This window comes from Onychostoma macrolepis, chromosome 01, assembly GCF_012432095.1.
Source record: "Onychostoma macrolepis isolate SWU-2019 chromosome 01, ASM1243209v1, whole genome shotgun sequence".
Taxonomy (NCBI): Eukaryota; Metazoa; Chordata; class Actinopteri; order Cypriniformes; family Cyprinidae; genus Onychostoma; species Onychostoma macrolepis.
In genome coordinates this window covers 9,978,184-10,039,131 of record NC_081155.1, presented here as the reverse complement: position 1 = coordinate 10,039,131, position 60,948 = coordinate 9,978,184, and the positions used below count along the sequence as shown (strand labels likewise).

Sequence of the window (60,948 nt, the reverse complement as noted above, 5' to 3'; positions counted from 1 at the left end):
AACGTTTCTTTTGACCTCACCATTGTGGCGATCAGGGTTTGCTTTAGTTGGGCTCTTGACCATCAAATTTTAATCTTAGCTTTTTTCTGGTTGCTGTAACTGTGTTTGTAAAGCACATTTGTTATAGCAAGAAAACCCAGAAAAATTTGTGATTATGTGCTTTTCATTGATTATTGATAATGATATAATCATTATCTAGTGGCCTGATTCAGTGATCTCATTCAGAGGCTGTTTTTTTTTTTTTTGTGTGTGTGTTTACAATCGCTATATGAGACAAGCTTCTATTGAAAACTTTAAAAAATGTCTCATGCACAAAACTTTTAGTACTACGGCAGCAATTAGACACACACAGACATCAAGAATCAGCGTATGAATCTCAACAACGGTGACAATCAACAAAATAAATAAACAGATCAACTCTGAACATCACAAAACATGCTACTAAAAGTCAACACAAAAAAATAAAAGAATAAAAGCACATAGTAAGAATTAAAGACAATAAGTGGACAATTCAGCGGCATAATTTATTCATGCCGCAATGCATGCTGGGATTCATGGGTGACTTTTGTACTGTGCTGGTACCCAGCATGAATTGCAGCATTAAGCTTTTGATTGTCACCGTTGTTGAGATTCATACACTGATTCTTGATGTCTGTGTGTGTCTAATTGCTGCCGTAGTACTAAAAGTTTTGTGTATAAGCCATTTTTAAAATTTTTCAGTAGCAGTTTGGCATCTCTTTCAGGTTCATATAGCGGCTGTAAACAACACCAAACTAACAAATAAAAAAATCCACACCATGTCTTTAAAGATCAGCCTCTGAATGAGATCATTGAATCAAGCCACTAAATAACGATAACATCATTATCAATAGTCAATCACAAGCACGTAACCACACATTTTCCTGGCTTTTCATACTATAACAAATGTGCTCTACAAACACAGTTACAACAGACAGAAAAAAACTAAGATTAAAATTTGATGGTCAAGAGCCCAACTAAAGCAAACCCTGACCGCCACAATGGTGAGGTCAAACGAAACGTTTTCAATAAAACAACTAAACCTTTGTTAATTTTTCTCAAAATAATTATTCTCAAATAATTTTTATATACATATGACAGAAATAAAGTCAAATTGTAATGTGTGAAGCTGGTAATGCTGTTTCTGGAGTTGTTTAATCAGATCTTGAGAGATTTAATGATGTCTTGTATTTCAGTTGAGTTCATCTAAGGCTGTGGCTGAAGTCAGTTGTAGTTCTTGTTTCTCTTTCATTCAGTGATTCTGCTTGTTAACAGCAGGTGTTATCTATAAGGAGAGTAAATATTTAACTGAACTGTATTATTTTGCACAAGAGAGATCTGTTAGTTTAATTTAGTTTTGTGGGTCACCATTGTGGTGGAGAGTAGAGCCTGTGCTTCAGTCAATGATGAGCCACAAACACTGATGTTCTGCTGCTTTATTTAAAGACAGTAACTGTAGAGTTGCTGATACAGTGATGATCTCTTTAAGTGCTTTACCACATGCATGTGTGCTATAGCTGATGATAAACTGCAACGATTTGAGTTAAAGTCATGTTTTTAGTAACTTTACTAGTACAAATTAAGTGTTTACAGTTTTATATTAAGAAATGTTCCTTCTTAGTAGAATCAAATGAAATAAGTTAACCCAATGTTTACACCGTCACAACAATTTTACAGCATGCAAGAGTTTGCTGTATTTTTACAGTACTCTTGTAAATTTACAGTCTTACTGGCAACCAAAATTGCTTGTAAGTTACTGTAAATTTTACAGCAATTGTTTACAGTGTAGACTTTGATTGATTATTCAGCTTTTCCAATTAGTTAAAATATTAAGTTATACATATTCTAACATAAAGGTCAATTCAGCTTTAGAAAAGCATATTATGTAATTACAATTATTATACAATTAATTGGTAACACTACAATAAGGTTCATTGGTTAACATTAGTTAACATGAACTAAGAATGAACAATACTTCTACAGCATTTATTAATCTTGGTTAATGTTAATTTCAGCATTTACTAATGCATTTATAAAAATCACAAGTTGTGTTTTTTAACATTGGTAAATGCACTGTGAACTAACATGAATAAACAATGAATAACTGTATTTTTATTAACCAACATTAGCAAAGATTAATACATGAATTTAATAAATGTATTGTTCATTCATGTTAATACATTACAATAAGGCATCATTTGTTAACATTAGTTAAAGTTTTACCAATTCATGACAGACAGAGACACTCTCTCACCATTTAATTAGCTACATGGAAAAGTAACACACCATTCTGCCTAATATCTCCTTTTGTAAGTGATAAGAATCAAAATAAAGGTAAGTGATGAGATGCTTTGGATAAACTATTTTATTCAAAACATAATGTCTTAAAATAGCCTACCGTATAGGGTTATGATAACCAAAACAGTCCTGAGCTAGATCAAGCTTTGATTTCTGTGAAACAAACTATCACTTTAATTAAATATTTTTTCCCCACTAATAAAAACATTTTATCATTAGCTAGCTCCACACTGGAGAGCTGCTTTATTTCAGAAAATCAAGTTGTAATTCTAACTGAAAGCGACTCTGACTCTGGGTTTTCATGTTTAATACCGTAAAGCTGCTTGATTTAAGGCTATCTATTACATAAAGTACTATATAAATAAACATGATGTGACCGGACTTTACTTGAGTACTGAACTGCAGAGCTCATGCAATCATCCACATCATTGTAATCAGATGCATTTTTATCTGTTGCTTTCACACTGCTGTCAGTTTTTGTTGTGTTTATTTTGTTACTGAGAGCAAAGTGTGCAATATATACAGGTGCTGGTCATATAATTAGAATATCATCAAAAAGTTGATTTATTTCACTAATTCCATTCAAAAAGTGAAACTTGTATATTATATTCATTCATTACACACAGACTGATATATTTCAAATGTTTATTTCTTTTAATTTTGATGATTAGAGCTTACAGCTCATGAAAGTCAAAAATCAGTATCTCAAAATATTAGAATATTACTTAAGACCAATACAAAGAAAGGATTTTTAGAAATCTTGGCCAACTGAAAAGTATGAAAATGAAAAGTATGAGCATGTACAGCACTCAATACTTAGTTGGGGCTCCTTTTGCCTGAATTACTGCAGCAATGCGGCGTGGCATGGAGTCGATCAGTCTGTGGCACTGTTCAGGTGTTATGAGAGCCCAGGTTGCTCTGATAGTGGCCTTCAGCTCTTCTGCATTGTTCAGTCTGGTGTCTCTCATCTTCCTCTAGACAATACCCCATAGATTCTCTATGGGGTTCAGGTTAGGCGAGTTTGCTGGCCAATCAAGCACAGTAACACTATGGTCATTGAACCAGCTTTTGCCCACATAGCAATTTTCTCTGGCCCAGCTCCGGCCCACACAATCAGCTTTTGCTTGGCCCACATACCGCAGAACTGGCCCAAGTCTCAGCCAAGTTAATTACCCATAACTGGCCCTGAATTGGGCCAGTTCTGGCCTATGTGTGGCCCTTGTCTGGAATCCAGACCTGGTACACACTAGGACCGTAAGTCATTGCGGTATGTGGGCCAAGCAAAGCTGATTGTGTGGGCCGGAGCTGGGCCAGAGAAAATTGCTATGTGGGATCTGAGGTTCTGTATGACCATAGCTGGCCCTGTTCTGGTCCTATACGCTGGATCAGATGGGTTCCACATGTCAGCCTCAACAAAACCATAACCAAGCCACTTGATACACACCCCTCCTAGATGAATAGTCACAACAACAACAAAATATTCTGAACAAATATTTAATCATGTTTAATCAGCAAACCAAGTTGAATGAATCTCACACCTAACATACAGCATTGTCAGTTCACACTTTCACAAAACTATAAAAACATGCTTATTTGTTTTGCTTGGTCAGTGTGTTCACCCTGTTGGAGTATGGCAGTGTGAATTGGCTTTTAGGTGCTTTGGAATACAAAACAAAAAACAGTAAAATAAATATATTTGTTTAATGTTCACGCAATTAACACAAAATTCTTAAATAAGGTAGTTTCTCTATTTTTGCAGTATTCAAGTGTTCATGTCCCTGAATAATATCTGCATGAACCTAAGTCTGAAGAGTACACATAATATCTAGTAGACAGCAATCCTTGTGAGTGAGAAGTCTGGTGTGGAGGCTGGATCTGGAACTGACTTCTGTCCAGGTTATCCGTCTTCACGAACTGCCCTGAAATACAATTCAAACAAACAATGTAGTGTGAGGCTCTTACATTCACAATGCTCATTTTTGGCCTCGGGGGTGAAGTGTGCAGAAAATTCTGCTGGACTGAAATTTAGTATTTGGTGAACAGTCTTCAAGAGTGCAAATAATATTTTAAGTTTTAAGTATCTTTCAGGCTCGCGTGAGGTTTCCACGAGCAACAAAGTCTGCTTGAACAAAAATTTCACTACATTTAAAGTTTAGAAAATAATATACAGACCGTTACAGTTTGAAGAGAGGTGCATTCACAGTACTGGTTCTGTCTTACTGTTATAAATTTTAATTTCAAAGAACTTTTTTATTATCATCTGTGTCTTTTTTTGAATTATGATTGACCCCTCTGTAGGTTGTTGTATATGAAGTGTCCTCAGAGCAGAGTTAAACAAGATGGCCTTGTAGGACATACAGGAACCCAGACAGCAACATAGTGTTAATATTCAAAAAAATATATCAAATAAATATCAAATATTTCCCAGACAGCAACATAGTGTCGGCCCAGATCCGGCCCACATCTGGCCCGCTTGAAATCCATGCGGGCCAGATGTGGGCCGGATCTGGGCCGACACTGCTTGCTGTCTGGGAAATATTTGATATTTGATATATTTTTTGAATATTCGACAAACTTTGAATGTTTGAGGTTTTACTTACTAGTCAGATGGTTCATGGTGCTTTGGAGATGTTCTTGACAGGAGATCTGCTCCGCTCCAGCTCTGCAGCACAGCCATAAGCATGGAAGAATAGGAACAATATGTCACATAGCCAACAAATGTAGTATTCAATGTCAGGATTATTAGAAATAAACAAACTACAGGAGAGGTGAAATGCAATAATAATAATAATAATAATAATAATAATATACAAAACATACAAAAAATCTTAAGATACCAGAATTCATATTTTTAGGTTTTACAGATGCATGATGATATAGTTGAAATATACTGTGAAAAATTCATATAAAGTTATTTAATAAGACTTCTCAGATCACCTGTGTTTCCTGTATCTCTGTCAGCAGCTCACATTACAAATTGTTTTGTAACTTCCCCTGTTTTAGGTATTTTTTTCTGACGCTCCTGAAATCATAGTACAATTGATCAATATTTGTTTGCAATGAAAGTTCAAAATGTGTTTGAAATAGTTTCAGCCCATTAGTTCATGTAAGTGACGTCACCGATTGACCCCCACAGTGCAGACTTTTAGGTTAAATTAATTAGCTTATAGTGACTTCCATTTATCTATTGACAAAGTATCAGCAAAACATTTACAAAACTATCAAAGCCGCTCATCTACACATAAAAGGTGCTTAAAAGCTCAAACGTTCATTAATAAGAGCTCAAATGTATAAGTTACCTTACCTCTAATTGTTAGCCTCTATAGTTAACGGTTGTGATGCTAACGGTCTTTTTGAAGACACTATACCACTCCTGTAAAGTAAAGATTCAACAAAAGCAGTGAATGAAAAACATTGTTTGAAGTCAGTTATATAGGCTAAATAAAACAACAGGATATACTATTCTATAATATAACATATAATATAATATCATATGAGGCATGAATATAATTTCACATGCAAACACAATTAAACACAATACGAGCTTTATGTTATGCATTTTAAAAATATATTTTCAAAATGTATTTCAATATATTTAACAGTGTTTCACATATATGTGAATATATTACCTTTCTGTATGGGAAAACATTGGGATTTTAGTCAAAAATATTTGAAATGGATTTTAAATGTGGGTCAAGATCGGCAATACTTATGTGGCCCACATATCTACATTTGACATCTGGCCCATGTCTTGTGTGCCGTCTTAAACCCGGTACCATCTCTGCCGAACCCGGGCCATGTTTGGCCCACATGCTGTATGCCAGTGCGGATGAATGGCAGATGAATATATATATATATATATATATATATATATAACAACAGAATATATTATTCTATAATATACTATATAATATCATATATTACATAATATCGTGAGGCATGAATATAATTTTGCATACAAACACATAATAACACACAGTATGAGCTTTATGTTATGCATTTTAAAAATATATTTAACAGTTTCACATATATGTGAATATATTACCTTTCTGTATGGGAAAACATTGGCATTTTACTCAAAAATATTTGAAATGGATTTTAAATATGGGTCAAGATCGGCAATACTTATGTGGCCCACATATCTGCATTTGACATCTGGGCCAAATACTACATTTGACATCTGGCCCATGTCTTGTGTGCCGTCTTAAACCCGGTACCACCTCTGCCAAACCCGGGCCATGTTTGGCCCACATGCTGTATGCCAGTGCCGGATGAATGGCAAATGAATATATGAATATATATAAAACAACAGAATATATTATTCTATACTATACTATATAATATCATATATTATATAATATCATATGAGGCATGAATATAATTTTGCATACAAGTAAACACATAATAACACACAACATGAGCTTCATGTTATGCATTTTAAAAATATATTTTAAAAATATATTTAACAGTTTCACATTTATGTGAATATATTACCTTTCTGTATGGGAAAACATTGGCATTTTACTCAAAAATATTTGAAATGGATTTTAAATATGGGTCAAGATCAGCAATACTTGTGTGGCCCACATATCTGCATTTGACATCTGGGCCAAATACTGCATTTGACATCTGGCCCATGTCTTGTGTGTCGTCTTAAACCCGGTACCATCTCTGCCGAACCCGGGCCATGTTTGGCCCACATGCTGTATGCCAGTGCCGGATGAATGCCAACTGTGCCAGATGCATGCCAAGTCTGGGCCAAATTTGTTTGCTGACTGGGTGGTACCTTTGGCAGTGTGTGCAGGTGCCAAGTCCTGCTGGAAAATGAAATCAGCATCTCCATAAAGCTTGTCAACAGAAGGAAGCATGAAGTGCTCTAAAATTTCCTGGTAGATGGCTGCGTTGACTGTGGACATCAGAAAACACAGTGGACCAACACCAGCAGATGACATGGCAGCCCAAATCATCACTGACTGTGGAAACTTCACACTGGACTTCAAGCAACATGGATTCTGTGCCTCTCCACTCTTCCTTCAGACTCTGGGACCTTGATTTCCAAATGAAATGTAAAATTTACTTTCATCTGAAAAGAGGACTTTGGACCACTGAGCAACAGTCCAGTTCTTTTTCTCCACAGCCCAGTTAAGATGCTTCTGACGTTGTCTCTGGTTCAGAAGTGGCTTGGTAGCCCTTTTCCTGAAGACGTCTGAGCGTGGTGACTCTTGATGCACTGACTCCAGCTTCAGTCCACTCCTTGTGAAGCTCTCCCAAGTGTTTGAATCGGTTTTGCTTGACTGTATTCTCAAGCTTGCGGTCATCCCTGTTGCTTGTGCACCTTTTCCTACCCAAATTCTTCCTTCCAGTCAACTTTGCATTTAATATGCTTTGATACAGCACTCTGTAAACAGCCACACCTTTCAGTAATGACCTTCTGTGACTTACCCTCTTTGTGGAGGGTGTCAATGTTCGTCTTCTGGATCATTGCCAAGTCAGCGGTCTTCCCCATTATTGTAGTTTCAAAGAACAAGAGATACCCAGAATTTATACTGTAGGGATGGTCATTTATTCAAACTCAAATGTAAATATTCTAATATTTTGAGATACTGATTTTTGACTTTCATGAGCTGTAAGCTCTAATCATCAAAATTAAAAGAAATAAACATTTGAAATATATCAGTCTGTGTGTAATGAATGAATATAATTTACAAGTTTCACTTTTTGAATGGAATTAGTGAAATAAATCAACTTTTTGATGATATTCTAATTATATGACCAGCACCTGTATTTACATATTCATCAAACGCCGCTCAGGTTCGGGTTTATCTTCTTCTCTTCAATTGCATCCAGGAGGGCTGAATTACATTCTTGCGCTACAGCGCCACACTGGTCGAACTGGAGTATTGCAGGCTCTTGCTTTAGGTCATGTGAGATCAAACGATTACTCGACAACAAAAATATTTGTTGACAGTTTTTTATTGTCGACGTTGTCGATAATGTCGACTAATCGTTTCAGCCCTAGTAGTGACCAGACCTGCAAGGATGACAAGTGATGTTTATCACTACTTACAAGTTGAACCAGGTTTAACTTGTACCATGGAACCGAACTTGAGAACAGAGGCGGACAGTAGTGAAGTATTTTTACTCGTATAAAGTACTACTACAGTCACTTGAAAAATACTTTTACAGCAGAGTGTTTGTCTTTAGAAAACTTTACTTCACAACATTCCAAAGCATAATATTGTACTTTTTACTGCACTACGTTCCATATTAAATATCATTTAATACTTAATTACATTAGAAATCTATTACTTTCTTACTTTTACTCAAGTAAAAGTAATTCAAATATTTACTTGAGTACAAGAAAGTACTACATGTTTAATGTTCTTAAGTATTAAAAAAACTTTAATTCATGAAATGTAGTGCAGTATGACATTATGCTCTGGAATGTAGTGAAGTAAAATTTTGCAAAGAAAAACACTCTGATAAACTACAGATACTTTTTAAATTTACTTGAGTGAAGTAAAAATACTTCACTACTGTCCACCTCTGATTGAGAATACTACACTGCTACTTTCTCTACTGCTTGGCAATTCATTTAGGTAAAATTTGACACATTAAGCCAGCTGGATTTTATACATTGTCTGTTAGGACTAATTATCTGTAGTAGACACAAAAAATAAACAATGGAACTATAGGAAATAACCAGGAGTAAACATAGCAATGTCAACACACTGATAGAAGCATCGGTCATTGCATTTACATGCACTTACTCTTTTGTGGCTTTTTCCTCAGAGGCATATGCCTTGGTCCCTCTGTGGGATAGAAGATTACAGCTTAGTCATATATACACAGGAAAAAAAAAACATTAAAAAAGGGACAAAATGCACTTTGTAATGTCTTTTTAACACACTGGAAATACAGTCACAGACAAAAATAAAAATATTGGCATCCCTGCATTTCTTTCAGATAATAAATGCACTACTTCTCCCTGAAACTTGTTGCAATTACAAATTGTTTGCGTTGGAACAACACAAAAAAGCCAATCTGAGACATTCTACACAGATCTCCAAAAATGGACTGGACAAAATTATTGACAGCTTTTCAGAACCTTCAGAAATAATTGTATTTCAAGCATGTGATGCTCCTTTAATTTGTAATTAAACTACCTGTAGCAATGCATAGGAACTGGCAATATCACATTTGCAACCAGTTAAAATGTGTAAAAATTGACAATATTTGTGTGTCTATGTGTACCACACTGAGTATGGAGAAAAGAAAGAAGAGTGAAATATTGTCTGAGGATTTGAGAACAAACATGGTGGAAAAGCATGAACAGTCTGAAGGATACAAGTACATCTCCAGACATCTTAATGTTCCTGTTTCCACTGTGCAGAACACTGTCAAGAAGTTTACAGCCCATGGCACTGTAGCTAATATCCCTGGATGTGGACGAATTAGAAAAATTGATGAAAGATTGCAACAAAGGATTGATCAAAGAGTGGATAAAGAACCTCGGTCAACTTCCAAACAAATTGAAGCTGACCTGCAGGCACAGGATACAACAGTGTCAGCTCGCACTATCCATCGCTATCTGAATGAAAAGGGACGCTATGGTAGGAGACCCAGAAGGACCCCACTGCTGACACAGAAACAAAAATCAAGATTGGAGTTTGCCAAAACGTACCTGAGGAAGTCAAATCCTTCTGAGAGAATGTCCTGTGGACAAATAAGACTAAAACAGAGTTTTTTGGTAAAGCACATCATTGTACTACATGTCTTCAGAAAATGAAACGAGGCCTTCAAAAGAACAGAACACTGTCCCTCAGTCAAACATGGTGGAGGCTCACTGATATTTTGGGGTTGCTTTGCTGCCTCAGGCACTGGATGTCTGTAACTGTGTGCATGGCATTATGAAATCTGAAAACTACCAAAGAATTCTGGAGCGCAATGTAGGGCGTATGGGTCTCCGTCTTAAAGCAGGTCATGGGTCTTAAAGCAGGACAATGACTCAAAGCATGTTTCAAAAAGCACCAAAAAATGGTTTAAGACAAAGCACTGGAAGTTTTAAGTTGCCAGAAATGAGTCCAGATCAAAATCCCATAGAGCACCTGTCTAGAGATCTCGAGTAGAAACCCTTCAAATCTGAAAGACCTGGAGCAGTTGGCAAAAGGAGAGTGGTCCAAAATTCCAGGAGAGAGCTGTAAGAAACCCACTGATGGTTACAGGAAGCATAAGATTTCAGTTATTGTTTCCAAAGGATGTGCTACCAAATATTAAGTTGAGCGTCAATTTTTGGAGATTTGTGTAAAATGTCTCAGATTTGGATTTTTTCCTGGGTTTTTTTGTGTTGTTCCAATGCAAACAATTTATAACTGCAACAAGTTTCTGGGAGAAGTGGTGCATTTATTAACTGACAGAAATGTATGAAGGTAAATTTGGTGCAAAACAACTGAGCGTCCGTGACAGCGGAATTTGTAGTTGTAGAGAAGAGTCACACATGTGTATCAGTAAATTTGAGGCCACAGACAAAAGTTGCAAACTTGTAGATTTTTTTCTCTCTCCCACAAACACAACACAACAGTTACACCTTCTCGAATCCTTCATTGCAGATACACAAATCCTATTCTACGAATCACAAATTAAGAAACTCGTATGCTCACATGTTTTGCTACTATTGCTGCAGTGAATATGGTGCAAAACACACTCACACACCTGCATCAAAAATGTGAAGTCGCGGACGAATTTTGTACATCCGCAAATCAGTATTTGAATTCTTGCAATGAGATTTGCACACTTGTAGAATGTTTTCTTACATATATATATTTTTTTTTTCTTAGATGCTTTTTCTAGCACAAACACAAGTACATAAGGATAACGGCTTGAATCTGCTGCTACGAGTCTCAGATGCTGTTTTTCACTTGCAAATGACAAGTTTCGCGCTCTCTCCCTTTTGCACCACATATCTGTGTGACAAATGGAGCAAAAGTGATTTGTGCATCTGTAGACGCAGCGGCGGCCACTCTGCAGAGATCAGAGAAGTTTGGCCAATCAGAAGCTACACTGTATCCGGTTTTTGTTATTCTTTATAGTTCTTCGGTTTTTTATGATCAAGTTTGTGGATCTGTTTTGTATCTGAAGTTTTGTATCATCTGCAACGTCGAGGGTGTATTTTGGAGCCATCGCGACAGTGATTACATCAGCTGGTAAGTTAAGTTAACGTCAGTTATCCAGAGTAAATTAATCAGGGAAGCATAATAATTCTACACTGCCTTTTTATCGCAGGTTATGTCAGACGTTACATAACAGGGAGCTAACGTGAAAATAGTAAAGAAAAATGAGTTAAGATACACCGCTGTTATACATCTTTTGTATTATATTTATTTGTATTGGAGTCTTTTCCTGTGATTGAATCGTGGTAACAACAGGTGAGTAAGCTGCCATCAACTACTATATTAATAGAATTAGCTGAATTAGACACTGGCTGCTGCTCACTAACCCACAGAACGGGTATAGGAACGGACTAGCAATATATGGGAAGTTTGGCTAAGAAATATTATGAATGTTTATTTTATTATAACCTGTGAGTTCTGTTATTGTATGGTAGTTTTTTCTTGCCATAAACTAAAATAACACTAACAGGATTGTGACTCTGTTACAGGAGATTGCTCCAAGCAAAAACAGGGATGCTGACTATTAAGGGCAGAATCACAATATGGCCAGCTGTCAATTTTATTGAAATTAGGTAACCCAAAATACATTTGATTTTACATTCATGCTTTTGCCAGATGCTTTAATCAAAAGCAAACTGTGCTGCATTATGTACACATTTTTATTGAGTTAAGTTACCCAAACAGTATTTTCAATTACTGCTTTTTTATTATTATTATTATTATTTTCTAGTTTGTGGTCTGGATAATGACATCTGCAATACATTCCAGTTGGAGGCTTTTTTTGTGATTGCTATTGTAACGGGAATAACATCAACTGGTAAGTTAGCCGAAGTAAACTAGTTAAAGTTTTGTTTTGTTTTTTTAAATCGTTATCCATTCCCTTGATAATCAACCCCATTATTTCAGCAATATAACACTAAGCTCACAATGTCAAATGCAGAAACGTTAATTCATACGTTCATGACCTCAAGGCTAGATTATTGTAATGCTTTATTGGGTGGGTGCTCTGCACGTTTAATAAACAAACTACAGATGGCTCAAAATGCAGCAGCTAGAGTTCTTACTAGAACCAGGAAATATGACCATATTAGCCCGGTTCTGTCAACACTGCACTGGCTCCCTATCAAACATCATATACATTTTAAGATCTTGCTAATTACTTATAAAGCCCTGAATGGTTTAGCTCCTCAGTACTTGAGCGAGCTCTTATCACACTATAGTACTACACGTCCGCTGCGTTCTCAAAACTCTGGCCATCTGATAATACCTAGAATATCAAAATCAACTGCGGGCGGCAGATCCTTTTCCTATTTAACGCCAAAACTCTGGAACAATCTACCTAACACTGTTCGGGAAGCATATTTAGTTTAAATCTAGATTAAAGACCCATCTCTTTAACCTGGCTTACACATAACACACTAATACACTTCTATAATTCAAATCCGTTAAAGGATTGTTAGGCTGCATTAATTAGATCAACCGGAACCGGTTTACACTTCCCATAACACACGATGTACTCGTTACATCGTAAGAAGAATGGCATCTACACTGATATTAGTCGGTTTCTTTCTTATTCCGAGGTCACCGTAGCCACCCGATCCAGTCCGTATCCAGATCAGATGGTGGATTAGCACCTAGAGATGACCTCTACAGCCCTGAACTTCAGTGGAGACCAGGACATCTAGATGAGCCCCAGAGACTGATCCCCAGTGAAGACCCTGTCTCCTAGACGGCCACGGGACAGGACCACGGGAACCAGATGAGTCCTCTGCACAATCTGACTCTGCTGCAGCATGGAACAACCTGCTGGTTCGTCTGGCCAGAGGAGAATGACACACTATCTCGACACACTATTTCCCTGTTTAATACTGTAAAGCTGCTTTGACACAATCTGCATTGTAAAAAGCACTATATAAAATAATGGTCACTTGACTTGACTTTGATCTACTGTTTGATCTACAGGAATGCATTATAAGGAATGGATTATAAATGTAATGATTTGTGATGGATTATCAACTAATTATGCACCTTCCTTGTAGGTGCGTTCAGAGAGTATATAGTGTTTTTATTCATCTCAAAGTGCATACAGCACAAAATCTGGCAGTTAGGGAAAATTCTGTAAACACTTGTTTGAAATATTTTTTTTTTCTTGTGCTTGCAGGTTCATTCCGAGAATCAACCCTGGTGGGATACGATTCAGTAACAGATCAGATGGAGTTCCGGGAAGAGGGTGCAAAGACAAAGCATCAGCCTGAATCCCCTCATGGTGTTTCTCATCAGAGAGCTTGTCAACTTTGCCAAAATTACTGAAATTTAACACAACAACTCAAACAAATTTTTACTGTATTTTTATTTCTGTGAAGTCTGTTTTGCCATGCTGCAGATACAAAGTCCCCAGGGGACTGTGGTCAGGCCCTTTTTCAGCTAGCACATGCTGGAGATGAAGATTTGTCATTTGTATTTGTATTTTTAAAAAGAACATGTTCAACAATTAAAAAGAATATTATAAAGACAAATGCTAATGAGTTAGTGATCTTTATGGTGTTGGGGGCTGTAAAATAATATGGTATACAGTGTTGTACTGCAATTAGATTGTTTTATACAGGTAATACAGGTAAAAAAAATTAATAAACTGAACAGTACTAATATTGACAATACAGGAATAATACTTTAAATGAGAATACAGTAATAATACATCCAGCTACTGTAAAATTTATAGCAATCTCTTTACAGTGTAGTTTAGGTGCCTATTCACTGGCAGCCGAAAGAGCAGGGGGTAATAATAAAATAATAATAAAAGCTGCGAGCATCTTCCGGAGCGGACAGCAGCAAATACCAATAAAGGTACATTTTCTTTCTTTTTAACAAATATATTTAATCGTCTTTTATACGACACTCTCATAGTAATCTATTTAATTAACGGGTTTATCTTTTATGAAGCCTCTTTGTGAGTTGAAGCAGGGATGGGCAAACTATAAAATATGTTATTAGTAACATTCTAAAATAATTGTATCTGGAAGATACGCAGTTACAACTTCTGTGGGGTGTGAAGAAAAAGTAATGTATCTAGTAGTGTAACTAATTACTGTTGCCAGAAAGTAATAAATAAAGTAACAATATTACTTTTTAAAGGAATGACTAGTAATGAGTAATATATTGCATTCTTTGAGTAACAATCCCAACACTGATTGTTACTTTACTTTGCAACGGTAATTAGTTACTAGTTGCATTACTTTTTCTTCACACCCAACAGAAGTTGTATCTTCCACATAAAATTCTTCTAGAATGTTATTAATAACATAGTTCTGCCTCATCATTTCACCAAAATCCACATTGGATCGCAGTCAGAAGTTATTACCAACACTCAATAGTGATTGATGGTGGCATTCAAGTAGAAGTGTTGTATTCATCTCATTAATGGTCATGTGCAGCTTGAAGCTAATTGTAATTTCTCAGTTACCCATAAACATTTCATTATGTATTTTATCAAATCACATAAGTTTGTAAGAAACGGTTTAATTTTTCAAAAAGATTTTTAATTATAGTAATATAATGTAGCACATGCTGATCAGAGGGAGGAAATGCCAGAGTAAAGTACAGCCACAACTTACACAACAGTGTTCAAATCATGTTTTTTTCCTGAAAAAAAATCAATATAATGCAATACTTCTATCTGCTGAATGTAAGCTTTTCCATATTCCAGGCTTGCCTGCACTGGGGACATCACATGCATCCCAGTCAACACGTGAGATCACACGATGATCACAGTGACATCACACCATTCTCATACGGTGATCCTCACAGTGTGAGTAATATATGAGCTCATTGTGAATTCAAAATGTTGAACAGGTTGAGAGGAGGCAGTTCAAATATTAGTCACCAGGGGTACATTCTACTTTCTGTTTCTCAACACTATCACAGAGATATCACAGTGCTCTCACATGATGAGCTCATGAGTGCACGCCCAGCTAACAGATTTCTGTTATAAGATACAAGTGAAACATACGTTACCATCATGGTGAGTAGTGTTTGCTTTAGTTGGGCTCTTGACCCTTGACTTCATAACATTATATGTTTTTGAGGCTGCTCTAACTGTGTTTGTAAAGCACATCTGTTATGGCAAAAAAACCCAAAAAGAGACTGCAACCAGGTGATATTGGTGTGTTATTGATGACAACAACATGGTCATCACCTACACTCAATATGCAGTCTTGGTGAGATTTTATTAATCAACAGTTTCTAAATATAGTAGCTCTGTGATTATACAGTATAGGATCCAGCAGTCTCATAAACAGTTATGAAAGATAAGAGCATAAGACACAAACATTATTAACTACCGTCTCATTTAAAAACAAAGAGAGACATCAATAATCAGTGTATGAATCTCAACAATGGTGACAATCAAAAGCTTCATGTTGCAATGCATGCTGGGTACCTAGTCTCTGTGCAGTGAGTGCACTTTGACCTCACATTAGTATGAGCACACAGTGAGGGCGCTGTGAGGTTACACTTTTAGCTCACTGTTACCTCACATCGTGACCTCATCATGAGTATCCTGTGAAATCAGGGTGAGATCATTGTGAGATCAAATTGTTGACTGGGATGTGTGAGTCATGAAAATTATGAAAATAAATCTAGGAATTATTTGATTGTTGGATTATAAATCAGCGGGGTTGAGCCATCAAAAGTAACTAAGCTGTTTTATGGATGGCACCTGTAATATTATTACTGACATCTTATTAGTAATTAGTTACACTACTAGTTACTGCAAAAAGTAATATTATTACAGTAACTTAAAGTTACTAGTAACTAGTTACTGCCCAACACTGATTAGGACTACTAGAAGACTACAGGTAGGTGAGTTTTATGAGGGTCGAAGCTAAACTCATTTAATATTTAAACTATAAACAAATATACTGTACAGTATAACGGTGAGTGATTTCAGAAAAAGTAAGAAAAAAAACAATAGGTTACTTGCGTAACCCCGGTTCTCTGATAGCATTAAGTGAGGTGTCTCGCTATGGGATACGCCCCTTCCGCGTATTCCTCAGAAGCCCTATTACATTACGCCAGCCCCAATTGGCTGGCAGACGTGACGTTGTGTCTGGGAGTGGCCTCCCCACCCTTCAGTATAAAAGGAGCGACACAACGTCACTACGACATTCAAAACAAGCACACCTCTTCCTCGCTTCTCACAGCAAGGAGGGTGATCTGGTGAGACACCTCACTTAATGCTATCGAAGAACCAGGGTTACGCAAGTAACCTATTGTTCTCTTTCAAGCATACGTTTCGGTGTCTCACTATGGGATATCCTAACTCCCGTATTGCCAGATAGCCTGCCTAGAAGTCTCCTGCCAACCACCATTACTACATCCGGGGCTGAACGAGTCATGACTCGTGACTCACATTCCTAAACTCAATACTGCATGCGCTAAAGTCTGAGCCGTAACATCCAGTTTATAGAACCTTGCAAATGTATGCGGCAAGGACCAACTCGCCACTTCACAAATATCCTGTAACGTGACTCCTTTAAATAGAGCCCAGGAAGTTGACATTCCCCTTGTTGAATGTGCACGTAAACCGGATGGGGACACAAGACCTTTACTGGAATATGCAAACGAGATCGCCTCCACTATCCAGTGCGATAAACGCTGCTTAGTAATCGGCTTCCCCGTACAAGGTTTCATCCAAGATACGAACAGTTGATCACTCTCCCTGAACCCTCTAGTTCTTTCTGTATAAATGCGTAAAGCACGCACTGGACACAATGCATTTAACTTTTGCGGTTCTGACGAAGCAAAAGGTGGTGGATAGAAGGCTCTTAACTCAAGAGGAATGATATCCTTAACTATTTTGGGCATGAATGCAGGATTAGGTTTCAGAACTACCCCTGCATCCCCAGACATGAACTGCAAACACGCTGAATGCACTGAAAATGCGTGAATCTCGCTTATGCGCTTTGCCGAAGCTAGCGCTAACAGCAGTGCCGTCTTAAGTGACAATATATTTAAATCAACCTTATCCAGCGGCTCAAATGGGGACATGGAAAGGGCATCTAGTACCAATCCCAAATCCCATGAGGGGGAAATCGGTTTTGAAACTGGCGCGGCGCGCACCTTTCATGAACCTGCATACCAAAGGATGCTGCCCCACAGTTTTGTTATCAAGACCAATCTGACAAGCAGATATGGCAGCCAGAAACACTTTAATGGTTGAAAACGCTTTCCCTTGGTCTATCAAATCCTGAAGAAATGATAGAACAACTGCCACTGAACACTGAAAGGGAATCTCATGTTTAGTTGCGCACCAGCACTCAAACACGCCCCATTTGCATATTAATACTCGGAGCTATTAATATCAATTTTAGTCCCTCCTCCTTCACTCTGTAGAGTGTTGGGGATATCAACGCTATCGGTGGGAACGCGTAAAGGAGAGTGCGAGGCCATTCGTGTGCCAGCGCATCTATCCCCTTATCGAAAACAAACATTCTGTGATGAAGTAATCCGTATAAAACCAACACGATGTTCAGTCTGTCCCGTCTGACTCATTATCTCTAATGTGATCCCGCCCTCGCGCGTCTCGCGCTGTTCATATGTAAATAGCCACGTGGTAAGTGCGCGCGTGCAAACGCCCAACAACACAAACAAAGAGGAGGTCCTTCATCGCGGCTACGGTTCCTTTCTGGAAGAAGATGCGCTGAGTAAAGGCAGGATTTCCCTCGAAAGAAGAACACGATTTCATCCAGCAGAGGAGATGAGTAAGTAATGTTTCTTTTTTACATTAGTTACCGTGTTATTGTGACATAAACTTGAACAGATCTACTAACAGTTAGCTGGGTTTTCCCCCAAACGACAACATGATGAATGCTACGCCTCTAAGAATGTTTAGACCATGTTTATTATTAATACTCTGTTCACAAATAGATTTTAATAGCGTGCTAAACAATAATAATTAGTTTCTCAGATATAAAATATAATTTTTTATAGTACAAAGTACATCCTTTTATTGTACAAAGCATGCTTGAGTCTGTGGCTACAGAATCATATCATAGGCTACTATAAAATCATACATACTAGACTGTATGACTACAAAATCATAGTTGGGTTTTTCCCAAACTATAATTCCTGACTACAATGTTTGAAATCGTGTAAAACATTTTGAATATGATAGGCAGTTTATTGTATTTAAATTTCTTACGGCGCGATGATGTTTTCATGCTCTATATAAAACAATAAAAGTAATATGAGTGTACACTGTAACATGATGAATGCTACGAGTCTAAGTATGTTTAGTACATGTTTATTATTAATAGCCTACTCTGTTCAGAAATAGATTTGAATAACGTGCTAAACAATAATAATTAGTTTCTCAGATATAAGATTTCTTTCTCTTTTTTATGATAGTGATATATATGATATTTATGATATATATACAGATGTTCCTGATATTGACATGCTCACAAATGTTTTTTTTTGTTTGTATTTTATTGAATCAGATACCAGCACCAGATGAATCCTGATGTCTCTTCAAACTGTTTCCTCTGAGAGCGCTGTACCAACATCAGATGTTCAACTACACTGATATTCTATGTCAAAACAAGCTCCTTTTCTACTGATTGTTTTTTTTTCTTCTTGAATCCATGGAAAGAAGTAGAAACACTTAAATAACACACGTAAATATCAGGTATGATTTACTTGTTTCACTTGTTGAACAGAATCTGCTGCAGGTATGACTCAAAGTCTGTTCACATCTCTGTGGTTAGATCAGTGTGCACAATAATGTGTCTTTGACCTTCATTATGTATGTTTTGATTATACTGTGTTGTAAATAAAATACAAATAATTTAAAAAAACCTTTTTTTCAATCTCCTCACATTCTCTCTTACCTGCCTCACAGTCACAGTCACACTGATGGGCCATTAGGGGCCATTATGGGAGGGCCCTTTGTCTCTCAGGTGAGACTCACTTAATATTCATGGCCATTGCCACTCCCTCGCATATAGACCCTCGATGACAAAACATGTCTTGAAAATTTTAAATCAATATATTGTTTTCTGTGAATGAGTAAGCAGAATGATTTTCACATAATTTTGAAGTAAATATTCTAGGCTACAAGACTGATTACTCAAAAGTCTTGGTCAGGACTATTTAGTGTGGGTTTTAAGGCCTTATTTCAGCTACATTTTTTCCCCAAAACTTACTAACCACGCATAATATTTTTTTTCTAAAAAATGCAAACATGTACATCCATCTTGGTCACATATTATTGTAGCACAGTTTGTGCTGAATACAAAAAAAATTACATGTTGGTCAATAGTATGTTTTAAGTAGCTGAAATAAGCACAAATATCAGGGCATGTCAAAACATCTCAAGGGCCCCAAAATGACCTCAGACCCCAGAGGGTTAATACCCAACGGGACTGTGTGCATTCTCGCCAACTGTTTATTTGCAGCGTTCTGGCGCCCTCGTGTGGCTGAGCCGCGAACAAGTCTGTTGTCTGTACTGCGCATGCGTGGGCATTTAGCGCTTGGACAGAGTTGAAGTGTTTCATCACCTCTAAGGGAGCAATAACTCCCCGAGGTGATGTTATGCTGTGGTCTGTTAACGTGTTTTGAACATGAAAAGTGCTTATGACTAGTGGGTGGGTGTACACCACTGCACCATCCCTCGTTCTTTTCACTGCTCTGGTTCCCCTGGCCCAACCGGGCTCTATTCTCCCACAGAACATCCGGGAACTTCGAAACTCGTCCCTTGTCGAACGCTGAACATCTGGGGATCGGGAGCTCGCGAACAGGGGGGCTTGTGTGCTCCTTTCCCCGGGGGAAGACCCCATCAAACTGCCTTCTTCTTCCTCCTCGCTCCCTGAGGATGGGAGTGAGGATGAGGTTGAGGAGCTGGCTGGACCGCCTGAGCTGTTGCAGGCGGGTAGTTCTTCCTAGGCCAGGCAGTTCTCTGTTCCGGGACTCCGCTGTGACCCGCTGCATTCACGTTCGGTCTCTGCCGTCGAGGAATTCGATAGCTGGGGGGTGGGCAGGCTGTAACTTGTGCGAAGGTCTGCCGAGGTGGCGGAGGGGGTGCAGACTGTGCCTTCCTAGGCATACAGAGCTGCAAAGCCTCATCATCCCTCTTCTTTTCCTCGCATCTCTTTTGCATCAGTGTCAACGCCGAGCCAAAGATGCCCTCTGCGACCACCGGTGCTTCCAGGATAGCTTCTTTTTCCCTGTCAGAGAGATTAGCCATGAATGACCATTGTGGCCTTGCCCGCGGCTTGAACCGCACACCTCTGAAGACGCAGAGAAAGATCTGTAACAACACAGATCTCTTCCCAGTGCATCTGACCTGGCATGGTCGATGCTTCATCCTGCAATTCCGCTTGGTACGCAGTCAGCATAGAGGTCGCGTTCAGCGCCCTGGCAGAGAGAGCAATCGCTTTATAAGCGCGTTCAGTCATGCTTGACTGAAAACGGTCCGCTTTGGATGGCAACGTCGGATTTGCTGCCGCTCTGTGCTTTGGGTGCAAGTGCGCGGCAACTAATGGCTCCATGGGGGGCATTCGGAGAAGTCCCGCCTTCTCCATTCCCTCCACATCGAGAGCGGATCCTCCCTGTACGGGTAACTTACAAGTGAACAGTCTGTCCTTCCAGGTCACCGCAAGCTCCTCTAGGAGCTCTGAAAACACAGGAAGGAGCTGCCGTGCTGCCCGTTTCGCTCTCGGCAGCCTCTTACCCTCGTAGCGAGACTTTGCAGCCTCTGCTACCACGGTCGGCCACAGAATGTTTAGTTTCTCTGCAGCGCGTTTGCACACATCTTGCAGATCCACACTGAGCAGCGGGGATGGTGACCCGTCCGCATCTTCCGTGGTCCCCGCCGCGGGGAGGGGTTGTGCCATGTGCGCAGGGGGGAGGAAAGGGGAGTCCTCGAAATCTTCCTCTTCTTCAGAGAGAAGAAAATCCGATTGTCCCTCTTCCTCAAAAATCGAGCGCGTCTTCTTCCTCATCCGTGCTGAACACACTGGGCAGAGGGACGCAAACGTCAAGCTGTTCACCCGCTGTTCACCCCATGATAAAGCTGCCGTGGTGGGCAGCTCTACAGGAATGGATACCTGCGGAGTGGCAGCTGGAACGGGGCTAGGTGACATGAGGGGATCGTGGCCTGACAGGCTAGCTTGGCGTGCTAGCCTGCGACGAAGGCTCTTCGTAGTGAAGCGTGCGCAGTGTTCACAGGAACCGGAGTTCTCGATCGCCATTTGGGCGTGTTTCAGCCCAAGACATGCAGAGCAGAACTGGTGTGTATCTTTGCATGAAATTTTGTTCCCGCATGAACAAAGTCGCACAGCATCTCCCTCACTAGCCGGGACAGTCTGCATTGCTGCAGCCATCGTTGTATCGAACAATCCTTGCAATCAGCTGGAATGCAAAATTGAAGGAATCTGGCGAAAAACGGAGTGGTGGCCAGTCATTCGTCCGAGAGTTCGTTAAAGGCTTCTGGTGTGAAGCGAGAAGAGGTTTTTGAATGTCGTAATGACGTTGTGTCGCTCCTTTTATACTGAAGGGTGGGGAGGCCACTCCCAGACACAACATCACGTCTGCCAGCCAATTGGGGCTGGCTTAATGTAACAGGGCTTCTGAGGAATACGCGGAAGGGGCGTATCCCATAGCGAGACACCGAGACGTATGCTTGAAAGAGAACACACCTTTATTAGTCGCCGCTCTCCGCTCCGGAAGATGCTCACAGCTCGCAAAAGTTTTTTTCTCACCGCTGATAGGCGCCCAAAGCTCTTCTGATTGGCCAAACTTCTCTGATCTCTGCAGAGTGGCCGCCGCTGCGTCTACAGATGCACAAATCACTTTTGCTCCATTTGTCACACAGATATGTGGTGCAAAAGGGAGAGCGCGAAACTTGTCATTTGCAAGTGAAAAACAACATCTGAGACTCGTAGCAGCAGATTCAAGCCGTTATCCTTATGTACTTGTGTTTGTGCTAGAAAAAGCATCTAAGAAAAAAATATATATAAGAAAACATTCTACAAGTGTGCAAATCTCATTGCAAGAATTCAAATACTGTGAGTGTGTTTTGCACCATATTCACTGCAGCAATAGTAGCAAAACATGTGAGCGTACGAGTTTCTTAATTTGTGATTCGTAGAATAGGATTTGTGTATCTGCAATGAAGGATTCGAGAAGGTGTAACTGTTGTGTTGTGTTTGTGGGAGAGAGAAAAAAATCTACAAGTTTGCAACTTTTGTCTGTGGCCTCAAATTTACTGATACACATGTGTGACTCTTCTCTACAACTACAACTGTCACGGACGCTCAGTTATTTTGCACCAAATTTACCTTCATAGAAATGCAGGGGTGTCAATATTTTTGTCCATGCCTGTATGTGTCCCAGGTGTGTCTAGATATGAGAAAATATGAACAAAATATGAGAAAAGGCCATCCTCTCTCTTATAGTAAATATGTGTGCAAACACGCCGGTTATATTTGGCTCCACACTTTACATTACATGCAGGCTCATTAGAATAGTAACCATAGTAGGCTTCTAGAAGGCTCCATCTAAAAAGGCTTGTTTCTGACAAACAAGTTTAAGATAAATAAGGTTAATTTTTCGTAACTGTGGATCACGCAAAATTACTCTAGTGGAGTATCATAATAAAAATATAGAACTGGAAATTAACATAATAGGTCTCCTTTAAATTCAATTTTTATTGTGACTGAATTAAGGTTGATTAATTAACGCCACTTATTTGTTTTTGCTTATGTCCATTCTATTTGTGATAATCACAATTTGTTTAACAAGATCCTTTGCTGACTTGTTAAGGGAACGCAAGGGGTGGGTAAATGGTGGTGTGGCATAGCCAGATATAAGTATTAAAATTATTCTAATATTCTTAACTCTGAAATGTAGCTGTAACACAGTTCGTAGATCGGGAAGAAGGAGGCGGGAACCGGCGAACATTTAAACAAAGTTTTTAATAAAATAAACAAACATCAAAGTAAAGCGGCAGCCCCTCACGGACGACTGCCGCACATAAAATACAAAATAAAAGTCCAGGCCTGGTCCTCTCTCCTCTTCCACTGTCGTCACTCCTCCTTTTATCCTTCCGGAGCTCCTCCGTGGGACTCGAGACCGGTGAGTGGCGCAGGTGTCGCTCATTATCATTCACTCCACCGGCCTCGCTCCGTTCCCACGGCTCTCGGCCCCGCCCCACTCGCCACAGTAGCCTCGTCGAAGGTCTGTAATAAGCAGTGGCCTTTTCCACCATATTAACATTGGAAGCTACCATCGGGAGTGTGTGCCTGTAGAATACAAGTGAGTCCATACAAGTTTCACACACTGCCGAGGGACCGACGTATGCTTTGATATGGTTAGTGCACCAGCAGTAGTCAGACAAAGCGCGTTCATGTGTTTTGGGGGAGTTACTTTGGTGAGAGCCCTGATAGGAGAGGTAGGATTTTTTTCAGTTGGATACTTTCAAAATCTAGCTACTCTGGCTGGTTTCTCTAACATTGCCTATCCAAGCTTTAACAGCGTAACAACAATGCCCCTGACATATAAGTGTACGGAAAAAAAAACCTAGGAGTAGTACTTGCAGCATTCGATTAGTAGTATTTTTTTTTTTTCCGATTTATGATAGACTCACAAAATTCATTCCAACACCCATGACATGTTTGAGTTATTTTCCCCTACTTGGCATTATGCGTCCTGCAGTGTGACTATTTCACATGCGCACATTGCAATGTCGATGCTAAAAAGATATATCATGCAGCCCTTACCTGCATAAGGCTCTATGGGGAAAAAACACTAAAAGTCGAGTAATGTTAAGGTAACCCATGGTTCAAATACTTCAAGCCTTTACAAATTTAAACTGTAACTTTTTAAATCTGTCCTAATTACCTTGTCCCTCTATAGTGCTCATCTGCTCCGCCTGCCCCTCCGTGATGCTCATCTGCTCCACCTGCCCCACTGTAGTGCTGATCTGCTCCGCCTGCCCCTCCATAATGGTCGCCCGCTCCGCCTGCCCCTCCGTGATGCTCATCTGCTCCGCCTGCCCCTCCATAATGGTCGCCTGCTCCACCTGCATGTTCCTTGTCTCTTCCACCTGTGTGGTCCTCACCTCCTCCCGGCTGCTTGTGTTCTCCAATGAGTCACAGGGTGTGAGGTGCAGAGTAATCAGCTGATCATCATTGCCACTGGAATTCTGGTTCCAACCTGTGCAAGTTAAACAAGTGTTATGTTTTGCTTAATTAAAACAGGTGCAGTTCAAACCCATGGATAACCTCTATGTTTTAAGTGTTAATCTGTTAGAATCATACAGTCCAATTTTGTGGGTTTGTGGGTGCCAAACTGCAAATGTGGTCAGCTGGAATTTGACATACATGTGTTGTGCTCTTCCCATCATTCCCAAAAGCTTGCTCTCTTTTGGGGAGTGAATAAGACAATTGTTTAAGGGATGGTTCACTCTAAAACTAAATTTCAGTCATCAATGACTGATAAATACAGTTGTCTTACAAATTGCAGGCTAGTTTTCCAAATCTTACAAAATGGTTTGAGGGAGATCTGTGTCTAAGGATAAATTAATGTTTAAAACTTTAATTGTATGAAAAGACCCAGTATTGTGCTAACAAACACTGTGTTGGTTACATAAAAATGGAAACCTCTCCCAAGTTTCTACTGTCAAGGAATTAGGAGTTGATGACTGAATTTATGTTTTAGAGGGGGGACATCCCTTTAAGATTTAGGCCTAAACATTGAGAAAAAATCTTTTGCATACTCAACACAAGTTGTGAACTGTGACTTTAAAAATATAGTGCATGCATCTTACCTTCACAGAGGTATTCATAAAATGAACCTATCTTCTGAAGGTAGTCCTGGGCATAGGTGGAGAGTGTGCAGCGAGGGGTTAATATTTCACACTTGTTTTCTTTCTTTTTGGTCTCCTTGCCAAGAAGCAAAACTGGCTTGTATCCAATGGCATGGAGTTTCTTAAGTTGCAATGACAACATTGTGCATTTGCTGTTTAAAGTAATAGAAAAACAACAGCAAAAAAAAAAAAAAAAAAAACTATGCATATTAGTTATTGAGAATATATAACATTATTGATGAATGCATACAGGTTAAAGCGATTCAGAATTTTTTACTTTATGGTGAGTTTAGCTTTTGTATTATAACCAAGTACGTGCAACCAAGAAAGGCTCATACAGTAGAAGCAAAAAACAACTCTTCTATATACAGTAGGAAAAAAAAGCAAAAAGATGAATCTGAAACCATGAGGGTATCATAGAACTTTCTGCAACATTAGTAGCTCAGGTTAAGCACCTACATTGGCAAGATTGTGTAACCACTGTACAATTGGACAGTGACAATCTACAGATTTATTCAAAATAAGAACCTTAGTGATTATATGGTCAAATGGGTGAATGCTTCACACATTCATTTACAGCTGACAAGAGCTTTAAATACTACATTATGAATGTAGTAGAATGAATGCAGTCCATTTGTCATCCCCTTGATAAGAAAGTTTGATTATTATATGTGAACCTGGATCACAAAACCAGTCTTAAGTCGCTGGGGTATATTTGTAGCAATAGCCAACAATACACTGAATGGGTCAAAATGATAAATTTTTGTTCCATGAAGATATTTAGTGAATATCCTACCGTAAATATATCAAAACTTAATTTTTGATCAGTAATATGCATTGCTAAGGACTTAATTTGGACAACTTTAAAGGTAATTTTCTCACTATTTAGATTTTTTTGCACCCTCAGATTCCAGATTTTCAAATAGTTGTATCTCGGCCAAATATTGTCCGATCCTAACAAACCACACATCAATGGAAGGATCATTTATTCAGCTTTCAGATGATGTATAAATCACTTATGACTGGTTTTGTGGTCCAGGGTCACATATTGCACCTGTGATTCTGTCATAATGCATACCTCTGTTTTTTATGAATTCAGAATTCCCAACTATCACTTATATTTGCTGTGTTTGTTGAGGTAGATAATTTAGGACTGTGATGTGTTAAGGCTAAGATGTGATTATTTAAGGGTTTTACCACTGAAGTAAAAACAGTACATTAAATTACATTCTTGTAAAATCCAATTTTCATCTGCCTTCAAAGCTGATAGTTAAATTGTACTTTTAAATTTGTGTTGATATAAAAGATATAAAATAATAATAATAATGCCTTTCTGACCTTGCACTGGCATGATCACTTAATCACAAATGGTACCACTGAATGTATCCCGACAGAAATTGTACATACCATGACAATTGCTTCATCCTTGATGGATGCAATGTTGTGGTTCTTCTTATGACCAACCACCCATTCCTCTCGCTTCTCATCAAATCTCTGAAGCTTTTTCTTGGGTCGCTGCTTCAGAGGCTGCTCCTTTTTACAATTCAAGCAGATCTTCTGTGCGCAAAATAAAATACCCTGACAAAAGGGACAAATCTTTTTTGTAGACCCCCCTGGCATTGCGAGAGGTCGAGATAGATAGATAGATAGATGGATAGATAGATAGATGGATAGATATAAATAAATAGATAGATGGATAGATAGATAGATAGATAGACAGATAGACAGATAGATGGATAGAGATAGAGGTTGGCTCTTAAAAGTGCCTTTGGGTTCGGTAAATCAGGTGTATCAATGTTCGGACAGGTGACTCGTTTGACAGGATCTGCAAGGGAGAACAGAAAATGTTAATTATGTAGTGTAGAGTATAGAACCCCAATAGTGAGACGTTCCCATTTTCTTATAAATACAATAAAAATTCAAGATTTTCCAATTTCCTGTATGACAGTTAAAAGGCATGTAACATGCGTCTGGGGTTCCTCATCCCAGATTTAAAGGAAACTTTATGTGCAGTAACTTTAGGCAAAGTTATATTGTTATTACTGACACATTACAGTGAAGTTGTGGGTGAACCATGTGATCGAGAGAAAATGTCATCGTCTAGAGCTCACACAATAATGCAGTGCTCCATGCTAAGTTACTCTTCAGCTGATATAACTTAAACTACACTTAGCTTTTACTAGTAATCATTACCAGTGTGATTATTATTATTATTTATTTTTTTGTTGTTTATGTCATATTCTTTGTTTTTGTAGGTCCCCATTTTGATGTGGTAAATCAATCAACATACTAAAAACACACAGATACTGGGCAAGGCCATTTCCTTCAACACAGTCCTTTGTGCAGCTTCCATCTGGGGAAATACAGAAAAACAAAAATGCAAAAGGTAGGATAAGAAGGTGAAGTTCAGCTGTTTTAGAGTGAACAAGGTGTGTAAAGCATCAATAAATACACAAATAAATTATGAAGAGTAACAGTAATGGGGATATTCCATCAACGCAGCTAATGAAAGCTGTGCTCTCTTGAAAAAGCCTGGCTTGAATTAACATTGACTTTCACTGCAGGCTCAAGCCATTCCACTTACATCATTTAGCCATGTCTAGTCAACGTTGACTTTAACCAGGCTTGAATAAGCATGTACTGTGCTTGTGCATGGAGTACATAAGCAGCCCTGAAGAGCTGAGTAAATTTAAAGGCTTGTGTCATGCAGACACAGTTGTTCCTCAAACAAATTGATGAATTGATCCTGTCTTTCCTCCTACCAAAACTTCAACCAGCCGAAAGTTTAGTAACTTGACCAGCTGACTTTGCTACAAGCTGCCTGGCTGTTGAAACAGGTGCCATGCCTTATAATCTAAAATCAGCTTCAGGCAAATTGACAAGCTGAGTTGCTGCAACTTTTCTCTGCAATGTTCCTAAGCCAGGCTTTTCCTTTATCCACCTTGATGGAACAATCCCTGGTCAATTTTTGAGAACAAACAAACATACATATGAATAAATTAATTACCTAAATTGTGTTTTCTTCTTCATCCTCACTGGTGTCTGGACTACTGAGGCCACCTTGATCTTCTGCTTCAACATGTAGAAGGGCAGAGGCCTCGGGGCCTAAAACAGTCTTGTACTGTTGGAGGAGCACTTGCAACCTTTCTGACACCTCTGACAGTCGTCTTCTTAAGAGACAGCAAAGTCCCTCATTTCCCTTGTCTACATCTCAAAATACAAAAGAGATAACATTAAGGACAAACTACACATTAATACTGCTTCAAGAGGCCAAAGAACTTCAATGGAGTAAAAAGATTTCACCCATTCAAATCTATATACCTGGATGGTTGGCATTTTTATGTGTATCATTGTCATACTACCTGCTATCTTCTGTATAAACTCTGACGGCTCACTGAGAAGACTTTATGCAGCGAGGCCCAAAGCAGCAGAAAAGTGTTTTGTGTTGCAGCCAATCAACACATCTAACAAAAACATCTTTCTTCTTCACTACAGTTGTGCTAAAGTAACACCTTGTGTAGCATTCAAGAAGTTACATCAAGAAAAAGATGTGTTTGATGATGCTGACCAGCTAGATTTTCTATGTTGACTGGAGGAGATAATAATAAGCTTAATCTTGATGTTATGCTAACCTCGTGTAACACACCAGGACACAAATTCTAATGTTCAAAAGAATTTTGTTAATTTCAGCTTTTATGCAACAGCCACAGTACAACAAATCTCTCAAGCAAATGTGACACACTTTAAAGCCTTACTGACTTAGTCTATAGTCCACATTTTATTACATGCGAGCCAAATTACCATGACAAACAGAGCAATAACTGCTCTACTCCATCCAAGTTCTGTGACTGAGACTGATATGTTTTTTTATTTATTTGAAATTCATGGACAGGGTTTTTATTCATCTTACCCTCCTCAGCTATCTTGTTCTTCAGAACCACTGCAGGCTCTGCAACCATGTGCAGTGTTGTGCCATCCATCTCCAACACCAAAATGCTTTTTTCCTCTTGCAGTCGCACTGTCAACATCACTTGGTCATGCAGTTGTTTCTTGATCGAAATGTTTGCTAAGAATCAACAACAGTTATATGAATACATGAGACAATCTATACATGAGCATAATAGCATTGCAATGTTTTATAACTACAAACATGTACTTTTTTAAATCAAATTGATACATAAGAAAACTGAAAATGTGCCCATTAACTAAACGAACACTACATTTCAACACTCTATGTTACATGCATGTCTTAGTTCAGTGTACTCTATATAGCAGAACTGTAAATAAATTCTTGTGAAGCATCTGAAAACTGACGTACCACTGCCATGAACCTCCTACGGCCATATTTGAGACACAGTGCTCTCTCCAGTCAGGGAATGCTCCACCACAGCTACATCAATGTTAGTCGCAGAGTCTAGTACAAGAGAATTGTATTTCTCTATCTCCTGAAGAAGGAGCTTTTTGTCTTGTGCCAGCTTCCTTCGAAGGCGGTGGCGAAGCTTGCTGCTGTCTAGAAAGACAGGAGGTACAGGTGTAGAGGTTTGTAACAGCACTGTTCAATAAGGAAAGACATATTGCACCCCAAAAAAATTAAAGCAAAGCTGCAGTAATTGAAGTATGTGAAAATTTTAATTTAGTTTTACAAACAGATAACCCAAAGGTCCAGTGTGTAACATTTAGGGGATACACACATTCCTGAAAACAAGAATTGCTGTGCTTTAATTACTTTGGAATGGGAAGTTTGTATCTAAATATGGTCCTTCCACAGAGGTCACCATGTTCCTACGGTAGACCACAATGGACAAACAAACACTGGCTCGAGATAGGACCACTCACTTTTTCTCGTCTGTCACAGTAGTTCTACCACAGCTTGCAAAGGGAGAGGTGAGGGGAGCTGGTTGCAATCTACAACCTTGTACATTTAACATGTATTTTTTGGTGGAGTAGGATGCATACAGTAGCCTGAATATATCAACCTATTATACTCTGTAGTTATACCATTCTGACGGTAAAGGATTTGCTTCCGCTGCCTCACACTAAGGTAAAGCCCCTCAATCGACTGCTGAAGTCCTCTGTGTGCGGAGGCAGGGGAAAACACAATCCGACAAAGGCAAGGCAAGGCAAGGAAAACTAACGGGGCTCTGTAGGGCAGCGATAATGCATACAATACTCGGCCACGAAGGAGAGAAAGTCTGTGGCTTAAATAGAGTGTGTGATTGGTTACAGCTGGTGAGATGGCTGATGGGAAACGTAGTCCATTGTGATGTGTGGTGTGAAAGTCAATGTGGTGAGTGAGTGACCTCTGGTGGTGAATGAACGGAAGTGCAGACCAGATTCGTGACACTGGAAAAGGATATTTGCTGTTTCTTTTATCTGGTCATGCTTACCGTCAGCTGCCCATTCCTTCACATCAGAAAGCCACTGTGCCACCACTTCATCTGTGCAAAGTAACTCTGTTTTTAGTTCAGCTAGCCTTGCTGTTTCATCCTGGAGTCTCTGGCAAATCTGATAAACAGTTATACAATAATCAGGACTTAGTATGATTAAAAACAGGCCAAGTGCACACAACAAAAGGATACACAAAACAATTAATAGGAGACTTACCTTCACATATCTTGTTGAAAGTGATTGATGTAGAGAGAGACGTTTTTTGTGGTTCCACCCCATTGCATGCAATGTAAGCATGTCTACCCGTGCTGTTTAAAGCAAATAATAAGGTTATGATGCTTAATAAAATAAAAACAAACAAAAAAAACAAATATAAATATAAAAATCTGATTACCTGCTTTGGACATATATCTGGTTGTCAGGGCACAACGTGAGAGGTAGCTGTTCACTTGCTCGACCTCCTCACCGGCGGTTGTCCCTGCTCCTTCCTGGTTTCTACCACTCCATTTAATCTATTAGTAAATGGTGAAAGAAATTCAATTTAATTAAATGGGCACAATTTGTCTCAAAGGCTTTACAATCTGTACAAGAAACGATTAAGCAAAAAGGCTACATAGTACAGTTTGCAGTTTTGCTTGCAAACATTACAAATGTACATGTGATGCAAGAATATTATACATACTTCACACTTAGTAGCATGGGCTCGAGCATGCATCACACTGAGGAAAGGTTTCATTGTGGTCAGATCTTAAAGAGCAGGAAGGACACTAGCAGCTTTCTCCAAGTATGGCCAATATTTGCAAGCCACATCCATTGCAAAGAATTGTGCCTTGGCTGGCATGAGCTCCTTCTGAAGATACAGAGGGTAGGCAAATATCTCCCCCCTGTACATATTAAGAGCTTTCAGAAGGAATCCGTGGCGACACACTGCAACCTCCATCCCCTCTTCATCCAATTTGGAAGCCCTCCTTGATGTCTCCCTCGCTGCTGTCCACTGGGAGTCCCCACATGTGCCTTTTCCCTGTGTCTATGACACACATAGCAAACACAACAAATCAAACAAATCAAATCAAAGCAATGCTGTCATACAATATATGGCATTTATTCTCTCAGTTTGATTTTGGAGTAGCTGGTTGGTAGAAGTCAAGGAGGAAATCAAGGTCGGACATATATGGATATATATGGTTCTTTTTGGGACAACTTTTCGGTCAAGTTATGATTGAAACTTGCATTTCTCACTGCTTTCTGTATGGTTTCCACAAATCTAGACACCGCAACGTCTTCAGCCACAAAGAGCCCCTCAAAAAAGGCAGGATCATCAGAGCTGAGGAAGAAAGAAAAATAATAGAGATTATTAAATATAAAGAAAATAAATAAATTAATAAAAAGACTGAAACAAAAGACCATCTTGTGTCTCGGCGAAAGCGATATAGCTTTCTGTTTCCATCGGCTGAAACAGCCAACATTTCTGGCGTGCAGGCTGGGCAGGTGAAAGGAGCACCACAGCAGAGCTGGTCTTCCTCAAATGAAACATATGAAAACTCTAAGAAGCTGCGCTGTAGTGTATCGCCGTTGATTTGTCCAGACTGGAAGATATATAGAATTAAATAGTATATGTAACAATGTCTGATAATGGAAAGAAATTTTATAATATGGTAATAACAATTACACTTACTCTTCCTCCAATCTTAGTGCGATGCTCCAGCAGCTTTGCGAAGGCTTGTCTGGAGAATCCTGGAGAGATGACCTTGAGTTCCTGAAAGGAGTTGAGGAGGTCCAGTGTATAAAGTGTGGAGCTGGTGACAGAGGCTGGCCAATATCCACTCCTACACTGTAAAAGTGATACACTATATTTACTCAATAAAATTGTGTCAACAGATTACAAGCAATATCATTAATTAAATTCAACACATAAAAATTAATTTGAATTAATCAAATGAGATGATTACAAATTAACCATTCAAAATGAGTAAAATAGCACAAAAAATTAAGTAAAATTTAAACAAAAATATTGATTTCACTGGTCCAAAAAAAAAAAAAACCTCTATGCTAATGAATAGTATGCATGCCAGGCCAGTAGTTGGCGATGAAGAAACACTGCGCAAAAATGTAATATGCATGCACTTGACGTCACCTTTTTCACAAATTCATGTTTTTGTTGTTCTCATGGAGATGCTACAGGCATTGTGTTCAAAAGCTTGTGTTTCCAGGCCCCAAAAACAGTTATTAAAGACACCTGATGTTAACAAACAGAAGCACTGAAGGAGAAAATCTGAATTATTAGGTTACCATTACGGTGGTCAATGTTTGCTTTAGTTGGGCTCTTGACCCTTGATTCTTTAATATTAGGTTTTGTTTGACTGCTGTTACAGAATTAAACAACAGTTAGACAAGCCAAATGAGAAGGTGGTCTGGTGGTGTTGATTATGTTTTGTCATCATTTGACCTGAATCTCTGAGCTCTTTTAGCGCTTAATTTCTGAATTAGATTTATTTTGATTACAGTAGTCACGTATTTCTACAGTATAAAATCTGAAATTTTCAGTGTAGTCCAAAAAATGGTTCTTTTAGGTACACTCTGACATCAAGTATCAGAGTATGAATCTCAACAACGGTGATAAACAGCATATTCAGATAAACAGATCAACTCAGAATGTCGCAAAACAAACTACTAAAAATATGCAATGCATGATGGGAGCTATTGATGAGTTTTGATTGGTGGCACCCAGAATTCACTGCAACATTTGATGGTCACCATTGTTGAGGTTCTCACGCTGATACTATTAGTATTTGATCTGAAGAGCTTTTAAAAATCTCTGTTTATGCTGAAAGATAGAGATACTCAGATATTACACTATGCAATCATAGGATGGCAGAAACCGATAAGGTAAATCCGACTCAGGTCAAATGATGACGATGTGAAAACATAACCAACACCACCCTATCACCTTTTCTTTTGGCTTATCTTATCTGTTGTCTAACTCAGTTACAGCAGCCAAACAATATCTAATGTTAAAGAGTCAAGGGTCAAGAGCCCAACTAAAGCAAACATTGACCACCGTGATGGTGACCCAATGGTAAAACATGATTTTCTCCTTCAGTGATACTGTGTTAACATCAGGTGTGTTCAGTAATTTAGTTTTAGGGACCCGGAAACACAAGCTTTTGAACAAGATGCCTGTATCATCTCCATGTAAACAACAAAAACATGAATTTGTGAAGAAGGTGACGTCATGGGCATGCATATGTTTCTTGATCGCCAACTACTGGCCTGACATGCATAACATAGTATCATTAGCATAGTGTTTTGTGTCCAATGAAACCAATATTTTTGTTTAAATTTTACTTAATTTTTTGTGCTATTTTACTCATTTTGAATGGTTAAGTTGTAATCATCTCATTTGATTAATTCTAATTAATTTTTATGTGTTGAATTTAATTAATAATATTGCTTGTAATCAGTTGACACAATTTTATTGAGTAAATATAGTGGATCACTTTTTACAGTGTAAGGAGGTCCTTCAAGTCAGGGGTCCACTGATGCTGGCACGTTTGACATACATGTAGTGGCTGATGCAAGTCAAAACGCCCTTTGAACAAAAAAGTACATTTAAAAATTAATTTTAAAACAGTTAGGTAATTCTGCACATTGTGAATGGTTGAGAGACACTGTACAAGTTCCTATAAACCCGGCACTCAAACCAGACTTCTTGAGTAGTCACACATTGTTTACATTTGTCTAAATCATCAAATTACAAACAGCAGTGTTGGCTAATGACAACACCATGTGCTATACCATAGATTTTGACATGACTTCAATTGTAAGCACAATACCACAGCACACTAGTATATAAATAGTGATTTGTTCTTACCACTGATGGTAATTAAAATCACTGGTTTGCCCGGTAATATGGTGGAGTTTGTGCCTTCACAGGAGCAGTCTGGCGCCTTCACTGTTGGCAAAATGCAAGCTGGCAAAACGAAAGACAACCACACTGAAAAAAATTGCTGTAAAATTTACAGTAACTTACTGGCAATTTTGGTTGTAGTACTGTAAATAAATAATTACAATTGTACTGTAAAAATACAGCAAACTCTTGCATGCTGTAAAATTGTTATGATGGTGTGTAAACATTTGGTAAACTTATTTCATTTGATTCTACTAAGAAGGAACATTTCTTAATATAAAACTGCAAACACTTAATTTGTAATAGTAAAGTTACTAAAAACATGACTTTAACTCAAATCGTTGCAGTTTATCATCAGCTATAGCACACATGCATGTGGTAAAGCACTTAACAAAGAGATCATCACTGTATCAGCAACTCTACAGTTACTGTCTTTAAATAAAGCAGCAGAACATCAGTGTTTGTGGCTCATCATTGACTGAAGCACAGGCTCTACTCTCCACCGCAACGGTGATCCACAAAACTAAATTAAACTAATAGATCTCTCTTGTGCAAAATAATACAGTTCAGTTAAATATTTACTCTCCTTATAGATAACACCTGCTGTTAACAAGCAGAATCACTGAATGAAAGAGAAACAAGAACTACAACTGACTTCAGCCACAGCCTTAGATGAACTCAACTGAAATACAAGTCAGTCAGTCAGTCAGTCATATTTATTTATAAAGCACATTTAAAAACAACAGCTGTTGGCCAAAGTGCTGTACAAAATTAAAACATATACCAAAATACAAGAATAAACAAAACACAGCAACAGATAGTACACTACAGTTATGCCACTGTGCTCACTTGAGACCATATGCAACAGTAAATAAGTACGTTTTAAGAAGAGACTTAAAATCAGCGTATGTTGGAGCAGATCTTATATAAAATGGCAAATTGTTCCAAAGCTGTGGGGCAGCCACTGAAAAGGCACGGTCACCTTTCAATTTCAGGCGTGTCCTTGGAACAGTCAACTGAAGACTACTGGTTGATCGAAGTTCCCTAGAAGCACTACAGTAAAACAGGAGATCGGAGATATATGACGGAGCCAGTCCATGCAAACCTTTGTATACAAACAGCAATGTTTTAAAATGGATACGATATTTAACTGGGAGCCAGTAAAGAGAGATCAGCACTGGCGAAATATGTTCCCTCTTTCTTGTTCCAGTTAACAATCTAGCGGCAGCATTTTGAACAAGTTGAAGACGTGAAAGTAGGGACTGTGAAATACCCGAGTACAATCCATTACAATACAAGACATCAAGACGCAATGCATGCTGGGATTCATGGGTGAGTTTTGTATTGTGCTGGTAACCAGCATGAATTGCAGCATTAAGCTTTTGATTGTCACCATTGTTGAAATTCATACACTGATTCTTGATGTCTGTGTGTGTCTAATTGCTGCCGTAGTACTAAAAGTTTTGTGTAGGGCTGTCGCGGTTAAGGAATTTCCCTTGCGGTAATTTTGAGTGGCTCAATAGTGCGGTATGCGGTATTACCGTGCATATATATATATAAAATCTGTGTGTGTAGCCTATGTGTTACGATGTAAGAAGGTCATATTCAGAAACCAATAAAACCGAAACTAAATAGCGTTGAAACAGGAAGTGAAGTAAACAGAAGAGAATGACAAAATAACGGTCCACATAACAAAACTTAACCCTGACAATAAGATCATTAGTATATTGTTAGCCTATATATATATAACAGTTAGTTCTGATCCTCGAATCTGTCTGACAAGATACTTTTTCGGTTGATATTTCACCTGCGTGTTAGACGGCTGTCAGTCAGTGCAGCTTCATTGTTTCGCCTCAAGGTGGCGGCAAGAGACTGTCTTTGAGTGAGCCTTTAAACCGTTCATTCAACTACACGTTCAAAAGCGCTGATTCATTCAGAGATTTGTAATGAAACACGCTGTTTAAATCATTTTAACTTTGAGCGCCACTTTTAAAGGCTCAGCTGACCAGCAGAGCGTCGATGCTAAGACAGATTTCGCTTTCCTTGGACATGACAACCTGTTTTCACAAATATACATGACTCGGCCTGAAGGACAGACGCAGGTAATCGCACGCGATCAGTCGATCTCTCTCATTCGCTGTCTGTTTAGGCTTGTTAAGTGCAAATTTACTGAGCCTCCGTGCAAATCAGCATGATACACATTGTTATCATTAGTAATATTCAGTACACATGCAGGAAGTGTAAAACGAGAAGGGCGTAACCTTAGAAAAAGAAAACACTGAAATATCGCGGTTGCTGCGGTTATGCTCGTCAATAGCGCAGTATTGCGATATTGCGGTTATCGCGACAGCCCTAGTTTTGTGCATAAGACATTTTTTAAATTTTTCAGCAGCAGTTTGTCATGTCATTCAGGATCATATAGCGGCTGTAAACAACACCAAACTAACAAATAAAAGAATCCACACCATGTCTTTAAATATCAGCCTCGGAATGAGATCAGTGAATCAAGCCACTAGATAATGATTACATTATTATCAATAATCAATCAAAAGCACGTAATCATACATTTTCCTGGCTTTTCATGCTATAACAAACGTGCTTTACAAACACAGTTACAGCAGCCAGAACAAAACTAAGACTAAAATTTGATGGTCAAGAGCCCAACTAAAGCAAACCCTGATCACCACAATGGTGAGCTCAAACGAAACGTTTTCAATAAAACAAATAAACTTCTGTTAATTCTCAAATAATTTTTATAGACATATGACAGAAATAAAGTCAAATTGTAATGTGTGAAGCTGGTAATGCTGTTTCTGGAGTTGTTTAATCAGATCTTGAGAGATTTAATGATGTCTTGTATTTCAGTTGAGTTCATCTAAGGCTGTGGCTGAAGTCAGTTGTAGTTCTTGTTTCTCTTTCATTCAGTGATTCTGCTTGTTAACAGCAGGTGTTATCTATAAGGAGAGTAAATATTTAACTGAACTGTATTATTTTGCACAAGAGAGATCTATTAGTTTAATTTAGTTTTGTGGGTCACCATTGTGGTGGAGAGTAGAGCCTGTGCTTCAGTCAATGATGAGCCACAAACACTGATGTTCTGCTGCTTTATTTAAAGACAGTAACTGTAGAGTTGCTGATACAGTGATGATCTCTTTGTTAAGTGCTTTACCACATGCATGTGTGCTATAGCTGATGATAAACTGCAACGATTTGAGTTAAAGTCATGTTTTTAGTAACTTTACTATTACAAATTAAGTGTTTGCAGTTTTATATTAAGAAATGTTCCTTCTTAGTAGAATCAAATGAAATAAGTTTACCAAATGTTTACACCATCACAACAATTTTACAGCATGCAAGAGTTTGCTGTATTTTTACAGTACACTTGTAATTATTGATTTACAGTAATCTTGTAAATTTACAGTCTTACTGGCAACCAAAATTGCCAATAAGTTACTGTAAATTTTACAGCAATTTTTTACAGTGTGTAATTGGCTACAGACACATAAACAGCAAAATGAGGGCTTTCATGAGAACATACCTTGCTCATGGATGCAATATCCATCTCGCCCTTTAATGACGCATGAGGTTAGAGGTATGGCTTCAAAAAACCCATGAATCACGCATTCCCTGTTGTGGAGTGGCTGTTTTTTATGATGCAATACATCACAGTCGCTACAGAACCACTCCTCAGGAAGACACTCTCTGCACCTAGGGAGAAAATAAAGCAATATCATAATATATTATTTCAGGCGAATAACTCATATAAAGTATAACACACTCAATTTAAGCTATTACAAATTTAGTTAGACACTAGGTTTGATTTTATTGTGGACTGAATAGTGGCTCAGTGTTTACTAGCGCTGTCACCTTACAGCAAGAATGTCCTAAATTTACTTTTCTCATAAATGTGGTTTTCATCTGGGTGTCCCCCAAAACACATGCACCTTAGCCTATAAAGCAGAGCACTAAACATTAAAACCAACCTAATAACAGCAGGCTCATGGCAAAGCCAACACAATGGCTGACCAACAGCCTCTGTTGCAATAAGGCATTTTAGGTGGTATGGTCTTGCTTCTTTCCAGCGCTCTGAGGCTTTCTGCTGCCGAAAAGACCATAATGATGCAGAGCTTTTCTGAGGCTCAGCAGAAGGATAAGACGTCAAAATATCGGAGAGCCTCTCCATATTTTTTTCTGTAAAGAAAATATGAAATACAGCTGTAAGGGACAATTTAAATGAGGACAATTAAAAGTCAATTGATCAATATTTAGAATAAACACCACCTCATGATTCAATATCAAACTAGCCTTAATCTTTACTAAATTGTGTTCTTAATCCATTTACGGCACTGTCAGTTTTGTATAAGGGGTTTTTCTTTAATCACACATGGATTTTAGATTTAAACTTAAATTCATCACTTTGATTTACCAAATTGCTCTTGAGGATTGAGTTCTGCTGAGGGTACAGTAAGTGGAACCTCCACACTGGATGACAAGGAGCATTCGACCGGGGTGTGTGTGACTGTAAAACAGTACATAGAAGAATAAAAACATGTTAGGCTATCACTGCATGTTTTTTTTGGGGTTTTTTACCCAAAACTGAACAATTTCTGAAATCAGACATATTTCTGTTAAGTACTTGGTAATGTTTTCTACTATAGTGCCACTGAAAGGTTTAGGTTTTTTTGGCTTTTTTGATATTGGAATATTTTAAACTCTCAACAATCAATTACAGTGTTCTAATTTGATTCGGTCCAACATTTACATAGTAAATTCCTACAAATGTAAAATAATTCAGATGTAACCTGTAGCTGCAGCTTGGCGTCGCCCTCCTTGCCTCCCCCTCGGCTTGCCATGTCCTAAAAACTCCCTTTTAGAGGTCTGTGGAGGGTCTCCTACAGAGCGTGCACGTTTCCTCTCCACAGCTGCTGTCTGTGTATTAGAGGGAATATTTCTTGTAAGTAGGGTTGTGCCGATAGACGATACTATCGTCTATCGACGATAGTCAGCCATATGGACGATAGCTAATAAAAATGACGATAATACGGCTTATTTTCTAGTTCTTGTTTTTTTATTATTATTAGGCAATTATTATTATCAAAGTACAATTCATTGGCCCTTGCATAGTTTCACACTGACATCGTCGCGTAACCTTCACCCACCAGACCGACGCGCAGAGGAATATATAAAAAAAATCATACATAAATTTATCAGTGTTAATATACAAAATTATGTAATAATATAACATTTTTGTTATTGTGTAGTTATGTTATTTTTGTTGTTGTTTACACTTTATGCAACTAAAACAAAACGAAAATCATGCGGTTTTGCCGTTTTTTTAAACATGGCTAAAATAACAGCTGTACAAAAATGATGTCTCTTTATAACAAGCAGGCTTGACATAATTTGTGAATGAAGGAAATTTAGTTTTAAAGTCGCTTGTAATACGTTTTCAAAAAGAAGTGATTCTCTTTTAAAAATCGTCATAAGCCTTCCTTGCAAGCCGCAAATGTATGATGCGTATTCAGAATAAATGCACAATAATCAGTCGGCCATGAAAATGAAAAGCAGGTTTATTTCAAACTCCAACTTGTTTAACATATTTAACATAAAAGAGTGTTTACCTTGTCGCTAATAGCCAAACACGTTTCAATAAACAAAAAGCAAAAAAAAAAAAAAAAAATTAAATAACCAAGAACTAAAACAATGCAATCTTAGTTACATTGCTTACAGATTTAAAACAATATGACTGTTTACGATGCAAGAGTAATGCTTCTGTCTACAGATTTTTTGCCAAAAAAACAAGCTGGTTAACTTTTTCTGGTTTGAGTAGGCTGCGAAGGGGAGTAATTATGTTGCCGGCTGCGCTAAACACACGCTCTGAAGGGGTGCTAGTTGCGGTAACACACAGGTATTTTTTTGCCAGGTTTGCCATTAAAGGAAAACGGCATCTATTTTCTTTCCACCAGTCCAGTGGCTTGTCATCACCATCAATTACTTCCTCTTGTAAGTAAGACGTGATTTCAACCTTCGAGCAAAGTCTGCAAACTGCCTGCGTGACATCAGTGGGGTCACCTTTTTCATCTGGTGTAAACCCGAAATATTGCCAAATAGGCGATGTGGCATTTTTCTTTCCCACCAACTCCATCCTCCTTGTCAGAATGATAGACGGTCCTCATTTCCCACACAGTAAAACCTCCAGTGTTAAATCAACACTCCCAGTGTATATATAATCCACACTCATAGTGTTAAAAAAGTAACACTGAAGCAGTGTTAAAGTTAATGAGATAATTAGTTTAGTAATTGAGTGATGATTGAGCATTAATGAAGAACACCTGCTGTTAACAAACTGAACCATTGAAAAAAAGAGATGAAACGAGCAGAAAAACAAGATCTACAACCGACTTCAACCACGGCCTTAGATGAAATCAACACAAGATAAAAGAAGACATTAAATCTCTCAAGATCTCAGCAGAGGATGATTAAACAACTCCACAAACAGTATCACCTGCTTCACACGTTACTAACCAGATTGACTTTAGATGTTGATGTTTTAGTTTTGTTTGAATTACCATTATCGAGGTCAGTGTTTGCTTTAGTTGGGCTCTTGACCCTTGACTTAAAACATTACAGTTCCTTTGGCTGCCATAACAGCGTGTTTGTTTAGACATGTTAGTTATGGCAATCAAGTGTCGTTGGTTTGACTTCTATAAAGAAATCACCAGCATTTAGTGATGCACATAACTGGTTTCATGCAGAGCATTGTCACTGAGTGATTAAAATTTATTTTGTTCACATAAAATATAAAGCTTGATCCATCAGTTTTAAGATTAATCTGAAAGACTTTTGAAAGTAAATCAGCACTGAAAGGTTAAAACTGCATTATCATACAGACATCAAGACTCAGCGTATGAATCTCAACAATGGTGACAATCAACATATTCAGATAAACAGATACTCTGTGAACATTACAAAACAAGCTACTAAAAGTCACAACAAAATAGCAAAACAAAAGGAAATGGTAAGAATAAAAGAAAATACTAAGACAACTGCATAATTTATTCATGTCGCATTGCATGCTGGGAGCCATGGATGAGTTTTGATTGGTGCTCCCAGAATGCACTGCAAAATGGAGCTTTATGTTGATTGTCACCATTATTGAGATTCATATGCTGATTCTTGAAGTCTGTGTGATGAAAAAAACTACATTTTCAGTGCAGAATAAGTTTCAAAAGTCTTTCAGATTAAACTTTCAGGTCGTTATGTACACAATCTCAATAACAAAGTTAACTAATAAATCTATCAGTGACTATACTCCAAATTAATTCAGTTACTCAAGCCACTATACCCTGATTACATCTTTATAAACGTAACCAACTACTGATCACATTTTCTCTTGGCTTTTTTTCTTTTCGCCATAACTAACATGTCTAAACAAACACGCTGTTATGGCAGCCAAAGTAACTGTAATGCTTTAAATCAAGGGTCAAGAGCCCAACTAAAGCAAACACTGACCTCGATAATGGTAATTCAAACAAAACTAAAACATCAACATCCAAAGTCAGTCTGGTTAGTAACATGTGAAGCTGGTGATGATGTTTGTGGAGTTGTTTAATCATCCTCTGCTGAGATCTTGAGAGATTTAATGTCTTCTTTCTTGTGTTGATTTCATCTAAGGCTGTGACTGAAGTCAGTTGTAGTTCTTGTATTTCTGCTCGTCTTGTCTCTTTTTTTCTCTTTCTTTCAGTGATTCAGTTTGTTAACAGCAGGTGTTCTTCATTAATGCTCAATCATCACTCAATTACTAAACTAATTATCTCATTAACTTTAACACTGCTTCAGTGTTACTTTTTTAACACTCTGAGTGTGGATTATATATACACTGGGAGTGTTGATTTAACACTGGAGGTTTTACTGTGCATGTGTCATTCCGCGTGATAATTAATAATTACGTTAATATTTAAATAAAAGTGTAAATAAAATAAAAAAAATGTAGACTAATAAGTAAATAAATGATCTTATAAATAAGCAAACAAATACATAAATAAGCAAAAAATTGCCCCTCCCCCCGATACTATCGTGTATCGGCGATCTTACAGGCTGACGATAGGACGATATGACAATGGGCATTATCACGCAACCCTACTTGTAAGACCGATGTTGTTAAAAGTACTGGATCCAAAAACAGGTGATTAGTGAAAGGAAAACACAACATAGTGTGTTAATAAGGTGTTGAATGGCTTAAATGAACCTTGATTCTCGAAGTCTCTGTAACTCCAAAATATATTCCTTTTTCCAAAATATATTCCCTCAGTTACACATGCCAAAGAGCATTATGTTAATGAATCATGCAATGTACCTGCATGTAATCTTCTGCACTCATTCATCCTTCTTCTACATTCAGCACATTTTTACTTTAATTTGTCACCCATCCACATGTTCAAGTATAAATTGATTGAGGTATATAAAAACTCTTACCCTGGCTTCAGCTAGAACACGGTCTAGTTTCAGTTCAAGAGCCACGCGTCTCCCCTCTTGGTAATGAGGATCCTGGGAGTCAAGTTTATGTTTGGAGGCCATTGCAATGCAAACAGATACAGACAGATGAACACAGAGCCAGGCAGACAGACACAAACAGACAGATGTACTGTATACAGAGAGGCTGCGATAGATAGATATATGGATAGATAGATGGATACATAGATAGATAGATAGATAGATAGATAGATAGATAGATAGATAGATAGATAGATAGATAGATAGATAGACAGACAGACAGATAGATGGATAGAGATAGAGGTTGGCTCTTAAAAGTGCCTTTGGGTTCGGTAAATCAGGTGTATCAATGTTCGGACAGGTGACTCGTTTGACAGGATCTACAAGGGAGAACAGAAAATGTTAATTATGTAGTGTAGAGTATAGAACCCCAATAGTGAGACGTTCCCATTTTCTTATAAATACAATAAAAATTCAAGATTTTCCAATTTCCTGTATGACAGTTAAAAGGCATGTAACATGCGTCTGGGGTTCCTCATCCCAGATTTAAAGGAAACTTTATGTGCAGTAACTTTAGGCAAAGTTATATTGTTATTACTGACACATTACAGTGAAGTTGTGGGTGAACCATGTGATCGAGAGAAAATGTCATCGTCTAGAGCTCACACAATAATGCAGTGCTCCATGCTAAGTTACTCTTCAGCTGATATAACTTAAACTACACTTAGATTTTACTAGTAATCATTACTAGTATGATTATTATTATTTATTTTTTTTGTTCATTCATGTCATATTCTTTGTTTTTGTAGGTCCCCCTGTAATGGTTCTTTTGATTTCTCCCAACTTCACTAACTAATTATATCTACAGCTGTTAATTATACACACACTCTGAGGAAGGCTGAAGGCCCAAATGCATCAGTGTGCAGTGTTTCAGTTATGTTTCTATTTATAGTGATGATGGACGTGAATAAAGGCTTTTTAACTTTTTTGGACCGGAAGAAGTGCCTTGGATTTCTTTATACTAATAGAGTTAGCTTATATTGAAGTTAGCTAGCCCCGTTTAGCAAGCCTAATTTCACAAGTGGTTTATTATTATCATTATTTATTTTTTTCGCTGATAAGGAGTAAACCATTGGTCGGGTTTTAATTGTTGCTCTAACATTTAAACCATGTGAGTTTAATGGCAAAGAAAGGCACCAATTACAACATTTAAACAAAACGTGATCATTAGTAATGAGCTCGTGACTTACCTGGACAGTGGTGTGAGCGCAATGAGAAGACCCGCGGGGGCGCGCGGCCTGGATCAGGAGGCAGAGGATCATGGGTAATGCTGACAGAAATGCCAAATGTAATCTTTTTCCACATTTTTATCAGAGAATAAGGCAGAAAATATATTTTATAAGTTATATACTGCAATAAATGTGTGTGTCCCTAATTAACGCAGTCTCGTATATTTGTATAAATCTTTTGAAAAAAAATTATGAAATGTTTTTAATACGACGGAAACTGTATTTACGGTGATCACAGTTTAATAAAAACATTGTACGTTACGCCTGTTAATTGTAATGATTTAATTTCCACGGTCATTCAAAGCGAGCAAAGAACACAATGGAGCTTTTAGAAACTCCGAATCAGTTAAACCATTGCGTCGCAAAATGATTCACTGTTTCGAAGCGCTCCAGTTGAACTGATTCACTGTTTCGAAGCGCTCCAGTCAAAATGATTCACTGTTTCGAAGCGCTCCAGTTGAACTGATTCACTGTTTCGAAGCGCTCCAGTCAAAATGATTCACTGTTTCGAAGCGCTCCAGTTGAACTGATTCACTGTTTCGAAGCGCTCCAGTTGAACTGATTCACTGTTTCGAAGCGCTCCAGTCAAAATGATTCACTGTTTGAAGCGCTCCAGTTGAACTGATTCACTGTTTCAAGCGCCCAGTCAAAATGATTCACTGTTTGAGCGCTCCAGTTGAACTGATTCACTGTTTCAAGCGCCCAGTCAAAATGATTCACTGTTTCAAGCGCTCCAGTTGAACTGATTCACTGTTTGAGCGCTCCAGTCGAAATGATTCACTGTTTGAAGCGCTCAGTTGAACTGATTCACTGTTTCAAGCGCCCAGTCAAAATGATTCACTGTTTCAAGCGCCCAGTTGAACTGATTCACTGTTTCAAGCGCCCAGTCAAAATGATTCACTGTTTGAGCGCTCCAGTTGAACTGATTCACTGTTTGAGCGCTCCAGTCAAAATGATTCACTGTTTGAAGCGCTCAGTTGAACTGATTCACTGTTTGAGCGCCCAGTCAAAATGATTCACTGTTTGAGCGCTCCAGTCGGATCGCGTATCACGAATCATTTGATTCAGATCAGATATGTGTGTATATTTGACTGCAAGTAACCACTGACGATGGTTTATAATAGCGAGTAGCTTACCCAGTCAACAATTTGATCTCACAGTGATGTCACCATGATCTCACAGGATACTCGTGATGAGGTCACAATGTGAGGTAACAGTGAGCTAAAAGTGTAACCTCACAGCGCCCTCACTGTGTGCTCATACTAATGTGAGGTCAAAGTGCACTCACTGCACAGAGACTAGGTACCCAGCATGCATTGCAGCATGAAGCTTTTGATTGTCACCATTGTTGAGATTCATACACTGTCATTTAAACACAAAGAGAAACATCAAGAATCAAAGCAGTTAATAATGTTTGTGTCTTATGCTTTTATAATTCTCCATAAATGATTGTGAAAGTGACGTGACTCAGAATTTGTGCTCTGCAATTAACCCATCCAAAGTGCACACACCCAGAGCAGCAGGCAGCCATTTATGTTGCAGTGCCCGGGGAGCAGTTGGGGGTTCTGTACCTTGCTCAAGGGCACCTCAGTCATGGTATTGAGCGTGGAGAGATCGCTGTACATGCTCTCTCCCCACCTACAATCCTTGCCTGCCCAAGACTCAAACCCGCAACCTTTGGATTATGAGCCTGACTCTCTAACCATTAGGCCACAACTTCCCAAGACTGCATGTGGAATCTAGGTGATGACTGTGTTGTTATCATCAATAACAAACCAATATCACCTGGTTGCAGTCTCTTTTTGGGTTTCCTTGCCATAACAAATGTGCTTCACAAACACAGTTACAGCAGCCCCCAAAAAATATAATGTTATAAAGTCAAGGGTCAAGAGCCCAACTAAAGTAAACACTAATCACTTTGATGGTAACGTCAAACAAAACAATAAAACATCATGAGTGAATAATGAGTGAAGCTGTGGATTTGTTTATTTAAGTTGATTTCATCGAAGGCTGTGTCTAGAAGTCAGTTGTATGTTTGGAGAAAGTTCTTATAACAGAAATCTGTTAGCTGGGCGTGCACTCATGAGCTCATCATGTGAGAGCACTGTGATATCTCTGTGATAGTGTTGAGAAACAGGAAGCAGAATATCTCCCAGCGACTGATATTTGAGCTGCCTCCTCTCAACCTGCTCAACATTTTGAGTTCACAATGATCTCACATATTACTTACACTGTGAGGATCACCGTATGAGAATGGTGTGATGTCACTGTGATCATCGCGTGATCTCACGTGTTGACTGGGTACAGTATATAAAGATATAAAAACAAGGATAAAATCTCCTGATTAAATGTTGAGTAAATGCTTGAATATTAAGAAAAGAAAAGAATAACAAATCAGAAAAAAAAATACAGCGTCTGTGGTACCCAGTGGCAAAAAGAAAAACGTGGTGGAGGGCACGAAAGAAATTTCCAATTGAAATGCATTAGATGAAAGTCGTGCTGCCTGACACCAAAAAAGAGGGAAATTCGTGTCCATGAACACGAATCAATAGATTAAATTTCGTGACTATATCACTGCCGTGAGACTGGGTTGTCTCTAGACAATCTGACAGAAATAACGTCAGTCTGGTTACATTGTAAAAAAAAAAAAAAGTTGAGCGAACCTAAAAAAGAAATTTTTTACCAGCTTTAGCAGATTTTTGAGTTTGCTCAACTTGTTTTTGTGGGAGATTCTCAAATTTTTGTTGAATAAACTTAAAACAACAAGTTGAGAAAACTCAATAATCTGCTGAAGTTTGTTGCCTTAAAATTTTAAGTTGGCTCAACTTTTTTTTTTACAGTGTAGTAATAATGATGCTAGTAATGCTGTTTGTGGAGTTGTTTAATCCTCCTCTGCTGAGATCTTCAGAGATTTAATGTCTTTTATTTGCAGTTGTTTTGCAGGCTGTGGCTGGAAGTCAATAGTAGCTGTTGTGTTTCTGCTCGTCTCTTTTTTCTTAAGCAGGTGTTCGTCACTAATGCTCAATCAGTACTAGATTAATCACTTAATTATCTAATGAACTGCAGTGCTGCTTCAGTCTTATTTTTAGCACTCTGTACCCAGTCAACAATTTGATCTCACAGTGATGTCACCATGAGCTCACACACAGTAAAACCTCCAGTGTTAAATCAACACTCCCAGTGTATATATAATCCACACTCATAGTGTTAAAAAGGTAACACTGAAGCAGTGTTAAAGTTAATGAGATAATTAGTTTAGTAATTGAGTGATGATTGAGCATTATTGAAGAACACCTGCTGTTAACAAACTGAATCACTGAAAGGAAACAAGAACAGAAAAAAAGAGACGAGACGAGCAGAAAAACAAGAACTACAACTGACTTCAACCACGGCCTTAGATGAAATCAACACAAGATAAAAGAAGACATTAAATCTCTCACGATCTCAGCAGAGGATGATTAAACAACTCCACAAACAGCATCACCTGCTTCTCACGTTACTAACCAGACTGACTTTAGATGTTGATGTTTTGGTTTTGTTTGAATTACCATTATCGAGGTCAGTGTTTGCTTTAGTTGGGCTCTTGACCCTTGACTTAAAACACTACAGTTCCTTTGGCTGCCATAACAGCGTGTTTGTTTAGACATGTTAGTTATGGCAATCAGGTGTTGTTGGTTTGACTTCTATAAAGAAATCACCAGAATTAGTGATGCACATAACTGGTTTCTTGCAGAGCATTGTCACTGAGTGATTAAAATTTACCCAACTAAAGCAAACACTGACCTCGATAATGGTAATTCAAACAAAAGTAAAACATCAACATCTAAAGTCAGTCTGGTTAGTAACGTGTGAAGCTGGTGATGCTGTTTGTGGAGTTGTTTAATCATCTTCTGCTGAGATCTTGAGAGATTTAATGTCTTCTTTTATCTTGTGTTGATTTCATCTAAGGCCGTGGTTTAAGTCAGTTGCAGATCTTGTTTTTCTGCTCGTTTCGTCTCTTTTTTCAGTGATTCAGTTTGTTAACAGCAGGTGTTCTTCATTAATGCTCAATCATCACTCAATTACTAAACTAATTATCTCATTAACTTTAACACTGCTTCAGTGTTACTTTTTTAACACTCTGAGTGTGGATTATATATACACTGGGAGTGTTGATTTAACACTGGAGGTTTTACTGTGCAGGAAAAGACTCCAATACTCGTGATGAGGTCACAATGTGAGGTAACAGTGAGCTAAAAGTTCATGGATCACTCCGGAATACATCTATGATCGCCAAAGCCTTTTGGATATTGACAACACATACAAACACAAACTCTCGCCGGCGGCTACTGAGAAGCTACGAGGCCTTTGTTTACTACTGGAGCTGGACCTCGAGACCGCTGCCTCGCCTACTGACGCTACCCGCACGTGGTGGCGTCGCAAGCGGTGTGAGAGAGAACGGAAGCGCGGTAAGCACGGAGGTATACGAGCTAGGCTAAGGGCTACCCCCTCAAGACCGGCTCTTCCAACACTCATGCTCTCAAACGTTCGCTTTCTGGAAAACAACCTGGACTTAATTCAACTCAGTCGGTCTACACAGCATGAGGCAAGGGATTATTGTTTGTCTGTTTTCACTGAAACATGGCTAAACAACAACATCCCGGACTCCACCATTCAGCTGCACGGCTAACCTGCTACCAAGCGGACAGAGATTCATCACTGTCTGGTAAGACTTGCGGGGGTGGCTTGTGTGTGTAAGTCAACAACAAATGGTGTAACAATGTTGTGGTAGTGACAAAACACTGTTCATCGCTGGTGGAGTTTATGTTTGTGAAGTGTCGACCGTTCTATCTGCCGCGGGAGTTCACGGCCATTGTTATTGTCGCAGTTTACATTCCCCCATGTTCAGACGCGAAGGACGTGCTTCGTGAAATGTACAGCGCCATCAGCGAACAACAAACAAATAACCCCGACGGCTTTTTCATCATAGCCGGTGACTTCAACCACGCAAACTTAAAGACAGTTTTGCCAAAGTTCTACCAACATGTGAACTTTGCAACAAGGGGAAATAACACACTAGACTTTGTTTACACAACAGAAAAGAACGCATACAAAGCTGAACCCCGCTCCCACCTCGGGTACTCGGACCACATCTCTGTTATGCTAATCCCAGCATACAGACCACTTCTCAAACTTGCCAAACCGGTTCTAAAGCAGATCACGGTATGGCCAGAAAATGCTACCTCAGCACTGCAGGACTGCTTCCAGGACACAGACTGGAACATGTTTAAAGAGGCGGCCACCTACAACAACCACACAGACCTGCAGGAGTACACTGAAACTGTGACTGCTTACATCAAAAAGTGCACTGATGATGTGACAGTCACCAAGACCACACGCGCCAACCAGAAGCCATGGATGACAGCAGAGGTTCGTGGGCTGCTAAAGACCAGAGATAAAGCTTTCAAATCAGGAAATAAAGCAGCCCTCAAAACGGCAAGAGCCAATCTGTCCCGCAGCACCAAAAATGGAAAACGGTCATATGCTCAAAAAATCAACAATCACTTCACAGACAGCAGAGACACACGGAGTCTGTGGCAAGCCATTCAGACCATCACAGACTACAAGCCCCGCCACAGGCCTGTGATGATGACACATCCCTCCCAGATACACTCAACCACTTTTATTCACGGTTTGAAATGCAGAATGACACACCTGCACAAAAACTGCCCACACCTCCCAACGACCAGGCGCTCTGTCTGTCTCCAGCCGACGTAAGGAAGACCCTATCTAGGATCATGTCTCATGACCCTATCTAGTCCCCACATGTCTCAAATCCACAACAATCATACCGGTACCAAAGAAATCACCAGTGTCCTGTCTAAATGACTACCGTCCCATAGCACTGACTCCAATCATGATGAAGTGCTTTGAGAGGTTAGTCATGCACAACATCAAAACCAGCCTCCTCAACACACTCGATCCGCTGCAGTTTGCATACCGTCCAAACCGCTCTACAGACGATGCAATCTCCTCCACCCTCCACCTGGCTCTTACCCACCTAGAAAACAAAGACTCTTATGTTAGAATGCTGTTCATTGACTTCAGCTCAGCATTCAACACAATAATCCCACAACAGCTCATAAATAAACTCAACCTGCTGGGCCTTAACAATTCCCTCTGTAATTGGATTCTGGACTTTCTAACCGGAAGACCTCAGTCAGTCCGTGTCGGCCACAACAGCTCAAGCACTACCACACTGAGCACAGGTGCCCCACAAGGCTGTGTGCTCAGCCCGCTGCTCTTCACGCTGCTGACCCACGACTGCACTGCCAAGTCCAGCTCCAACCACATCATCAAGTTCGCTGATGACACAACAGTGGTAGGTCTCATCAGCAACAACAATGAAACGCACTACGGAGAGGCAGTGGCACAGCTGGCTGAATGGTGTGGCACTAACAACCTGTCCCTCAATGTGAGTAAGACAAAGGAGGTTGTGATGGACTTCAGGAGAAACTCCGGTGATCACCCCCCACTGACCATCGACAGCTCGCCTGTGGAGAGAGTCAGCAGCACTAAATTCCTGGGGGTGCACATCACAGAGGATCTCACCTGGACCACCAACACCATGTCACTCTCCAAGAAGGCACAACAGTGCCTATACTTTCTCCGTCGGCTGAAAAGAGCAAGTCTCCCTCCACCCATCCTCACCACTTTGTACAGGAGCACCATTGAGAGTGTGCTGACCAGCTGCATCACTGTCTTGTACGGGAACTGTACCGCAGCAGACCGCAAGACGCTCCAGCAGACAGTGAACACAGCTGCAAAGATCATCGGTGCCCCTCTCCCCTCCATCCTGGACATCTTTCTTACACGATGCTCCAGCAAAGCCAATAGTATCGTGAAGGACTCCACACACCCCTCCCATAGTCTCTTCCAGCTTCTACCATCAGGAAGACGGTACCGGAGCATCAGAGCCCGCTCTGCCAGACTGCTCAACAGCTTTTTCCCCCAGGCTGTGAGAGCCCTCAACTCAAATCACCCCGCCCCTCTCTGAACCCCCATACAAACCCCCTACCTCCTGAAACATGGACCATCTGAAACTTATGGAACTTTTTTTGTGCAATCGAAGTGTGCTACACACAGGTGAGTGGGCCTGTACAAACCACCTGAAGTAGCACACTCTCCTCCTCTATGCGCACTAGTCACTTTTCACACACACTGCTGTGTGTACACAAATCCCACAAAAAGACTCAGTAATATATGTATGTTTACATGCTCATGCAATACAAATCATCCTGCACTGTTCCCCAGCCAGCTGCTGACTCACAATGTTTCTTTTTGCACATGTACAGCATTAATCTGAAGCACTCGTATAGTTTGTATTTTTTAGTTTATGTATAGGTAAAAAAATTACTAAATATTATATATAGTATATTTATAGTCAAAATCTATCAGTAGGATAGTTGTGTATAGGTTTATACTGTTTTACCTCATTGCTGTATGCCTGTATTCATGTAGCACCGTGGTCCTGTGAGGCACGACATTTCGTCAAGTCAGGTCAAGTCACATTTATTTATATAGCGCTTTTACAATACAGATTGTGTCAAAGCACTTAACAGTATCAAATTGGAGGATAGAGTGTCAGTAATGTATAATGATAAGATTAAACACTCAATTTTCAGTTAAAGGCATTTCATTATTGAATTCAGAGATGTCATTGTCTAGCTCAGTTTAGTTTAAATAGTATCTGTGCAATCAAATCGGCGATAATCGCTAGAAATTAAGTGTCCCCAACTGAGCAAGCCAGAGGCGACAGCGGCAAGGAACCAAAACTCCCTCTGAGACAGAATGGAGAAAAAAACCTTGGGAGAAACCAGGCTCAGTCGGGGTGCCAGCTCTCCTCTGGCCAGACGAAACCCGCAGTTCAAAAGTTTATATTTCTATTTTAATTTTGTTGCAATTTCTAACAATAGTAGTATTATGTAGTTAGGTATTTTATTATATTTTATTATATTTTAGTTATTTTGTTATTTCGTTCCACTGTATGCCCCCGCATGTAGCGGAATGACAATAAAGCTCAACTTGACTTGACTTGACTTGATACATGGGAGAGTCTTTTACTATGCTTGTACCCAGCATGCATTGCAACATGAAGCATTTTATTGACTGTCACCATTGTTGAGATTCATATACTGATTCTTGATGTCTGTGGTCTCTGTATTGACGCAGATGAAAACTTTCTGTGCACAAAGTGATTTGTAAATTATTCAAATTATCTGATATTGACAATACTACAAGACCTGAAGCTATATATAAAAAAAAAAAATCTAAAGCAATACAACATCCATATAATCAGATATTTGATTTGAAATTAGGTCAGTGGATAATCTGCCCACAACATTTTTTTTCCTCAGCTTTGCTGGGTAAGCTAAGTGTGTTTTATATAAACAAACAATTAAAGCAAGCAACATGATATTAACATGTCAAACATTACGCATATCATAAACACGTCAACGTCAAGGGTCAAGCACCCAACAAAAGGAAACACTGGTCTCTTTGATGGTGATTTCAAACAAAACAAAAGCATCTAAACCTCTGTTAATTCTCAATAAGAACTTCTCTAGAAGTCTGACAGAAATAAAGTCAATCTGGTCAATCTGATGCTGTTTACTGTTTACTGTTTACTGACGCTGTTTTTCGTTACTGTCCACCTCTGGTCGCCAGTCAGTCGTTTCCCATCATGCTTTTGATCAGCACAGTCTGTGGAGAGCAACTGCGCGCGACTGCTCAATCCGCCACAGCAGTCTCACCGTTGCAAGAGTTTTTTGGCACACGTCAGCATGACATCAGAGCAAGGCGGATGTAACTCGGACACTTTTCTAACCGGCATGCATCTCGCGGTGATCACCGGTGAGTTCAAACAAGCCTCCTTTCAAGTCACAAGCAGGTCTCATATCAAATTCCAAGTCCTCAAAGATTTAAAGTTAATGAGATAATTAAGTGACTAATTAAATGCTGATTGTATATGCTGATTAATGTAACAGAGTTAATAAAGTAATTAGGGCATTAATAAAGTAGGAAGATGAAGGTTGAGGTTAGAGATTCTGTGTCTTATTTACAAAATACAAGATTTAAACTTATTTTGCTGCATTTTTTAGGGGCTTGGTTTTGATTGTTTTTTTGTAGCAATATCTGGCAACACTGCTTCGCTGGTGGAGTGCTCTGTCAGTTTAAATCTAGATTAAAGACCCATGTCTTTAACCTGGCTTACATATAATACACTATCGCATTTCTATAATTCAAATCTGTTAAAGGATTGTTGGGCTGCATTAATTAGGTCAACCGGAACCGGGAAGACTTCCCAAAACACCTGATGTACTTGTTACATCGTTAGAAGAATGGCATCTACGTTAATATTAGTCTGTTTCATTCTTATTCTGAGGTCACCGAAGCCACCCAGATGAAGACTCTATCCAGATCAGATGGTCACTGCAGCCACCCGGATCCAGTCCGTATCCAGATCAGATGGTGGATCAGCTCCTAGAGATGACCTCTACAGCCCTGAACGTCAGTGGAGACCAGGACAACTAGAAGAGCCCCAGAGACTGATCCCCAGTGAAGACCCCATCTCCTAGACGGCCAGTGGGACAAGACCACAGGAACCAGATGAGTCCTTTGCACAGTCTGACTCTGCTGCAGCCAAGATTTAAACTGCTGATTTTTTTCTGGCCAGAGGAGAATGACACTATTTCGACACACTATTTCCCCGTCTAAATACTGTAAAACTGATGTAAAGCCACCCAGCTTTATATCAAGCTGATGTAAAGCTGCTTTGACAGAATTTGCATTGCAAATAATAGTGACTTGACATTTTGTTGAGTATCATATATGTAAACAAAGTATGCAACATTGATACGCGGATATGTTGTTTGTGTTCAGATCAAAGCGTAAACAGCGTAAACAACTTAAACAACGTATCCATGTACATATGTTGCATACATTGTTTATGTATATGATACTCGATGTGGAGGAGACAAATTGTTGAATAAAGCCATTATTTTTGTTTAAAGTATTCTCATAGCTTCGTAAAATTATGATTGAACCACTGATGTCACATGGATTAGTTTAATGATGTCCTTGCTACATTTCTGAGCCTTGATCATGTTAGGATCCTTGCTTTCTATGGGAGGGTCAGAGAGCTCTCAGAATTCATCAAAAATATCTTAATTTGTGTTTCGAAGATGAACAAAGGTCTTACAGGTTTGGAATGACATGAGGGTGAGTAATTAATGGCAGAATTTCCATTTTTTGGTGAACTATCCCTTTAAAGCATACCACTGTTACGCTGACGATACTCAGTTGTTTGTCCCATTACACCCAGTTGATAAGTCTTGTGCTACAATCGTCAAGTTATTTGGGGCCTCTTTCTAGGAATATTCATCCATTCGCAAAAAACCTGAGTGTATTTTTTGACTCAGAGCTGAATTTTATCAAACAAGTTAATACTGTGGTGAAAACTAGTTTTTACTATTTAAGGTTAATATCTAAGATTAAACCAATGCTCTCATATAGAAATCTGGAGACAATCATCCATGCTTTTATATCATCAAGATTGGATTATTGTAATGTTGTGTATTTAGGAATTTCTCAGTCTTTGGTAAATCGATTACAGCTTGTCCAAAATGCTGCTGCCAGACTATTGACTGGTAGAAGAAAGAGGGATAGAATAACTCCAATTTTAGCATCTTTGCATTGGTTACCTGTTAGATACTGGATTGATTTTAAGGCCTTAGTAATAATTTTCCAAATTTTAAACGTTCTCGCACCTTTGTATTTGTAAGATCTGGTTAATTTGCATAAACCTGTGAAGAACTTGCGATCTGCTGACAAACAATTGCTCCAGGTACCGCGGTCCCGACTTAAGCGAAAAGGGGATCGGGCCTTTTCGATTGCCGGTCCTCGGCTATGGAATAATCTACCTCTAGACATTCGGGATGCCCCCTCAGTGTTCGCTTTTAAAACGGGTTTTGAAGAAGCATTTTTATTTTATGGTGTTTGAATCTGACTTAGGAGAGACGTAATGTATGTTGTATGTTTCTTAAGATGCTGTGTTTGTCATTGTTATGTGTTTGGTTTTCTGGAATGCATTGTACAGCACTTTGGGCTGCTCTGAAGGTAGTAGAAATGTGCTATATAAGAAAATAAACTAAAACTAAAACTAAACTAAAACTAAAGTCAAGCACAAGATTCAAATGTCATATTTCAACATTCAACATTTAAAACAGCATTTCAGTCATTATATTTTATTTCCATCTAAACAGCTGCTGGATTAAAAGGGATAATGATTTTATATGAAGTTTTCTGGGCCCCATTGGTCATACTAGAAGTAAATTCTAGTTACAGTTATTTTTCACATTGGCTGTTCTAACAAATTTAGCTTAAAAGGGAATTGTATATAAATAATTACAATTAATTATGATTAATTACAATTATATATATCGGCTGACAGTAATAACTGTAGCAGAATTAAATTGCCATCAACTGATCTGTTCGTCCAGCGACCATTCAGTGTAATTCATATCAACTCTAAGAAAGGATATTTTCGTGGCCACAGAAAATACTTTCTTAAGTATTAATGCATTAGAGCATGTAGCGAGGGTCAAAATCGTAAAGGGACATTAATTTGCAAGGCAGAACCAGAAACTCATTTAATTTGTGCACACAACTTTTATTAACTAAACGCTAACACACATAACTAATCTAAACAAACAAACAAACGAACATACATACACTCACGCGTATATACAAAAGGGGAGCTAAAGTGGATGAATGAAGCCATTAGAGAAAACAGAATGCAGTTATGGAAAGAGTCAGTGAACCACCTGAGTTAAACCATCAGTGCCGTTTATAACGGGGTCTATAGCTTATACTAAACCTCTGTTTAGTTTAGTTAGATGTACCATACTTGCACTTCCACGGCTGTTGACCGGGTGTGTCTCACTCGTCCTTAAAACACTATACAATACAATTTCATTAAAATACATTTGTTACAGTATTTATTAATCTTTGTTAATGTTAGTTAATGAAAATACAGTCGTTCATTGGTAGTTCATGTTAGTTCACAGTGCATTAACAAATGTTAACAAACAACTTTTGATTTTAATAATGCGTTAGTAAATGTTGAAATTAACATTAAGATAAATGCTGCAGAAGTATTGTTCATTCTTAGTTCATGTTAACTACACTAGATAACTAATGTTAACTACTGAACCTTATTGTGAAGTGTTACCATTTATATAAATGTATCTGTACACAATAAAGCCACAATATCAACTACCAATAGGAGGTTTCCGGCCGACAGCAAAAATTTATTTTGTCTATGTCACAATTTGAGGTCAATCCGGCCCTGTATTTGATACTGATTATGTTGCCAAATTGGCTGTTGAATAAACAGTTAAACTGAACATGCCTGTCTATCTGCTTGACTGACAGTTTTATTGATCACTGAGAGAGCATTGACTTGGTATGATGTTGGTTCAATAGAATTTAATTTTTTTTTTTAAATAGCTTGGATGTAATAAACTACTTTTGCCATGTTGCTGTAGCTTAGCTTGCTACATTTCCCAGGGCTGTAGCTTTAGTGTAGTTAAGCTTCATTTAAAGAAGAGTAACTGTTAGCTTAGCTCACTACATTTTTCAAGTAGCTTGCCCAACACTGGATATTAACTAGTGATCTATCAAAAGTATGCATAGAACAGTATACAATACACAAAAACATATACAAGAACAGTAATAATATACACAATGACCTAATGATATGTGTGCTCATTCAAAGAAAGGTTTTTCTATGAATTAATTAGAGAAGAGTCCATTTTATGGCATAATGTCTTTTTCCTAAAGGGGATATGAAGTGAGTGTTGCTCGGCCATTTGCATTCCTTTGAGCAATAAAACTAGTGTTATCTGATGGGTTGCCATGGGACCAGGGGGGCCTGAAGTCCTTGACAGTCCTACTGCCTCCGGGTATGTGTATTGGGTGAGGGGTCTGTGACCATTTGTTAATCTAATAACTAATTGATTTGTTAAATCAAATGCAAAATTGTGTGTCTGATTGGTCCAAATGCTACACTGTTGAAGTCAAGAAACTAAAGTGATTATTTATTATTTTCTTGCAGTTAAATGAATTCATTAACATCGTCATGAGTCTGAACTCAACTCTCACAAAGCTGAATGCTGAAGTCTCTCAGATGAAACAAACCAAGTAAAAAACATAATGATTTAATTGCTCAAAAAAAAAAAAAAAAAAAAAATGGTTCTTGGTTGCTCCTGGATTCTGGGTTTCTTCACTAATGGCAGTAAGGTGCTGGAGGTCCTCTTCCTGATCTTGAACTCCCAGCAGGGAACCTTAACAATGAACAATCATTTAAAAAAAAAAAAAAAAAAAAAAAAAGAAACCAATAAACTTTTTCAAATAATTGTAGGAAAATAACATATCAAGCGTTTCTCCACATCATCTCTGTATTTAAAATATAAACAACTCTTAGAACTCTATATGCACATTTTCTGTTTCATTTTTACAATGAGTCTGTAATAAAGGTTTCAGGGATGGGAACGATCCATCTTATTGATGAAGTTAAGAGAGGAATGTTGTGAAGCTGAGACAAACAAACAAACAAAACCTAATGATCAATTACCAGCAACCATCACAGTCCATGTAGATTCATTGGGTTAAAAACGATAAAAAAAAAAAACATGATAGGAAATTAAACATAAGGCATTCCCAGTCAACACGTGAGGTCACACGATGATCACAGTGACATCACACCATTCTCATATGGTGATCCTCACAGTGTCAGTAATATATGAACTCATTGTGAACTCAAAAAGATGAGCGGGGTTCTTATTTCTGTCAGACATCTACAAAAGCGCTTATTGAGAATTAACAGATTTAAAGCAGAATTTTATTGTTTTGTTTGACGTTACCATCGTGGTGAGTAGTGTTTGCTTTAGTTGGGCTCTTGACCCTTGACTTTATAACATTATATTTTTTGGGGCTGCTGTAGCTGTGTGTGAAAAGCACATTTGTTACGGCAAGGAAAACCAAAAAGAGACTGCAACCAGGTGATATTGGTTTGTTACTGATGATGACAGCGCAACCATCACCTAGATTCAATATGCAGTCTTTGTGAGGAGTTATTAATCTAAAGGTTTTAATAACAGCTCTGTGATTATACAGGATAGAACCCAGCAGTGTCATTACCTTTTATGAAGGATTTTAAAAGCATGATAAGACACAAACATTTTGAAATATTGTGTCATTTAAACACAAAGAGAGACATCAAGAATCAGTGTATGAATCTCAACAATGGTGACAATCAAAAGCTTCATGCTGCAATGCATGCTGGGTACCTAGTCTCTGTGCAGTGAGTGCACTTTGACCTCACATTAGTATGAGCACACAGTGAGGGCGCTGTGAGGTTACACTTTTAGCTCACTGTTACCTCACATTGTGACCTCATCACGAGTATCCTGTGAGATCATTGTGACATCACTGTGAGATCAAATTGTTGACTGGGTTGTGTGGAAGAATTTTAAAAATACACAACAAAGGAACTGAATCTGTGAGCTATTGTTATATATACATTTGTATATGAATTTGAATTTGTGGACTTCACACATTTCCTTATCACGATGATACACAAATAACATCTCTGTAAACATCTAAACACACGCATTGTTATCTTAGTTAATCAGTCACTTGATCAGTGTCTGTGAGGATCATTGTGTGTCAGCTCACATCAGGTAAGATCTTCTTTCTCCTAGTTAATATGTATATATTTACTGTATATGTATATAAACACAAAAAAAGGTACTATATTTTAAAGGTAATTTTGTAATTCAGACCACTTGTGACCATATGTACCCCCAGACAAATTCGAGAACATGCAAGTGACTTGAAAGAGTGGAGTAACATCTCACAGCAAATTTGCTGCAGTCCATGAGGATGAGATGTACTATATTACTTAAAGCAGCTCCTGACACACAAGATACTCACTGCAACTTTTGATATTGGTCTCCCTTTTGTTTAGGGACTTTCTCATTTCTGCTAATCAAATGTCTCTGAAACTTGTTCAGTTTACGTCTCAGTTGTTAAACTTTTATGTCAATACAAATATTTACACGTTTAAGAAAATATGCTGGAAACAAAGGAAATATAAATGTTTAAATCTCTTCTCGCTTATAACTCTTGGAACATGTAAATGAATAAATTTAGTGGAATTTTCCATGTGTGTCTGACACAAAGAGGAAACTAAAAGAAGTCATGCATCAGTGCCAAACTAATTTGCTTTTTCCCTCTAAGCAGTAAAGGAAGCTCATTCTCTGAACTAGCTTTTGGATATGGAGAAATACATCAGACTGTCAACGCTGACAATGGTTTCCTCTCTTCATAAAAGTGAGTATTTTTTGTCATGATTAGTAAAGACTAGTTCACACTGCCCCAACAAACTCCAACCTTCAACTCAACCTTTATAAGACGAACTGAAGTCAGATGATAAATACAGTTAACTTAAAAACTTTTTTTTTCTTTCTTGAAGTTGTTTATTGTCATAAGATTATGATTTTCATTGATTTCATTAAGTTTTTCCTTATATTTCAGGTTTTATGAGAGCCCTGACTATCATCTCTGTTATTCTGTGTAAGTAGCCTAGTGTGAAGCCATCAAGCTACAAAATCATAAAAGGATCCTAAGAGTAATATATACAGGTGCATCTCAATAAATTAGAATGTTGTGGAAAAGTTCATTTATTTCAGTAATTCAACATTACAATTATGAAACTCGTGTATTAAATAAATTCAATGCACACAGACTGAAGTAAGACTTTGGTTCTTTTAATTGTGATGATTTTGGCTCACATTTAACAAAACCCACCAATTCACTATCTCAACAAATTAGAATACTTCATAAGACCAATAAAAACAAATTTAAAAAAAAATTTTAGTGAATTGTTGGCCTGTCGCTGAGAAACACGGAGTTTGAGCTCCTTCCAAAGATTCTCTATTGGGTTTAGGTCTGGAGACTGGCTCGGCCACGCCAGAACCTTTATATGCTTCTTACAGAGCCACTCCTTGGTTATCCTGGCTGTGTGCTTGGTCACTGTCATGTTGGAAGACCCAGCCTCGACCCATCTTCAATGCTCTAACTGAGGGAAGGAGGTTGTTCCCCAAAATCTCGCAATACATGGCCCCGGTCATCCTCTCCTTAATACAGTGCAGTCGCCCTGTCCCATGTGCAGAAAAACACCCCCAAAGCATGATGCTACCACCCCATGCTTCACAGTAGGGATGGTATTCTTGGGATGGTACTCATCATTCTTCTTCCTCCAAACACGTTTAGTGGAATTATGACCAAAAGTTCTATTTTGGTCTCATCTGACCACATGACTTTCTCCCATGACTCCTCTGGATCATCCAAATGGTCATTGGCAAACTTAAGTCGGGCTGGACATGTGCTGGTTTAAGCAGGGGAACCTTCCGTGCC

General features: G+C 38.6%; 2 protein-coding genes across 7 annotated transcripts; both read right to left on the bottom strand.

Moving 5' to 3' along the window:
- Positions 1 to 3,911: 3,911 nt before the first annotated feature.
- LOC131543345 (uncharacterized) lies at positions 3,912 to 27,124 on the bottom strand. Of its 3 annotated transcripts, none has more exons than XM_058780607.1 (8): positions 26,758 to 27,124; positions 25,312 to 25,357; positions 24,384 to 24,698; positions 9,087 to 9,129; positions 5,621 to 5,689; positions 5,254 to 5,338; positions 4,917 to 4,978; positions 3,912 to 4,235 (listed from the first exon to the last, which is right to left on the bottom strand). In XM_058780607.1, exons 1-5 carry the CDS (start codon positions 26,968 to 26,970, stop codon positions 5,623 to 5,625), a joined length of 684 nt encoding a protein of 227 aa, XP_058636590.1. In that variant the 5' UTR covers positions 26,971 to 27,124; the 3' UTR covers positions 3,912 to 4,235; positions 4,917 to 4,978; positions 5,254 to 5,338; positions 5,621 to 5,622. The 3 variants fall into 3 exon arrangements, with proteins under 3 accessions (XP_058636590.1, XP_058636575.1, XP_058636584.1); XM_058780592.1 differs by having other exon boundaries at positions 9,087 to 9,128; positions 25,312 to 25,502; positions 26,758 to 26,897; XM_058780601.1 differs by lacking the exons at positions 3,912 to 4,235; positions 4,917 to 4,978; positions 5,254 to 5,338; positions 5,621 to 5,689; positions 9,087 to 9,129 and adding an exon at positions 23,547 to 23,785 and having other exon boundaries at positions 25,312 to 25,502; positions 26,758 to 26,897.
- Positions 27,125 to 31,965: 4,841 nt separating this feature from the next.
- LOC131543327 (uncharacterized) lies at positions 31,966 to 44,525 on the bottom strand. 4 transcript variants are annotated; one of them, XR_009271884.1, is made up of 11 exons: positions 44,389 to 44,525; positions 43,121 to 43,518; positions 39,448 to 39,574; positions 39,072 to 39,164; positions 38,629 to 38,836; positions 38,184 to 38,353; positions 34,610 to 34,708; positions 34,243 to 34,327; positions 32,414 to 32,569; positions 32,143 to 32,324; positions 31,966 to 32,062 (listed from the first exon to the last, which is right to left on the bottom strand). XR_009271884.1 is itself a non-coding variant. In XM_058780562.1 (10 exons), exons 1-10 carry the CDS (start codon positions 44,501 to 44,503, stop codon positions 32,282 to 32,284), a joined length of 1,494 nt encoding a protein of 497 aa, XP_058636545.1. In that variant the 5' UTR covers positions 44,504 to 44,525; the 3' UTR covers positions 31,972 to 32,281. The 4 variants fall into 4 exon arrangements, 3 of the variants coding, with proteins under 3 accessions (XP_058636545.1, XP_058636555.1, XP_058636562.1); XM_058780562.1 differs by having other exon boundaries at positions 31,972 to 32,324; XM_058780572.1 differs by having other exon boundaries at positions 31,972 to 32,324; positions 34,610 to 34,690.
- Between the last annotated feature and the right edge of the window lie 16,423 nt (positions 44,526 to 60,948).

Coding starts and splice junctions, on each gene's coding strand:
- LOC131543345 (XM_058780607.1), bottom strand. CDS start 26,970: ATGCCAGGGGGGTCTACAAAAAAGATTTGTCCCTTTTGTCAGGGTATT. Junction 25,358..26,757: donor AGGATGAAGCAATTGTCATG/GTATGTACAATT, acceptor ACCTATGCCCAG/GACTACCTTCAGAAGATAGG. Junction 9,130..24,383: donor GAGCACTATAGAGGGACAAG/GTAATTAGGACA, acceptor TTCTATCCCACA/GAGGGACCAAGGCATATGCC.
- LOC131543327 (XM_058780562.1), bottom strand. CDS start 44,503: ATGTGGAAAAAGATTACATTTGGCATTTCTGTCAGCATTACCCATGAT. Junction 34,709..38,183: donor ATATTGCATCCATGAGCAAG/GTATGTTCTCAT, acceptor TCGTTTTGCCAG/CTTGCATTTTGCCAACAGTG. Junction 32,570..34,242: donor TTGAAGGACCTCCTTACACT/GTAAAAAGTGAT, acceptor TCACTTTTACAG/TGTAGGAGTGGATATTGGCC.